The following is a 72089-nucleotide window of genomic DNA, read 5'->3' as shown; positions in this document are numbered from 1 at the left end:
CATGGTGCAGGTTTAAGAAGCTGGTTAGGTCTATCCCACATCACGGGTTTGGGCAGTGGTTTTTGTGCAGCCAGTTCTACAATGGGTTGTATGATGACCACCGTGCTATTTTAGATGATGGAGCCAATGGAAGATTTCAGAAGAACATTGATGATGATAAGGGCTGGCATATTATAGAGGGGATGGCTACCCATTGTGCTGAATATGGGAATCCAAGGAGTGGCATTAGAATAGTTTCTACAGATAATAATGCACTTGTGACTCAACTGGAAGCCATGAATGAAAGATTTGATAAGTTAGAATTGCAGGTTGTGGGAAATCAACAGACGGTTCATTTGTTGTCTAGGCAAGAGATCGTCTCATATGAGAGATGTGGTACTGATGGGCATAGTGCAGTGGAGTGTTTAGCTGAGAAGGAGCAAGTCTTTGCTTTTCAATAATTCAGGCAAATAGGTTCCTATTTTAGCAACCAAGCTGGAGTTCATCCCAATTTGAGGTGGTCCAGCCAGAATGTGTTGAACCCTACACCTCCACCGCAGCAACACCAAATTATGTTCCGCCCCATCGGAATCAACAACAAGGCTTTCAAAAACCTCCATCTTTCCCACTGCTGCATCAACAAGGAGCATCTTCTAGTGGAAACGGTGACATAGCTGAGCTAAAGTCACTAGTGCAAACACTTGCACTTCAGATGCAGAAAAATGAACAATCGAGAGATGCATCTTTTAAATCGCTTGAGTCCCAGTTAGCTCAATTGGCTACCAAGCAAGCTTCAAGACAACCGGGCCAATTACCGACTCAACCTGACAAGAAACCACACGAGGCGGTAAATTTGATCAATTTAAGGAATGGTCTTTCTTATGAGGGACCCAAAATGCCGACTGAAGATGATGGATTTACAGACTCGGGGAGTTGAAGTTGTTGTTCATGAAAAGGCGTCTTTTGACGAAAATATGGTTAATTCACGAGATGTCCTCGATCGACCAGTTTCTGATGGTCGATCGAGTGAAATTGCTGAAGATATGCTCGATCGAGGAGAAAGAAGTGCTCGATCGAGCAGTGCAGAAAACAAGGCCCTCGATCGAGTAACCCAAAGTGCTTGATCGAGTAAAATGAATGAGAAAAGCTCTCGATCGAGTGGTTCTGGTACTTGATCGAGCAGTATTGATGCTGAGAATGATAAATTATCGTCTAAATCTATTTAGGACGATAATTCTGCAATTAAGGACAATTCCTATAGACCCCAGGTTCCATTTTCAGGGCGGCTACGGAGGACTAAAGCGGAACAACAATTCGGCAGATTTGTCGATCTTTTGAAGAGTCTTAAAGTCAACATTCCGTTTGCCGAGCTACTAACCCAGGTACCCTCTTACTCGAAATTCATGAAAGAAATACTTTTACGTAAGAGGAATGTAGATGACACTGAGATGGTGGCTTTGACTGAGGAGTGCTCCGCACTTCTTCAGAATAAGACTCCACCAAAATTGGCTGACCCGGGCAGTTTCTCAATCCCCTGTCATATTGGAACTCATTTAATTGATAATGCGTTATGTGACCTAGGAGCTAGTGTTAGTGTCTTACCTCTGTCTCTCGCAAAGAGACTTGGTTTGACGAAATTCCAATGTACCAACATGACTGTTCAGATGGCCGATCGTTCATTATCACGGCCACTAGGAGTTTTAAAGGACGTTCCTGTTAGGATCGGGAAATTCTTTATTCCCGTTGACTTGTTAGTCTTAGACATACCCGAAGATTCATACACTCCCATCATATTGGGAAGACCATTTTTGCATACTGCTCATGCAATAATCGATGTCGAGGCTAAGACTTTAACCTTTCAGGTGGGTGGGGAAGATTTGACTTTCACCCAGTCCAATATTCGCAGAGCGCCCATGCAAGTCATGCCCTGCAATGATATTCCCTCTATTAACTCCGACAAGGATCTTTCGAGTACTGTTATTGAGTCATACCCTGCTGTTATGACACCTCCGCCCCAGTCTGGGAGCGAAATGGAGGACCATTCTGTTGTTTTTGCTTCTGCAGGACCTCACGGAATGGACATTGGAGATCCTATTGTTGGACTTGGTGCGTTGCAGTTGGAACCTAGCATTGATGACGCTGATCATAAGGGGCATGGAAAGAAAAAGCCTAACAAAGAAAAGAGGAAGGATGCGGATTACGAGAAATGCAATTCTCCTTCCCATAGCTCAACTGTATGGAGACCGATCATAAGTGCTCGATCGAGTAGTTTGGAGGTGTTATTACACGAGGGAGTACTTCTTTCCCTCTTTCTATTTTATTTGTTTGAATTGTGTTCTTCCCCAAATTTTTCGACATCTTTAATCCCTCAACCAAACCTTCAATTTCTTCCCCTAAATTATCAAACAAATTACCCAAATACTTTTCATTTCATCAATTAAATCAATTGCCCTTATTTGCTTCACGAATTTTCGACATATTTGGGGCTTTTTGAGGAATTAGGGTTTTGCGAAAAAAATCGAATTTATTCGATTAATTTGAAGTTCTTGTTGATTTTAATTGATTTTCTTGTTGGGTAATCATTTAAGTAAGTTCTCCTCCCCTTTCTTATTATTTAATTGCAAATTTCCCCATGTTTTATATAAATTAGGGTTTTAGGAAATTGGTTTGGGGAAAATTCGTTTTTTGTCGATTGAATTTGAATAGAACTTGTTTTTTTTTTGTAGTCATGGACAGCAGTAAAGAAACCAGTGTCGAAAAACCAATATCGATGGTTTCAGCTTCGTCTTTGACAGTGGCCCCTGCTGCCGCCACTGTCCCCGCTGTTTCTACAACCCCTGCTGCGGTGGTTACTGCTGCTCCTACCACTACTACGGTGTCGACCCTTGATGTGTCGACACCAGTCACGACTGCTGCCCCTGTTACTGCCACGGTTGTTACAACTGTCGCTGCTACCGGTTCACGTTCGGGGACGGGTACGGGGTTTCGTGCCGCTGCTAGGCACGCTGCTGACACTTCCACGGAAACTTTACCTGAGTTTCCGCAGGTACGTTTTATATCCCCGTCCCACCGCACTCAATTTTTAAATTTAATGGAATGTGACGTGACTTCGACCCGTTTCTTGTGTCGACCTTCCTTAGAGAAATTGGGAATTTTAGAACCCGTTGTTGAACTACTCAACGGGACGGGAATGTCAGGATTGGCCACATTGAAAGAGCTCACCTATCGACAATTGACCTTAGAATTTTTCAGCTCTTTTGCTTTTCACCCCGCGGCCTATGCGACTGACCACGGGAGCAAGTGCATCACCTTCCGTCTGTTTAACACTACCTTTACTTGGACCTTAGCTGAGTTTGGGGAACGGTTAGGCTTAGTTAGCGACGGTTTAATCGAGCCTCCTAGGAAGCTCCTGCTGCAGATATGGACTTCACTTGCACACACTCCCTTCAGTCAGAGAAGTGGTGCCCACGTCCACTTACCCCCAGCCCGTTACTTTCTCCGTCTGCTAGGAGAGACCATTTTTGGTCGTCAAGAGCCTAAAAATGTTAATAATACTAAGCTATCTATTTTAGCCGGGCACCTGAACATTGATAGCGGTGCCCCGTTCATTTTTAACATCGCTTACTTGACAGCTCAACATTTTAACACTGTCGGGTCAAAAGTATCGGACACGATAGCTTGTGGTGGGTTAGTGAGTCGCATAGCCCACCGCCTTTTCCCCGACTTTCCCCGTGGTCTTCATTATTTAGATAAGGATAATGTCATCGACATTCCAATTATGTCTTCTATGAACTGGCTAGCAGCTGACCATCAGACGTGGAAGATAGGCACTTCCCCGTCCCGTGACTTTACCTTCACCCTCTCTACCCCGTCTTTCACCTTTGACTACTGTGACGGGTAGACTACCACCACCTCCACCTTCTTACCTCCTTGACTTCACCCCTACCGCTTCTAGGAAGCGGAAGAGGACTTCCTCTGCTGTTAGGGAAGTCGGAGAGGGGTCTCGACCTGCACAGGCTGGGCACACGTCCGCGTCCACGCCCACGCCTACACCTACACCCTATGTCTCTCAGCCGGCTTTACCGGCTAATTTTATTGCCTCCTGTTTTTTAGGCGCCTGAGGTCATGGACCAAGGGCGTCGTGATGCGCTTCTTTTGGATATGTGCAGGAGAGTGGCTCGTATGGAGCGGTATCAGGCTCTTGCCTTATTCCCTCTTTACGAGTACCACATAATGCGAGGTCGTCCTGTTCCAGCTAGCTGGCCACATCCTTCCTTCTACCGGTACCCGGCGGAGGGGTACCCTCAGCCTCAGAGCGAGGAGGACACGGCCGAGAGGGAGGAGCGGTTTAGGGATGAGCTTGCTACTGAGGGTCATCAGAGGAGCAAATGAGAGGAGAGGAGGAGGAGGACCCCACCTACCAGGTGGTTGACGAGGAGGGTGGTGACGAGTAGCAGCTGGCTACTCACTTCCCCAGTTTGTTGACTGGTTTGGGGAAGTTCGATATTGTGAGTATTTTTGTTCTTTATTTCTTTTCATCTCCTTTCATTTTATTTTATTTGTTTTGCATTTGGTTGTATTTTTCCCTTTCCCCTATTATTCTGCTGGTGTATGCTGGAGGACAATGAGGGCATTGTCCATTTTGGTTTAGGGAGGGTAATGTATCCTTTGAGTCTGCATTTGCATTTGTTTTGCATTCACGTTTATTGCATTTTCTGTTTGCATTGTCTCTTATTTTCAAAAAAAAAAAAAAAAATTCAAAAAAATTCGAAAATTCGAAAAATTAAAAATTAAAAATTTCACGTTTACTTTTGCATATAGGTTGAGTCGGAACGGTATATTTCGATGATGAAATTGCACTACTTTTAGTCTTTTTTCTTAAACATTGCATAAACTGATATCTTTTTAGCATTGTCTTATTGCATAATCTACGAGTTACTGTTGAAATTTAGCTGAACGAATAGACTTGACCTAAAATTTTGGCAACCTACTCATATTTTCTAAGTTTTAGAGCCTTAAAACTGGTGTCATTCATGACCAGTTCATGTAGGATTGTGAGTAGTTACTCCTTGCATAGCATGTATCATTAATTTGCATAAGTATGAAATTTAATTGCTTATTGCCTGCATACATTCGGGTTAGTGGTTGGTGTCACACGCATGGAGGTGCTTACATTCCCTTTTCTTCCATTTTTACCCATTAACTCCACATTTAGCCAAGTTTGCCTTTTGACCCTTAACTGCACCGAAATTTAGCCTGCCTTGTCAAGCTAGTTTAGTGATTGTTTTTGCAGTATTTTGTTTATTGAGCCGAATTTGGTTTGTATTGATAATCAGAGTTGGTAATATGGAGAAGGAGGATGATTATGAAATGATGAAAAAAAAATTGAAAAAGAGAAAAAAAAGAGAAAAATCAGAAAAAAAAACCGAGAAAAAGAAATGAAAAAGGAAAAATGAAAAAATTTGGTGAAACGGTTTTGGCTTCTATGTTCTTATTATATCTTTTGAGGAGTTGATTTTATTCGGTTTGGTGAGTTTCTATTCCGAATTAAGGGCATTGTGCTTATTTTTGATGGATTAAGAAGCGGATGTGTTTTATTTGGTTTTGTTAGGATGCTAGATTGGCTATTAACCTCACATTCCTGTAAATGTTTTGCCTTTCTTACCCATTACCTCACTTTTCCATACTTTTGTAAGCCCTCGGCTGTGACGGGACCTTGTTTGGTTGGAATGTATGTGTACGGTAGCTAGAATTGTCTATCATACTATATTGCATGCATGTTTATGTGGGTCGTAGTTTAGGTGAGCGACTATATTTCTTCCTCTCTTACAATTAATTGCTTACCCTTTGCTTCATGAGAGAAGAGTGACCCGTGAGAGTCCATTATCAAAGGTCTTGCAAGGTCGATGGTTCAGCTTCATTATAAACATCTTACAACTCGTTTGCATTTGACAGTTTTTGCTACAAGTATTAGTTTGCTCGCATTAAATTGGTTTAAGTAGACGATTTGTAGATAGCTCGGAGTTTTATTCCGTTCCATTAGTTAATTGCATATAATTTGCTTGGGGACAAACACAGGTTTGGTTTGGGGAGATTTGATACGTGCATTTTATATAGTCTTTTTGAGCCTCTTATGCACGTATTTCTATGCAATTCCCCTAATTTTAGGCTACGAAATGCCCCGAATATTCTACTTTGATTCGTTTGGCTTTAATTGCAGGAATAGATCTGAAAGAAGCGGAATCAAGCCTTTTACTGTCCCGTTAGCTTGCATTTAGAACATGGAAGATTTGGAGCAAAAATATCACTGTCTTGGGACGCGTGAAGACGCCTAGGAAGATAAATTATACGTCCCTTGGCCTATTTCAGTGGCAGTTGGCTCGATCGAGTAGTTTGGTTGGCTACTGTGCTCGATCGAGAGCATTTGGATGGTGAGAAGACTTCGATCGAGACCCTGATGTGCTCGATCGAAGAGTGACTATTTGGAGGTCCTCGATCGAGTAGTCTTTGTACTTGATCGAGAGGTTTTTGTTGGGAAGTGTTCGATTGAGAAGAATCAAGTTGCTCGATCGAGCACTTTGTTATCTGAACGCGAGATTTTATCGCGTGAACTTATTTATTTTATTATCTTAAATTACGTGTTTAATAATAAATATCTTTCCTATATAAAGGAAAGACGTCAATAGGTTTAGGTCATCTCACCTTTTACCAAAAACATTCAGTTTACATTAGCTTAATCTTGTTCGACGATGGTTTGCTTTCATTTTGCCAGATCTCAACTTTTGTAATCTCTCTTTACTCTCTTTATCCAAGTTAATTCTTTTGCAACATTTAATTCTTGTTCTTTAATTTCTGTTTTTATTAGTATTGTTATTTGGTTTATGCGATTTCTCCTTATTCATCTTAATATCATGTTTAGCATAGTTTATTTAATCTTTCTTGTTTTATTTACCGTCATGAGTAACTAATTCCCTTAGTGCTAGGATTAGGGGAGCCATGATAGTAAAGCAATGATGCGATAATTAATTTAAGAGGTTTTTAATGTGAGAATTGTTTGATAGCAATATAATAGTAATTATTAGGTTGAGTGCACGCGACCGAAGTAATTAAATTGGTTAAATTCAGACCTAGATTGGAATGAACAGACCTGCTATGAACAATAGACTACCCTAATCAGAGCGGAAGCTATTTAGGAAGAATCTAGGGCGGATAGCGGACCGGAAGGTCCTTTCCACTACCCTTCTCACATCAGACCGACTGACCTACCTTTAGCTGATTTCTGTAATATCATGGTGAACCGACATCCTGGCATTTTTCTCTCTATTTGATCACATCTTTATTTCATTTTGCTATTTTAATTGTTGTTTCATTTATTTCTTTTAATTTCAGTTCGTTAGTTTAGTAACAACTCAATCACACCCCCCATTTTGTGACCTTAGACAGACTAGATAACAAGTAGATAGTGACCGCCTCCCTGTGGAGTACAATACCCGACTTACCTTTGCTATATTAGTTAGAGCCAGTTGGTTTATTTTTGATAGGGTTGCGACAGCCGTGTCAATCCACCTGATGGGCCTTCGTCCCATTCTGCCACCCTTGACTCACTATCCACGACCCACTACCCTTCTCCCCTATATTCAGCTGGGCTCAATGGACTCGCACCGTCATATGGCCCATTATATCATGTTGGTCTTATGTGCAAATTTCAGCCCAAACAAGCTCCTTAAGTTTGGTTTGATACCCCGTCAGAATTCGTCCGTCTCTAACCAACTCATTGGCCCGCTTTGAGAATTTTTGGTTGGAAACACTTGTCAAGTTGCAAGGTTGTTGTCCTTATTTTTAAGATAAAGTTATCCGTTTTAAATTACCCATCCTTTCAATTCTATATAACTATCCGTTTTATACATCAGATCAAATTTAAAAGAATAAATTACCCACCGTTTTTTTAAGGTGCTGATTTTCGCAGTACACATTTTACTCATTGTAGTACAGTATTGACGATTATACCCCTCCCATTTCTCCTCTCTCATTCTTCTCTAACTTCTCTCTTAATCCATATCTCCCCTAATTTCTCATTCATCACCGCTATCAACCACCTTCATCAACCACCTTACACCACCACAAATATTTTTTTTTTACAAAAAAAAAAAATTCTTCATTTATAAAACAAATGTACTACATTTACAATTTACAAATAAATAAATAGAAAAAAAATTCACGTTAACACTTTCACCCATACCACTACCACCTTTGACAACCCCTACCGCCCCTCTTTCCTGCTCATCTCCAGCCACCGGACGGACACCCAGGATCACCGACGGCCAGCACTCATGTCTGTCCCCTCGTCGATCGCCGCTGTCCATTTACCACCATTTCCTCTACCTTCTTCTCCTTCCCTCTCTACCGCCTCTGGGCCCTGTCCCCACACCCTCGCCGGCCACCGAAACCCGTATACCGACCCTCTAGTCTGCGACGCCAACCACTATTATCGGGGACGCGCAGGCAGCCATCACCAAAATCATTGACTATCCATTATCAGTTAAAACAAACCCTAAATAATTTTTAACACAAAGTCTAAATTAATTATAAAAAAAACTCATTAAAATTGCACGCAAACAATTAATTTGATTCATTGTTGCGAAATTAAAGAATTAAAACTCCTTACATACAAATTATCATCCTTCTTCGAAGAATTCTGCTTAAATTAAGAGGTTATAGAGTTACTAAGGGAGAGAATTGTTGAAGGAGAGAATTAGGTTGTGTAGATACCCGTATCCGTCGATATTGGAATTTATAGAGAACCCGACAAACACCCGATGATGATAGGACACATGTATTCTTTAGTTGTCATTGTCATTATTTGGGTTCGTTTTACGATGTAGAGTGAGCGTTGTCGACGGAGTATTTTAATTTAAATGATATTTAAATTAAAGCTTTTTTTAAGGTGAATTCATTTTACTTTATTTTGAGTTTATTTTCTCAAGTTATTTTATTGAAAATAAAATAAATATTTGGTTTAAAAAATCATTTTATGAGTGTATTTGATTTGAAAAATCATTTATTTTAATGTGTTAATCGATTTGAAAAATCGATTTAAAAATCGAAAAAAACCCGTTTTAAACACGCGTTTTGGAGCTCGACTATAGCTCGGTTTTTGAGCCCGTTTTCTTTACGAGTTGGCACGAATCTCGAGTACACTAACCAACCTAGGCCTCTACCCATCCAACCCCAGTTCGAACCCCCTTATCTACGGCCCAAATCCTGTGCCAAATACTCCCCAACAGCCCGCATAACAAGCAGCCCCCCCTGTTTTGCGTGCTCAATCCCGAGCCCAAAACCCGCTCAAAACACCACCAAAACCCGTGCCCATTAACCCTATACCATACCCTAGTATCCTACCCATATTACCTTAGCTTAACCACCAAGCAAACCCCCCATACAAACCCTAAAAACCCCACGAATAGCTGATGGGCAGCAGCTATGCAAACCGAGCCCGACTGCTTATGGCTCCCTTTTACCCTACTTTAACTCCTTATAAATACCCCCCCTTCACCATACATTTATTCCTCTAAGTTCTCCATACATACTACCGTCACTTACAAGCTTTAAACTCCAGAAAAAAACCCTAATTGCCTCTCAAAAACCCTCGACAAGAGAATCAGTTGTGTGTCCTCTTTGAAACCGTTCGTTCAACCATCAAACCTCCATTAAAATTCGAGTTTCTTGTTCCAAATTAACCATACAACATCCATCTACACATTAGACAAAGATTTACAAGCGAAATTGCCCTTGAGAGTACACGAATCCCCTCGAAAAACAGAGTGTTATACACTCTGTTTTCGCGGCTTTTCCTGTCTGTCCAGTTCTGTTTGTGCTCGTTTTTCGTGCCGAATAACTCAAAACGAGCAGGGATTGTTTTAAGATCTCTGTTCTCCTCTCTTTCTCGTTTTCAAAACATCTTTTAAATCGAATTTTCACCGTGAAACGAGAGAGAAATCGCAGTTTGAAAGTTGCTGTCCAGATTTACAAAAAACGTGTTGTTTGCTTTGTTCCTTCGTCGACGACGGCCTCTCGAGATAAAATCTACGATCGATTACGACCCAAGACGGTGTCAACGATACATGTAGGTTGAGGGTGCATCAAATCCTCCTCTTCTCTCTTTTATTTCGTTCTTTTTATGTTTGTTTTTTATCGTTTCGTTTTGTTTGTTTATCGTTTTTGTTTATCGTTTTGTTATCATTAACTATGAAACTAGTTTAATCCGAGTATGAGTTAAAGTACCACCATGAACACCCGCGTTGACTTGAGATGGGAAATAAATCCGCTACATCAGTCGGTCGTATCCCCCGTCTCATTTACATATCCTCGTGTTCAAGGTAGGGCATTAATAAAACGAATTCTAACTTCGCTCTTCGCTTTTGACCCCTCTCTTGTTTCGTGTGATTCGACCCACCCTAGGACACGTCGCATGTTAGTATTACCTCTGATTGTTAACATATAACTCGTTTAGATGACATTAGATCAATTTAATAACCTAATTAGACACGTTATGGTACATCGACATAGCTTTAAAAATCAACTAACAATTCTATAACCTAATTGAACGCATCTCTCTTTTCACTCGATTTCTCGCTAGCATAGGAGTGCGTGATTAGCACCTTCCTATTAAAACTCGATGAGTAGCGTTAATATCGTAACTTCTTGACCTAATTTGACCCCTTTAGGCCGTGTAGAATACACATTTGCAAGACATCTTTTCAATCGATCAACGTCGTTTCTAACTTGTTTTCTAGCCCGCTTTCGAACTTGTTTCGCAATCAATTGATCTAACTAATGAACCTAACCTAGGACCTAGGGTAGCCGTGTCTAGAGTGGCCGTGGCTTGGCCGTGTCCTTTGGTCTTTCTTGCTTCGTTTTTTATGAATCGCTTGTTCTTTATTATTTTGTCGCTTGTAATTTATCGTTTGTTTATCGAGATGTAATTTTCAAGTTAGCTTTCTCTTATCGAGTCAAAACCTCTTCCAAAAACCTTAGTCTTGTTTGGTTAGATGGTTGTGCCCTAATGCATGTAAGAGCGTAGTAAATCGCATGTTGTTTAAAGCAACATGGCCCGATTTATGCTAGTGCATGCTTTGGTGTGTGACCCAATGTCTAATTCGATAAGATTAAGTGAAAGCACACATTACGAGGAGTGACCCAAGGCCGTGAGTCATGTAAGCCGTGGGCCACCCCTTTGTGCATGTTTTCCTAGGCCGAATTGGCCGTGTAGTGTGTCGTGTATGGTTTTGTGTATAGCGTTGTATTTTAGATCGAGTTGTATCTTTAATTTCTTGTTGTGTCGGTATGAAATGCCTGGGTTGTAATAGGATAGATCCCAACGGCTCCCCCATTCCCATCAAGCCTTGTTTGTTTCGTTTATATGTTGTTAGATCAATCAACCCACATGCTAAGTTACAACTTTGACAAAGTTAGTTTAGTTGCATCTAAATCGACATAGAAACTTCACATGTTAGGGTTTTAAAACGATGTTTGCATATCATATATCGTAGTAGCTATGACCTTGTTTGAAATCCGATACTTGACTTAGTAGAGGCCGTTATTGACGGGCGGGGTTAGGTGTCCTTATGGGCTTCCCAACACGTACCCTCACCCCTTACTCAAGATCTATGGTTTGTGGATCCGTCTAAATACCATTGGATTACGAGAGTCATTCAAATCGAGTGATATAGCGTACAAGTCTTTATCTTTAATCACTCGTAGTCGATTGGCTTTATGCTTTTCGATGAAAGGTGTAAAGTTGACTTGAACGGTTCCAAGTTCCCATAAAACTTGGTGGCGACTTTAATTTGTCTTAATTCGATTCGAAAGAACCTCGAGTCGATTATGCCTAGTGTGGATCCCGCGGGACGCAGCCTTCCCGAGGGCCTTGTCCACGATTTGGCGACTCTACTGGGAAAAGAGGACTAGTTACACTTTGTTTCTAGGGTCTTTTCCTCCGAGGTGAAACTTGAAAAGAAAGTATTGGAAAGTAAAACATTACTCATAGTGCTACGATTCATGCATAAACCCTTAAGGACTTTCCCGGGCCGTCCCAGCGTTTCTTTGTGATGCGTGGGGGGCGACGTCCCACTATGCCAGGAACTTGCACATTGCTTGCTTCCGCTCCTCCTCGTCGTGGTTCTTGATGGTGGGGATGCTCTTCTAGGTACTCTACCTAAAGGCCCTTGCTCTATAAGACCCAAAAAGGATGGAGGGCATAGACCTTCTTGTAGAAGACTTGCCGAGACTTAAAGATGTCTAGGAGCATACATCCTTATAACATGAGAATGACAAAGTGCAAGATGTATTTTCCCGAGTCTTTTCAAAATTTCCATGTCAATTTCAAAACCGAACTATTGAACAACTTACTTTCAAAATAGCATGATTTTCAAAACGCGGAATGCTGCCCAAATAGGACTAGAATTTTCGGCCAAAATAAGCTTTTATAGCCGGCATGCTGCCCATTTCAAATCTCATTTTCAAATCAATTATTCGTTTTTTTTCAAATTCAATCCAAAATGTTTCTCGAACCTCAACCAAGCATGAAATGCATCGAGTCGTGTCCGGGTCCTGGCCGTGTTAGGCCATGCGTGTTTCGTCCCAAGAGTCTAGAACACGACCTTGTTGGGTCACCCAAGCTCACCTCTTGGGCTTTGAGTCATGTTGGTCGACCAATTGGTCTAGGATAGTCCACAGAAACGCCCAAGCTAGGCCATTTAGAGCGTTTCACTCGAACCTATGGGCTATGTTAGTCCAATCACGGGTTTGGTCACACCGAGTCCGGTTTAGAACCGAATTATGGAGATTCGGGTCGTGTCGTTTTGTCGAGTCCAAATGAATCGAGGTCTAAATCCAACCGTGAGTCGAACCTTTTGGTTAATCAGTCTTAAGTCGAGTCTTTGCTTGAGTCAAGTTGGTGTCTTGTCCTTAAGTGTGCAGGGGCTCTTACTTTTAAATATTGACTCGGTTCGGGGTTTTCTTGTAGAAAGGCCGCCAAAAACCCGACTTCAAGCAATGGAAGATGCTGTTAACAAACTCACTGAGGCCGTGAACCTCATGATGACCCGAATGGATGCAATCGAATCTAAGCTGGGTGAAGATTCCCCTCTATCTACCCCACCTCTGACTGATCTGGAGAAACGGTTCAAGTTCATCGAAGACCGTCTGAAACTCTCCCAGGGGAAGAACATCCACTATGAGAATGCTAGGGCCTATGCTCCAGTTCAGGATAAGTTGCCCACGAACATGGTACTCACTGACATCCCAAAGTTCAAGGGCACCGAAGATCCAGTCCACCATGTTAAGGCCTATAAAGGGTACTTAGCACTGAAGGGAGTACCTGCTGACATGCTCTCTGAAATTTTTGCCCAATCTCTGGATGAACACCCGAAGGCATGGTTCTATAATCTTGACCTTAAGAACTTCCCCACTTTCTAATATATTACGGTGGAGTTCTGTAAGCACTATGCATACAATGTTGAGATTCAAACAAACATAAGGACTTTGGAAGTAATGACACAGAAGGAAAAAGAGGGCTTTACTGAATTCCTCGCAAGATGGCGCGCTGAAAGCGTGAAACTAGCCAAAAAGCCTGATGAAGTTGAAATGGTAGATAAGTTCGTAAAGAATTTACGACCTGTTTACCGTTGCTTTGAAATACCAGAATTTTGGTTCTTTCAAAGAATTGATAAGAATCGGGATAAAGATAGAGGATGATGTCCGAATGGCAGAAGCTGAGAAGCCAAAAGGATATCAAGAGGCCTCGTCATCTAAAGCAAAAGCACCAGCAGCGGCCCACTTTTTTGAAACTGTCAATCTCTTAGATGGACAATCAAAAAGGCCTCCGCGCCAAGCTCCGAGGGTATTCACCGATATCGGGTGCACTTACGCCTACGCTCTCCAAATGCTCATGGCCCAAGGAAAGCTGAAGCCCATTGGTCCAACTCCGGATCCACCTGCTGAACAACAAGGCAAATGGTACAAACCGAATGCCTACCGTGCCTTTCATCAAGGGAAGGGACACGATACTGAAAGGTGCTTCAGACTAAAGCGCGAAATTCAAGATATGATTGAGAACGGAACGCTCCCAATCCCGGCCATAAAGCCCAACAACGTCACCAACCCCTTTGGGGACCACACTAACTTTGTCTCTACCGAAGATAGTGTTGATTACTCTCACTTGATTCGCCCATGTCGTCTAAAAGGGGTTTTCATCGGGAGAATATTCGTGGATTGCTCCGAATTCCTACCAAGCTCGAGAAACGAGATTACATTCGGGGATTTTTTTGTTGATTGTACTCCTTACATACTCCGAAGCGAAAATGAAATCAATGGCGTTTGGGCTGATGACGAAGATGATGTTTACCTCGTCAAAGGTGCGACAATCCCTCACACCCAAGAAGAAATCTTAAAAGTGAGGCAACATGCCCTAGAGTCAAACCATCTGACTAGGTCAGGGCGCCTGTACCGTGTGGAGAAAGCTAAGGATATCCCGAACAAGACACCTCCCAAAGAGCCGGTAGTGGTCGAAGTTCTTGGTGAAGGGTCGACCTCCGAGGCTTCCCTCATCAAGCAACTCCAAAAGACTAAGGCCGACGTGTCTATCTGGCAACTTATCCTAAGCTCTTTCGAACATCGTCAGGCTTTGTTGCAAGCTTTGATGAACATGACCGTGTCGTCAAATACTACTCCTGCTGACATGGTCACTCACATCGCCCAGAATCGGCCACAGATTACCAACGCCGTGACGTTTTCCGACGAAGATCTACCACCGTTCGGGCCCCGACATAACCTGGCCCTCTATGTTGCTACCGTGTGTCTCAACAAGCATATCCCTATGACTTTGGTTGACGACGGATCGGCTGTCAACGTACTCCCTTTGAAAACAGCGCATATTCTGGGCCTGGAGAAGAATGACTTCATTCCCACTACACGATACATTCGGGCATTCGATGGCATTGTGCGTCGAGTGAGTGGACTTGTCGATCTAGTAGTACAGACGGGGCAAGTGGAAAAGAAAATAAGTTGCCAAGTAATCGACATTTGCTCATCCTTCAAACTGTTGTTGGGAAGGCCTTGGATCCACGCTACAAGGGCCGTAACATCAACGCTGCATCGAAAGATCAAGGTCCCACTCAACGGTAAAACCATCACTATTGACGCCACGCCACCATTCGTGGCAGGAGGGGACATTACTTCTGAAGTAAGGGTCGAAGCCGCCAATGACGCATGTGGTTTCGAGATTGTCAACATGATCGAGCCGAACTCCGGCGAGAATATGGATCTATACACGGGAAGTCATTCCTGCGAAGTGATTCTCAAGACTGGGAAGTACTTCGGTTTCTCTTTATATCCTAGAAAGGAGGGTACATTCGAGTTGAAACCGCCAGTAGCCAAAGGAGTAACTTTCGGGCTTGGATATGAGCCCACTGGGAAAGATCTGCTGGAAAAGAAGGGAAGAACGATCGAAGATCGAGATATTAAAATGGGACCGTATCACCTAACTCTAAACGGCCACTTCGTGAGGGCTGGGGAAGAACTTCCCTGCATGGACTTCCCCGAACCTATCTTTGACCCAAAGAAGAACCTTATGGTCCTGGGAATCGAAGTATTCCAAGACTGCTACTACATCCCTGAAGATATTCTGACTGTGATGCCAGTAGGGACTAAACCAGATCTAATAAGTGACGAGGGAGCCATGGGTCTTCTTTTCGGTGAAGAGAAGAAATCACCAATACCAAACGAAGATTTGGTAAGCATGATCCTGAGAAGCGAGCGGTTCGACCCATCTACCCTCATCACCGATGTAGATCCTCTTAGGACCAACACGGGATGGCGGAAAACAATCAAGTGGACTGATAACAAGGGACTTCTTTTCAAGTTGACAACGGGAGAAGGAGAGATGTTCAAGCCAGATGATGTTTCCGATTCTGAGTCTGAGTCTGAGTCCGAGTTAGGTCCTAAGATTGAGTCTAAGGAGTCAGGTGTTGAAAATACCCCTCCCCTAGCTTTCCCTTCCTATGCACCCTTTCCTAATGGTGGTATTCTGGGGCCTGTCCCGAATACCCCTATCTCGCCATTGAGTTCCGACCAGTTGGCTCAAATGTTAGCGCATTTCGCGCAATTTCAAATCAATAATAATATGAACCAGTTTGCTTACGACTTGTCTCACTTACATTGCAATTCAAACTTTGAAAATGATTGTTTTAATAATGACATTGAGACTGAGGTCGAGGACGAACAGTTGGTCGAAGAAGAAGAAGAAGAAATGGAACCACCTCTACAGTTGATAAAAGGGTTGGAAGAGTACGAACAGAAAACTTCGATCATCGAAGATACCGAAACCATCAATGTAGGTACAACCGTAGAACCACAGGAGCTTAAAATAGGAACTACTTTAAGTCCCGCCGAGAGACAAGGGTTCATTGGGTTGTTACATGAGTTCAAAGATGTTTTTGCGTGGTCCTACAAAGACATGCCAGGCATTGATAGAGAAATTGCGGAGCACAGGATCCCAATCAAGCCGGATATAAACCATCAAGCGAAGCTCCGCAAAATGCACACAGATTGGTCTTTGAAAGTCAAGGAAGAAATCGACAAGCAACTCAAAGCTGGGTTCATCAAGGTGTCAGAATACTCAGACTGGGTGGCTAACGTCGTACCAGTACCAAAGAAAGATGGTAAAGTTCGGGTTTGTGTCGACTTCCGGGATCTAAACAAGGCAAGTCCGAAGGACGATTTCCCATTACCTCACATAGACATCCTGGTTGACAACACGGCAAATCACGCGTTATTATCCTTTATGGACGGATACGCCGGTTATAATCAGATCAAGATGGCGAAAGAAGACATGCATAAGACTGCGTTCGAACGCAATGGGAACCTACTTTGCTACACAAGTAATGCCTTTTGGGTTGATAAACGCAGGGGCCACATACCAGAGGACCGCGACAACGTTGTTACATGATATGATGCATAAGGAAGTCGAGGTTTATGTCGACGACATGATCGTCAAGTCAAACGAGCGTGATGGCCACCTTGGCACACTACGCAAATTCTTTGAACGATTGCGCAAGTATAACATGAGATTGAATCCCCAAAAGTGCGCATTCGGAGTCACATCCGGCAAACTGTTGGGTCACATCGTTAGCCACCGTGGCATCGAGGTGGACCTATCAAAAATAAAGGCCATAATGGAAATGCCTCACCCGAAAACCGAGAAGGAAATTCGAGGTTTCCTAGGAAGAATCCAATATATAAGCCGGTTCGTGGCAAGGCTAACTATGATATGCGAGCCAATTTTCAAGAAGTTGAAAGTCGGGGAACACGTCGTATGGGATGATCACTGTCAAGCTGCGTTCGATAAGATCAAAGAAATACTATCTTCCCCTCCCGTGCTCAGCCCACCAACGACTGGTTTACCACTTTTGTTGTATCTTACAGTTACAGACACTGCAATGGGGGTAATGTTGGCACATATAGTCGATAAAGAGGAAAGAGCAATTTACTACATTAGTAAAAAGTTCTTGGAGTATGAAATCAAGTATACTCAGCTCGAGAAGACATGTTTGGCTTTAGTATGGGCGACAAAGAAGTTACGACACTACATGCTCAGTCATAGTGTCTGCATCCACTCGAAGATGGACCCAATCAAATACTTGTTTGAAAAACCAGTTCTAAACGGCAGGGTGTCGAGATGGACTTTAATGCTCTCCGAATTTGATCTAAAATACGTACCGCTGAAAGTGATAAAGGGAAGGGCGGTTGCAGACTTCCTGGCGGATAACCCGATAGAAGAAACTGAGATTGTAGATACGTGGTCGTTTCCCGACTAAGATATCGTTCATATAGACAACGATACGTGGGACCTCTATTTTGATGGAGCATCGAACTGCAGGGGTTACGGGATAGGAGTGCTACTCATTTCACCAGAAGGTGAACATGTTCCCATTTCGATCAAGTTGGACTTTAATGTTACTAATAACGCGGGCAAATATGAAGCGTGCCTACTCGGTTTGCACAGTGCTCTCGAGTTAGGCATCAAAAAGCTTGTAGTACATGGGGACTCGTCACTAGTGATCAATCAAGTGGCCGGGATGTGGAAAACCCGAAGTGATAGCCTGGCTCCGTACCAAGCGAAAATCGAGGAACTAGAAAAGTTGTTCGCCGATGTCAAATACGTGCACCTCCCCAGAGATGAAAACCAGTTTGCTGATGCACTATCAAAGCTAGCTGCTCTGATCAACATACCTAATCATATGGATACTATGCCAATATGTGTCGAACGAAGATCATCACCTGCTTACGTTAATGTAATCGGAGACACAGAAGAAACCGAGGCTGAACCTTGGTATCATGCTATTCTGAAATTTAAAGAATCAGGAGAGTATCCACCCGACATGGATAGCCGCGGAAAGCGCGCTATTCGAATGCTAGCCGCTCAGTTCGTTAGAACCAATGATGGACAATTGTACAAGAAGACCGCGCAAAATATCCTTCTGCGGTGCATAGACTCACCAACTGCAAAAAGAGTCATGGAAGAAGTCCATGACGGGGAGTATGGCCCACACATGAATGCCCATATGCTAGTGCGTAAAATCATGAGATTAGGGTATTATTGGACCACGATGGAGACAGATTATCGCGAATACGTCAGACATTGCCATAACTGCCAAATCTTTGCGAACATACAACACGTGCCACCATCACTGTTGTATACTTTGACATCACCGTGGCCTTTCTCAACATGGGGAATCGACATTATTGGAAAGGTCAACCCATCTGGAACAGATGGGCATTGTTTCATGCTAGTCGCCATCGATTACTTCACGAAGTGGGTAGAAGTGAAATCATACAAAGTGCTACAAGCGAAGTAGGTAGCAAAGTTCATTCAGAATGAAATCATTTGCAGATATGGGGTGCCGCATGAGTTCATTAGTGACCATGGCACTCACTTCCAGGCTGAAACTGCTGTGATACTTGAAAAGTATAAAATCAAACACCACAAGTCGTCACCTTATCGACCTCAAACAAACGGTGCAGTGGAAGCCGCTAATAAGACAATCACTGTGATTCTCAGAAAAATGACCGACAATTATCGCGAATGGCCAGAGAAGATACCGTTCGCACTATGGGGATACAGGACGTCTATTCGCACAGCCACTGGAGCAACTCCGTTCTATTTGACATATGGGATGGAAGCGATTCGACCTATCGAATTAGAGGTACCTTCTTTGAGAATTCTCATTAGAAAGTCGTCCTCTGGTTGATCGGCCGCAGCCGTATGATTCCTTGTTCATGCTCGATGAGCGACGGTTAAATGCGCTACACCATGTTCAACTCTATCAGAAAAGGATACAAAGGGCATTTAACAAGAAGGTGAAGCCTCGAGGAATAAAGGATGGGGATTTGGTCCTAAAGTCTGTCCGCGCTTTACTACCAATCGACCCGAGGGGAAAATTCAAGCCGAACTGGGCCGGCCCTTACCTGGTAAAGAAAATATTATCGGGAGGCGCAGTCAGACTAACAGATCTAGATGGAAACGACTTTGCAAATCCGACGAATTTGGATCAATTGAAGAAATACTATCCTTAGAACTCATTCTCAATGTCATGAAATAAAATTTTGAATTGCAGTGCTCGTGAGCGAGTCTAGGCCGCGGCACTTTTTTGCTTCGCTGCTTTTTGTGCGTTATAAACTGATGTTTGCAGCGCATTTGTTTTGTGGAACTACAAGCTCGGTTTGATTCTGTTGATAACAGATACGTAGGCAGCTCTTTATAAGAGTACAACCGACCCTTCCTTTAATAAAATGAAATTTTATGCAGAAACTGAGAATTTTAATAAATAGTAAGTCTTTTTAAATCGGGCGATGCCCATTACAACCTTCAAAGAAAAAAAAAACAGCCAGCAACAAATAATAAGTAGTAGTATTAAATAATAAATTGGAGTCGAAGGCTCCTACATCTTCCCTTTCCCTTTGCCTTTTGAGTCACGTGACCGAGGCTCCTGCGGAGGAGGGGTAGTAGCGTTCTGCCTAGCACGCTTCTTAGGAGGGATCATCATTTCCTCCCGAGGGCCCAGCCTATCTTTTACACTCAAGCGAGGACCAAGTCTTCCTTCTAAGGCTGAGCCCGAGTGTGCCTTTGGACCCAACCGTTTCCACACACCTGTCGCCTGTGAGTCAGTCTTAGGAGTCTTCTCAGTCTTAGTTTCAGGTCCAGATGCAGACGAAAGATCGTTAGCGAAGAAGTCGCGACTGCTTCTGCCTTTGTCATAATATCTAATGTCGACAAGCTCATCCTTCCGACACAAGTCTTTACCTGATTCAGTCTTCTCTTTAAGCCACTTAGTGTAGGACGGCGATACCCAGGTAGTCTAAGGGCGTGCAGATACGTACCAAAGACGCCTTTGGTGCCATCTTTCGAGTCAGTCATCACAAATAGAGGGATGTAGCTCTCTTGCTCGTCCCAGAACAGCCTCGCACTTGGGAATTACTTGTCTACGACCCATCTAACGCAAGACGCGGTCGGGGTAAATGTGAATAGACCTTTCCAAACCCAATAATTGCAAACGTCTGGTCTTATCATCTTCCGGAAGGATAGTAAAAGATTTGAGGCGAAGCCAAGGCATAAACCAAAGAAAAGGGCGACCTCCTCCTTCTGTCATCTTGTTTCGCCAATAAGCAAGGTCATTTTGATGCTCGTCTTCATACCGCTTAGCACGCATAGTCAGCATACGGGCGAGGTACGAGTTTGGCTCACGCGGCGGGGCAAAGAGCCAAAATCTCTCACAAAGCCACACCTGCAAAAAAGGGGGAAAAGAAAACGTGAAAAAAAAACGAAAGAAAAAAAGAAAAAGAAAGAAAGAAAAAAAAACGTGAAAAAAAAAAAGAGAAAAGAGAAGAGAAGAAAAAAAAAACGTGAAAAAGAAAAAAAAGAAAGAGAAAGAAAAAAAAAGGAAAAAAAAAGGAAAAAAGAAAAAAAACAACAGAAGCACAATCGTGGCAGAATGCAGCAAAATAATGGCAGAATGCAACAAAATCGTGGCAGAATCGTGGTAGAATGCAACAAAATCGTGGCAAAATATAGATAAGTCGTGGCAATAACACAAGAATTTGTGGTAAAGCGAAGAGAAGCGAAATCAAGAGGATAGATTTTGTTACCTGCAACAGACGGGAGCATCCCGACCATTCAACATCAGGGTTCGTTTTCTTAGCATCTAAACCCCTAATGGTTTCAGCAAGAATAATCCAGGAAGGATTATGTCCCGTCTCCATCTGAGACACAATAGACATGAGCTTCGCTTGTCCTACGCAAGTTGTCCTATTCATTCTATCTTCGAAGACATAAAGATGTAACATGATCAATTCAAATGCTCTGCGGCAGTACGTTGGCAGTGAAGTACTGTTTCGCAAATTGCAAAATCTCCGATGAATAGCAAGAAGGTTGACTTCGTCACCAGTAACTATATCCTCAGACTCCGTCCTGGAGAGGCCAAGACAGTCTATATATATTCCACGCCACCCCGAATTAAATTTTGGTATAGCCGGTATGGCCTCGGATCCCATCCTCCCGGGCGTAAAACTCTTCCTAGTAAAGGGCGGATCTCCCCCTCGGAAAAAGCAAAGACATGGTTACGAGGATCCCAATAGCTAAGGCGATATTCTAACAAAGCGAGTTGAAGGCGGATCGGCATAAGGGAAGTAATTGCGCCCGATTGAGCGGTCTTTAATTCTTGTCTCTCTGAGACAGTGAAGTCTGTCTCCCATGCTCGCATAGCACTCACTAGATTATTCATAATGATTTATGTTATTTGCACCAGTTTGGGAAAGCAGAATAAATTTTGCAGTGCAACTCTTCCTTATATAGAAAGTATAAGGGAAGGAAACACCTAGGGTGACACCCCTAGGGTGGCGTTTTTTTGGCCGTGTGGGCCTCGGGTCGCGCGCCTCTTAGGCCCGCCCCAGTTCACACCAGTCTTTAGCACGATGCGTCGGGTTTTCGCTCATTCATCGCATCTTTTGGCACCAGAATGGCCAATTTACATTTCTACCCCCAGCAAGTCAATAATTGAATTTAAACTCGTGCACACTTACTGTTTTATTTTCTTTTTTTGTTTTACGGTAGCGGGCTACGCCCACGTTGTCTGCAAGTCATACGGAGTGTCTGAGTCGTATTTCATGCTCACCCATCAAGGTTCGATTTCAAAAAAAATTTCAAAATTTCAAAATTCCAAAAACTTTTTGCGAATTATGGATAGATGATCCAAGTAGTGGAATCTTCTTGGGTCGATGACCCAATCTTTCGAAATTCAAAATTCAAAATTCAATTTTTGAAGGGCCGATGGCCCAACATTCCAAGTGATGTCAAATTCAAACTTCGAGTCGATGGCCCAATTATTCAAAATTTTCAAATTCATTTTTTTGGTCGATAACCCAATCTTTTAAATGATCCAATGTGCTTATGTGATGATTATTGCTAGTACGTTTTTGTGCTTCGAATATAGCAGGATATGCTTCAACTGGGGGCTCTAAAGTCTTCGACTTTAGAGCCATCACAAACCGGGGGCTCTGAAGCCGTTGGCTTCAGAGACCATTATCAAGATGTAAAGGATGATATCCACCAAGAATTCAATTCAATACAAGAGTACGAAATGGAAGAATTCCGTAGCTGAAAGCAAATGATGAAAGCGGCGGCAACCTCCTCGGAAAGTCCCGTCCCATTCGGACAAGCGCCAGCAGATGATAAATTTTGGGCAAATGTCAACAGATGATGAATTTTGGACAAATGCCAGCAGATGATAAACTTTGGGCATGTGTCAGCAGTTGCCGAACTACGACGCGGGTTTGATTCCGTCACAAACGGATACGTAGGCGCCTAAGGATAAGGCTCAATCCACCATATATGCAATTTATGGGTCGACGACCAATGACGATAATTTGACACAACAGAAGCAAGAGTCAATCCTCGGCGAAGTTTCGGTATGATCTCTTCTTATGGTCAAGTAGCTTATATACGCAAGTCTAATGGACTATAAACGACCCGAGAATCCTCGGTCGAAAGGGACCTTGGGTATACTTTGACTTTCGCCTTGTCCAAGCCTCGGTCAAAGTGGGGGCTCAGAGATACCCGTATCCGTCGATATTGGAATTTATAGAGAACCCGACAAACACCCGATGATGATAGGACACATGTATTCTTTAGTTGTCATTGTCATTATTTGGGTTCGTTTTACGATGTAGAGTGAGCGTTGTCGACGGAGTATTTTAATTTAAATGATATTTAAATTAAAGCTTTTTTTAAGGTGAATTCATTTTACTTTATTTTGAGTTTATTTTCTCAAGTTATTTTATTGAAAATAAAATAAATATTTGGTTTGAAAAATCATTTTATGAGTGTATTTGATTTGAAAAATCATTTATTTTAATGTGTTAATCGATTTGAAGAATCGATTTAAAAATCGAAAAAAACTCGTTTTAAACACGCGTTTTGGAGCTCGACTATAGCTCGGTTTTTGAGCCCGTTTTCTTTACGAGTTGGCACGAATCTCGAGCACACTAACCAACCTAGGCCTCTACCCATCCAACCCCAGTTCGAACCCCCTTATCCACGGCCCAAATCCTGTCCCAAATACTCCCCAACAGCCCGCATAACAAGCAACCCCCCCCCCCCCCGTTTTGCGTGCTCAATCCCGAGCCCAAAACCCGCTCCAAACACCACCAAAACCCGTGCCCATTAACCCTACACCATACCCTAGTATCCTACCCATATTACCTTAGCTTAACCACCAAGCAAACCCCCCATACAAACCCTAAAAACCCCACGAATAGCTGATGGGCAGCAGCTATGCAAACCGAGCCCGACTGCTTATGGCTCCCTTTTACCCTACTTTAACTCCTTATAAATACCCCCCCTTCACCATACATTCATTCCTCTAAGTTATCCATACATACTACCGTCACTTACAAGCTTTAAACTCCAGAAACAAACCCTAATTGCCTCTCAAAAACCCTCGACAAAACCGACTTACAAACTGAGAATCAGTTTGTGTGTCCTCTTTGAAACCGTTCGTTCAACCATCAAACCTCCATTAAAATTCGAGTTTCTTGTTCCAAATTAACCATACAACATCCATCTACACATTAGACAAAGATTTACGAGCCAAATTGCCCTTGAGAGTACACGAATCCCCTCGAAAAACAGAGTGTTATACACTCTGTTTTGTGGCTTTTCCCTCTGTCCAGTTCTGTTTGTGCTCGTTTTTCGTGCCCAATAACTCAAAACGAGCAGGGATTGTTTTAAGATCTCTATTCTCCTCTCTTTCTAGTTTTCAAAACATCTTTTAAATCGAATTTTCACCGTGAAACGAGAGAGAAATCGCAGTTTGAAAGTTGCTGTCCAGATTTACAAAAAACGTGTTGTTTGCTTTGTTCCTTCGTCGACGACGGCCTCTCGAGATAAAATCTACGATCGATTACGACCCAAGACGGTGTCAACGATACATGTAGGTTGAGGGTGCATCAAATCCTCCTCTTCTCTCTTTTATTTCGTTCTTTTTATGTTTGTTTTTTATCGTTTCGTTTTGTTTGTTTATCGTTTTTGTTTATCGTTTTGTTATCATTAACTATGAAACTAGTTTAGTCCGAGTATGAGTTAAAGTACTACCATGAACACCCGCGTTGACTTGAGATGGGAAAGAAATCCGCTACATCAGTCGGTCGTATCCCCCGTCTCATTTACATATCCTCGTGTTCAAGGTAGGGCATTAATAAAACGAATTCTAACTTCGCTCTTCGCTTTTGACCCCTCTCTTGTTTCGTGTGATTCGACCCACCCTATGACATGTCGCATGTTAGTATGACCTCTGATTGTTAACATATAACTCGTTTAGATGACATTAGATCAATTTAATAACCTAATTAGACACGTTATGGTACATCGACATAGCTTTAAAAATCAACTAACAATTCTATAACCTAATTGAACGCATCTCTCTTTTCACTCGATTTCTCGCTAGCATAGGAGTGCGTGATTAGCACCTTCCTATTAACACTCGATGAGTAGCGTTAATATCGTAACTTCTTGACCTAATTTGACCCCTTTAGGCCGTGTAGAATACACATTTGCAAGACATCTTTTCAATCGATCAACGTCGTTTCTAACTTGTTTTCTAGCCCGCTTTCGAACTTGTTTCGCAATCAATTGATCTAACTAATGAACCTGACCTAGGACCTAGGGTAGCCGTGTCTAGAGTGGCCGTGGCTTGGCCGTGTCCTTTGGTCTTTCTTGCTTCGTTTTTTATGAATCGCTTGTTCTTTATTATTTTGTCGCTTGTAATTTATCGTTTGTTTATCGAGTTGTAATTTTCAAGTTAGCTTTCTCTTATCGAGTCAAAACCTCTTCCAAAAACCTTAGTCTTGTTTGGTTAGATGGTTGTGCCCTAATGCATGTAAGAGCGTAGTAAATCGCATGTTGTTTAAAGCAACATGGCCCGATTTATGCTAGTGCATGCTTTGGTGTGTGACCCAATGTCTAATTCGATAAGATTAAGTGAAAGCACGCATTACGAGGAGTGACCCAAGGCCGTGAGTCATGTAAGCCGTGGGCCACCCCTTTGTGCACGTTTTCCTAGGCCGAATTGGCCGTGTAGTGTGTCGTGTATGGTTTTGTGTATAGCGTTGTATTTTAGATCGAGTTGTATCTTTAATTTCTTGTTGTGTCGGCATGAAATGTCTGGGTTGTAATAGGATAGATCCCAACGGCTCCCCCATTCCCATCAAGCCTTGTTTGTTTCGTTTATATGTTGTTAGATCAATCAACCCACATGCTAAATTACAACTTTGACAAAGTTAGTTTAGTTGCATCTAAATCGACATAGAAACTTCACATGTTAGGGTTTTAAAACGATGTTTGCATATCATATATCGTAGTAGCTATGACCTTGTTTGAAATCCGATACTTGGCTTAGTAGAGGTCGTTATTGACGGGCGGGGTTAGGTGTCCTTATGGGCTTCCTAACACGTACCCTCACCCCTTACTCAAGATCTATGGTTTGTGGATCCGTCTAAATACCATTGGATTACGAGAGTCATTCAAATCGAGTGATATAGGGTACAAGTCTTTATCTTTAATCACTCGTAGTCGATTGGCTTTATGCTTTTCGATGAAAGGTGTAAAGTTGACTTGAACGGTTCCAAGTTCCCATAAAACTTGGTGGCGACTCTAATTTGTCTTAATTCGATTCGAAAGAACCTCGAGTCGATTATGCCTAGTGTGGATCCCGCGGACGCAGATCCCGAGGGCCTTGTCCACAGGTTGGTTTTTAGGGAAGGGTATAAAATGGAAAAAAGTGGGTAAATTGTACTGAAATGAATAAAAATTGTACTGCGAAAATAAATTACGTTTTTTTATTGTAAAATAAATGTGTCCGTTCAAACGAGTATAGGGATGACCGAGAACGTTTTTACACAATAATTATTGAACAAAGTATGTGGCCGATATGCAGTGGTGTACGAAGTACGGACTACTGTCTACGTAGTAGAGTAAAAGAAGTGAGGAAGGCAATTAGGCATAAGGCAATGCAGTAAAATAAGAATAAGAATAAGAAGAAAGAAATGGATGTAATGGTAGTGGTGCCAAAACGAAGCCAAAGCTCCTCATCCTTCTCCTTCTTCAACTTGTTGTCTTCTAAACAATCACACAATTCCTTTTTCAGGAAGCCATTTTCTACCTTTTGCTCCACCAACAAAGGAGATGATGATGCTAAAGACAACAATAACAACACTGGTATGCTTTCTAATTCACTTTTATCTTTTCCATATATTTATTCTACCAATTATGTTTCATTTTTTTTAAATCAAAATTCTCAAGTGGGTTTTTTCTCTGTCTTTCTTAATTATGGGTTTAGTTATGATCTGCATAATTTGATTGGAGCAATTATGCATTTTTATGACCCCTATAATGGGGTTTCAACAGAACTTGGTTTACTAAAGGGTTGTGATTGATGGCCAGAAAGTGATTCTCTGTATCGGCGTATCAAAACTTAACCAACCTTGTAAATGGAGGAGCATTGTTACGGCCCATTGCATTGTATGGGACATGAGTCCCACATCGGCCGTGTGGGAGGCTTCATGTGCGATTTATGTAGAAATTGGGCTTGACCGCCCTTTGAGCTACCTTTTGGGATGGGTTCTCCCAATATCTATATCAAGCATTTCAAGTTGGAAAAACTTGTTTGTTTTCAGCCTAAATTATGAGTCACTAATCAAAGGAGAACCTGATATTTTTTCAAAAAAAGAAAAATGTTAAAGGGGCTTTGAGATATACTCGTAATCATTTTGGTCATCGAGCAACAACCTCTAACATAAGGGTAAAGCTTTGTGCATTCTGCGCCCTTCACCTGCCATAGATGGGAACCTTTCAAGGCAGGTGGGTAATGCCGACTGTTTATAGATGAACTCTAGTTAAACATGATCAATCCATCTTCTGGGATGGAGGGGGTATGTCTACATTCCAATGGTTAAGTAGATATCTTACCACATAAACTTGCTTTGTCTTCACCTTGGGATACATCACACATGTTTTTTCACCTTGTTGGCAGTTCTCTAATTCATTGTCTAAAGTCTTGCACATTGTCATTGACACATTCAGACTTTTACCTTCGGAAAGATATCACTCTATTGCCCAAATCTGTGTTCTGTAAATGGGGCTGCATGATTAATGTATGTGCATTGTCAAATAAATGAAGCATAGTGTCACGAGACGATTCTTTTCCCCTAAGAATGACTCGTGTGCCACCGGACTCGCAGTCCCGTCGCAAGTCAAGTCAGGCAAATCCTAAGTGAATAACAAGTGAAGTAGTAAGTAAAGATGAGAAGACTAAGACAATGTGTGGAAAGATTACTTTTATTAAAGTAAAGACTCCATTTGCCATCCGACACTCACACAAACTCACTTTGTAAGCATACTTGTAATATTCAAGCTTTCTTAATAAAAACAATTTTTTCCCAACACCAAGTGGTGTTAGCCTTCTTATTCCAAAGTTCCTACTTCACTTGTTAAGTGTCTAAGCCATAGCCTAACACATATTGAGGGTCTTGCTTGACTTGGCTTGCAACGGGATTGTAAGTCGGGTAGCACACGAGTTTGATCTAAGGGGCAAAGTAATCATCTCGTGACAATAGGCTGCTGCATAAACGCACTTGTTGCCTTTTGAGTTTTGTTCATTATCCTACGACAGAAGTAGATATGTTTTCTAAGATCTTCTGTGCGTTTTATTTCTGTGTTATTGGCCCCTTTCTTTTTTAGCCAAATGTGAAACAATAGTCTCCAACTCTCCACCCACCACACCCTTTGTCCTTTTTTGTTTTATTTTATTACATAGCTTGCAAGTTATGACTGAAGGCCACCATGAGTGCGTGTTAGAACTTAAAATGCTTTCAAATCAATGATGGGCACTCTAAGGACCTAATGGTATCTTATTCTGATATTTTCAAATCCAAATGGGAGAACAAGTTGACAAATAAGATGTGTCCTAGACTTCTAGTTATTGAAGGGGATCATTATTATTGGAAAGTGTCTTAATTTATTTAGATGATGTCGATAAACTTGCAATCTTTAGCATAGTTATTGTGCTTCGATTGAAGTTTGTTTCATAGGGAGTATCCTCCCAACGCTTTCTCCGTGCACTTCAAATTCAAATGATGGTTGCTGCATAAGAATCTAGGCTGTTTCATTAAGATACTAATGTATCTAATTGCTCACGATCTTGCTAGTGTGCCTTGTAAAGTAAGGTATCTTATGTACTGTAGGAACGACTATTTCATCCTAAATAGGAGGTGTAATTTCTAAATCTTAGTTTTATAAACGAAGTTCTTAAGCTTTAGTATTAAAAGGCTCACTATGGAGCTTAGCTTTCTGAAGTAGTAAAGTCCTTTCTTTTGTAAGTTGCAACTCTTCAAGCCAATTGTTAATCTTAAGGCGAAATATGAATTAATGATATTATTTGGTATTAGGTATATTATGAGGATTCACACTTTCAGTCCATTTAGCAGACCTCTTTAGGCGGTGTTTTGTTTCATCCCTTGGAATGCAATAGAATGGATGTGATTAAGGCCAATGTTTGGTTTGGGTATTTTAAAATGGGTTTAGAGATCTGATGGATTCTAACTCCCAACTTAACCCACTAGAATTTCATACCCTCCTTTCCCCGTAGATTTCGAACTCCATATTCCTTCATATAAACTTAAAGAGTGAAATAAACGGCTATAAGGAGGTATGGGGTCCTCCAGAATATCACATTTTAATCCATTTCATTTCAACCACTTGAACCAAACAACCCTGGGTGTATTGGCTTTGACTTGCAGCGTTCTCATGTCCATTTCTTATGGTTCCTACTTCCTAATGACTCTTAGAGTCTTAGTAACATTCTAAAGGCTTGTTTCAACTGATGTTGAACATATCAGGGAAAACGTGATGTAGTTATTTGTACTCATTGTATGTAGCCATGTAGGCTTTAATATGTGAAGAGATTTTTGGACGTAGTTTAGACTTTAGAAGAAGCATTTTCCTGTTTTCCCTTAAAAGTCACGCTGTCAGAGCTCAGCTCCGCGTCAATTATGCTGTTCTGCTTGAGGACGACATTTAAAGATAATCACAGCCACTCAAATGAACAAATCAAACTTCGTTATAAACAAAAAAGTCTGTGTATTTTTTTTCTTTGGCCGTTCGGGTAATAAATGTCCAGACTTCAGGGGTTGAAGACTTGCTGTTAAGTGCAAATTCTTGATAAAATGTTTGAGGTTTGGTTTGTCTAATATGTTAACGGTAAAAAATTTGCCACTTGCCTCTGGTCTGCGTTCTGGACCAACAAGGCTGTGGAAGCTCGTTTCTTTTTTAACTTGATGGTCTGTGGTGAAGGTGAGGAGAAATACACTGAATTACTAAGGAAAATGCCTTTGACTTTCTAGTTTTTGTATAAGAAGTTTGAATTTGGAACAAGCGACTCTGAAAGCATTTGTGGTGCACGAGAGTTGGTCTTGGTTCCTGCATGGTGCTTGTCGGAGTGATCTGGTCGCCACTCGCAGGGGGTGAATGGGGTTCATTGGCGGTGATGGCTGCATGGTGGGTTTGGTGATGGTAAAGTGATAAGTGGTTAATAGTGTTGAGGGAATGAGGGGTGGAGAGAGATATAATCGGGTGGAGTAATTATGAGTGAACGATAATTTATCGCATTTTGTGTATATATTGGGGTTTTTACAAGGAGATTGGACTAAGTTTTGCTAAAAGGGGAATGTCTTTGGATTATACCAAAAATGAAGGTGTTACCATTGGGTTGGATAGGAGAGAATTCGACAATATATGATAGGATGGAGGTACATCTTGTCCTTTTTAACAGAGGTAAGCGTGCCTGATTCCCTTACCTTGCCTTAGCGGAGCCTTTGCGGCAGTAGGGTAATGTTGTTGAGGAAGAATATATATTTTTTTCCAAGACACATGATAACTTTTCTTTTTTTTTTTTTTTTTTTTTTGATAGAGCAAGGAAACACATGATAACTTTGTTGGTTACTAAGCTTCTCTATCTCGACATAAAGTTATGAAATACCTTGCTACCATTTTCCCTTGTATTCTGTTTTGTCTCTGTCCTCCCTAATGAAGTGTGAATCACACCGCCGATGAGGAGTGTTCATTCCCCAATTCCCTATGGCTTGTGTGCAATTGACTCTTAAACTAAGTTGACAGATTGGAAGTTAATAATCTTCAATCTTAATGATAACCTTATTGAAAATCCTTTACTCTATAGTTGAGTATAAGGGCCTACTTACATGAACCTGTAGAAAGGATAAACCGGCAAACCCCCTTTCTAGTTCCTTTCCATCGACATGCCATTCCTTATTTTATTCAAGCATCCTCCCTGAACTATTGTCCATATTCGTCTGCCCAAAATTAATTGTCCACTTCTTAAGTGTAGTAAACTATATGCGATGTATTGCATTATTACCTTTGATCAAACCTAAAGAGGTCAAGTGTGAGCACAACATATATGTTTAAGTTACATGGACATGATAGAAAACATTTTGCTGAAACTCATGCAACACAACTCAGTGCAGTATGATTGTACCTTCTTGATTATCTCCAAGGACAAGCTTTTTCTTTGGGTGCCTTTTTCAAGTTCTGTTGCAGCCAAAGCACTAGTTGGTTTCATGTACTTTTCGAATGTGATCTGAGCTTCTGTAGTTACTGGTTTCTACCATAGTACTCCGTATGACTTGGTATCTCAAACAAACTTATGCTTTGCTTTGTAATGATGCATTGTGCTTAATGCAACCAAATAAATGTCAAGACATTTCTTCATAATATACACCTATGTGTTATGTTCACCTGCAACTTGTCGGATCTTTTGTAGGTGACAAATTTTCAACAGATTGGGACAAAGCGTGGACACGCTTCAAGAAGCAAAGTAAAAAGAGTCTGTTCTCGCAGTTTTCTCCTAACAAGTATGTGAGTTGGAATCCAAGGCGGTCAAATTATCCGCTCTCCGAGGAAGTTGATCCCATTAAGAGAACTGAGAAATCAAACCTCATGTTATGGACCAGCCCTAAGTTCACTCTTTTTGGGGCTATAATCATCGTCTCCTTTCTATTAATATACACCATTCTTGCTCCAATCAAGTGATATGATTTAGATTATTTTGTTGCTTTCACCCTTTTTCTGTGCAATGTATATATTATACACGGTATTCTTGATTCAAACTATGGCAATGATCCTTGCCTTTGGTGCTAGGTCGGGGAATTGTTGTTCATCAATCACACTTGCCAAAAGTTACACTATCCGAATAGTACCTCCATTTATTTATATTGTTCTGGTTCAATTTATTTATATTATTTTTGCAAAACATATGCATTAATATGAAATTTGGCGGGTAAGGAAATGTATTGTTGTTATATCAAGTTTACCGCTTTAAAAATTTTCAAAGCTAACTATTTTCATGAAGTTATTTCAATAAATTTGTAGACATTTTGTTTCGTGCGTCAGTCTAAAACATTTTCCGCAATACACTCCTATCACATGCCTTTTGTGGTGCCGATTAGGCAGGAGCCTAACACAATTGTATGTTTTTACCATTGGTTAGGTTATATAACCTACAACTTTTTTGCAATACACTTCTATTACATGGTTTTCGTGACACCATTTGACAGGAGATTAACATTCGTATGTTCCCACCGCTGCTTGTTTGGCTAGGTTATCAATAATGACAAGCCAAAGTCGTATGCCTCAAATTAACAATTTATATCACTTAAATCCAAATACTAAATAGTAGTAAAGCGGAAATAAGGGTCGAACCCAAGAGAATTAGATTAACAATTTATGCACACCCACCATCAGCACAATTTGAAACGCATAATAAAACTCTCTTCTTTCCCTCCCCAGAAAATCCCAAATAAATTAAAAAAAAAAAACAAAACCCTATTCTATTATACTCCGCCGCCGGCCACTCCTTCTACCACCCCATGCTAGTTCTTTCTTACGCCGGCGATGTGGCCTCCCCGAGGTCGATCTAAAATGAGCAGCTATTGCAAATTAATAAATAAAGCTAATGATTTGAAGGTGTATCAAGTGATTTAAAAGGTCTCGGAGCCAAGCATATACCAACACTCATTAACAATTGATCATTGTAAGACGCTTTTAATTACTAATCTTGATTATTTTATCCTGAATGACAAATTCCAATTCTCCTTATGAATAGTCAATTAAAATGAATCATGTTCTTAATCAACCCTAACTATAAACAACCCTAACAATCCAGTTCAGAGTTTAATTCAACGTCAACATTAAAATTGAGAGAATTTTATAGAGAATAAATAGCGCATACAATCTAGTTGCACTTTAGATATTTATGTGAATCGCTTCTAAGACCAATATCAACGTATCCCGTTCAAAACTAATTCTTAGATGTTACAGATGTAAAAAGTTAATCAATAAATCCTATTCAATTAACAATACTAACAGTAGAATGCAGAAATCGTTTCACAAGTTGTACACCTAGCAATAATCAATCAACATTCATATAATTAAGAACTAAGAAATTCACAATAATCAAGAAGAGGAATTAAAACCTTCAAACTCACAATCGGATATAGAGTGCTTCAATTGCTTGAATCAAAGAGGAAAGATTAGTTACACATCGTCTAGAAAATAACAATAGGGTTTTTTCTCTAAAAACTGAGTCGCTCTCAAGTCTCAAGTCTTAAGGCCCTGTTTGGCAAACGGCAGAAGCAGATTCATAATAGCAGATATTAGCATATTTTAGTAGCAGGTTTGACTATCAAATTAAATTAGCAGATTAAGAAAGGGTGTTTGGTAATTAGCAGATTATAGGATAATTAGAATGATTTCATGTATAAATTGAATATAATACAATATGCTGCTATTATCAGCATATTCAAAAACAGTAGATTCCACCAATATGCTATCAGAATATGCCGTTTACCAAACACGTGAAAATAGTAGATTGATTGGTCAACCTACTAATTAACTCGGAATCTACTAATTTCTCTTGTTGTTTACCAAACGGCACCTAAGTCTTAAGTCTCAACTCTCCTCCCTATTTCCGGTAACCCCATAAGGCCATAACCAAACAACTAAATCGCCCAGTCAGTGACTGTCACTAAGCAATGAAACGATCACAACTGAGCCAAAAATGGCGGACACCCTTTTATCTACTCACCATATTCACCCTCCTACTAATATCCACATTGATACTCCACCGTCGAAAACCACCAACTAACAATTCCACCCAACACTCCCTTCCTCAACTCCCTAGATTCGCATACCTTATCTCCGGATCCCGCGGCGAAGCCGATCAAGTTAAGCGACTTCTCCAATCGGTTTACCATCCTCGGAACTACTACCTACTTCACCTTGATCTCCACGCGTCTGATCAAGAGCGTCTTCAGCTAGCCAAGTATGCTAAGTCGGAGGCCGCTTTTCGCCACTTTCGGAATGTAATGGTGGTTGGTAAGGCGGATTTGATAACCTCTAAGGGCCCCACTGTCGTCGCCGCCACCATCCATGCTCTTGCTATTTTGTTGAAGCAGGCTAAGGATTGGGATTGGTTTATTAATCTCCGTGTCGGGGATTATCCTCTTCTTTCGCAAGATGGTTATTTCTCTTATTCTCTTCATTCTATTTTTATATTTTGTTGAAACAGGTATCGTTAATTGCATCTCTCCTTGTATATTTCAGTTCAGTTCCGTTTGCAATATGGTTAATTTCAATTCAGTTCTGTTGGCCTTAATTTCAGCTCTGTTTAGTACACTTCATTTCTGTTCTATATTCCATGCAGTTGGCTGATTTAGTTACATTGATGATTTAGTGGAATGGAATTGGATTGTTAATGGAAAGAGGAATACAAAAGGGTATATTATAGAAATGTTGGAGGTGAATTATGTCCACTTACGTAATTAATGAAAAAAAAATAAAAGACAAGTAGCAACGTTGGCCAGAATTTGAATCAAGTGATTTTCTTAAAAAGTGAGGGAAAATAGATTTTATCTACAATGGCACATGATTCCATCAGTCAATGATGAAGTTTTTTTTTTTAATTACCCAAATCTGCTATTGGTGGTGTTTAACAGTCTTTTGTAAATAGTAGGTAGTGTATCACAAAAGATAAAACGATATTGTTATTCACAAACCGGGATAAATGTTAGGTAGTGTCCGAAGAAAAAAACCACCTGATTTTATGGTAAATGTCTTCTAAAGAGGCTACCGGGTGTAAAGAATATTATCATATCTTCCTATATTATTGTAATTTCCTTATTATTAGCAAATCATATCTCTTTGTATATGGTAGTTTATCTCATAGGAAATTCTTGCCTAATTGTTGATACTTGTATTACGGCTAGTTGTGTCATTTAGGGTTGATTAGTCTCTAGTATAAATGTATACCTTGTATCCTATTTTCATTTATGCAATTCTTAATGATAAAAACCGTTTCATAATTCTATCGTGGTATCAGAGCCTCGTGCTCTTGATAAAGGTTAACGCCTTAAGAGTTCATCCTCTTCCGCTGCCACCACACCCAGAATTGCATCTAACCATTCAAAGTTGTTTTCCCTTGGCCATCACTATTATTCGGCCAAAATCTCTTACAAATCAAGTGTCATTCCAACCAATTGCTTCATATGGCCTACCTTACATTATTTTTCTTTTCTTTTTTTTCTTTTTTACGTATAAATTTACACCATCAAAACCATTTATCAATGTCGCACTCACAACGAAACCGAACCACCATATCACCACTACGACATTGTGCACCACCCAAATCAAATTCGACCCCTTATTGCTTCCCATCTACTAATAACCAACAACTCCAATTAACTTTACGACCATAAATCCAACCAAAACCGGACATCTATGCTTCCGAACAAACACTGAAATTTCGACCACCACTGAACAAACACCCTCTCGGTACAAAACTTGATCACAACCAAAAATACCAGTTTTAAACGTCTTATCCAAACCCATACTGTTTTTTTTTTTTCTGCATATGTTCACTTAATAGAACACCCTTACACCTTTTCTTTTATCTTGCAAATCCGAGACGGGATTCATCCCTATCCCACTGTTCATTCTCGGCAACCGTTCAAAAGCAACCACCCTCCACTTGCACAGCGTTGTCGACATTGAGATTGAACCACGACACTGTCCTTACAACCCAACCGCCTCGATGCCCTTCATCGTCACCGCTCTACATAACCGAATTGGTGTATTTGTTCATCAATTACCACCCTTGTTTCAACCTCACAACAACTCAACTCCGGCGACCCACCTGTCTATATCGCCGCACCAGTTTGATGAATCACTCATCACTAAAGCACATGACAACCCGCACATTACCCAATTCCGGCGACCCACCCGTCTACATTGCCGCACCGTGTGGCACACCTGAGGTTCGCCCATCACTCCATCAGTGCATCCATCATAGCCACCTTGAAGCACAAGAAAACTCATGGCCCAGGTTGTGACCGTATTATATATTTGATCACTTTCAACCTTCAAATTCCTGACCTTGGGATACTATCTTTGCTGTAACCCTAATTTTACACACACACAAAAAAAAAAAATGATACTCCACGCAGCAAACAATCTCATGCATCCATACGACCAAGCTCACTTTGCCTTTTGTCCCCTCACCTTTCATATGTCCCCTCACCCTTCATACATCCATAATTGCCCACCATGGCTAATGCCTCTATTTTTCTCGGAGCAACACCGCCCATAGCTAGGGCTGAGCATCGGACCAGAACGGACCGGACCGGACCAAACCGGACCGAACCGAAGACCGAAAATAAAATTTTTGTGGACCGAAGACCGGTCCTAAAACTTTCGGTCTTGGACCGGACCAAACCCGAAATATTCGGTCCGGTCCGGTCCGGTCTTAGACCGAAATGGACCTAGAACTAATTCTTTCATTGTTTCGTGTATGATAATTACATTTAAGTTTCACTAAATTAAATGTCGATGAATAATTAGACGATTGTTTTTGAGAAAAAAATATTCAATATTAATTTATAATGTCTTGTGAAGATAAAATGGTAATTTAGTTTATAATATTCTAATGATAGTCTTTAGAAACATAAAATTCGGTCCATTTGGTCCGGACCTCAAATATCCGGGTCTGGTCCGGACCGGACCGAAGACCGAAAACTCAAAAAATGAGGACTGAGGACCGGACCTAAAAAAATTCGGTCCGGGTTTGGTCCAGACCAAATGGTCCGGTCCGGTCCATTTTTTCGGTCCGGACCTATACTTGCTCACCCCTACCCATAGCTACAGCCCACGTCTCATCTGCTCTTCGCCACACTCACAAGTACCACGACCGATACCCCTCGTCTACGCTTCAAAGATATCGTCTCCAAGATTGGTCTAACCTACGGATCGTCCATCTTGCGGGGGAATGTAAAGAATATTATCATATCTTCCTATATTATTGTAATTTCCTTATTATTAGCTAATCATATCTCTTTGTATATGGTAGTTTATCTCATAGGAAATTCTTGCCTAATTGTTGATACTTGTATTACGGCTAGTTGTGTCATTTAGGGTTGATTAGTCTCTAGTATAAATGTATACCTTGTATCCTATTTTCATTTATGCAATTCTTAATGATAAAAACCGTTTCATAATTCTCTCTAATTCTATCACTGGGTTCTCATCTACTCCGTATATAGAGTTGGTATATGGGGTAGATAGGTTGATTTTTCAAGTTTTCAGCTTTAACAATTTAATAGACCATTGATTATTGCTCAATTCTTTTATAGATTAGACTTTAATAGAAACAGTGATAAGTCCTCTATGTATAAAATAAGTTTGGTTTCATGTTAAACGTTTTAATAAAACTGTTTTTATTGCTGAATAGTTTTATCTAGTTTACCTAAATAGACTTATGTGATAAGTCCTTTATGTATCCTACTACTTATATCAGCAGTAATCAGCTATAAATACTGCAGTTTTGGAGACCAGATTTGGCCAATGTTTGTGATAGACGTGGTAGTACGTTGGTGATCTGCCTAGACAGGTAGTGATGTGTCTTTTATGTTGAGCAGAATACCTGTAGCTACGCACACCTAGGTCGATTAGAAGTAGACCTTTGTTACATTGTTAGAACCAGGGTGACACGCCTCCATTGCGCTTAGGATCAGGCCTGCTTTGCACCCGTGTTGAATACTTCTAGCTCAACGGTACAAGTGTATGACGCATAAGACATGTATCAAGCTGCCTATAAGAAGCGTAGGACAATATTATATGACTTCTTTGACATGATCACAGTTTTCCTGCGTGTATTGAGCACGATCAACTTTTCTTCTCACTCAATCGCAATCCTTGGCTGATTATGAGGATGGCAATATTGTTGTGCATTGACTATATGAATGTGCATATCCAAAGGTCCAATGCATGGGAGGATAGTTTTGATAGCGTGTACAAACTTGCAACTTTCAGAAATCTGTCAAAATTTTATTTATGCGGAGGATATGTTCACTTAATCACTTGCATTATTTTTTATTCTGTTACGGGTTTATTTTGCAGATCTTCTCCACATCTTCTCTTACTTGCCTAGAGACTTGAACTTTCTTGAGCACACTAGTGACATTGGTTGGAAAGAGTGAGTGTACTCTTCCGTCATTCAGCTTCCTGCAGCGTAAACTCCGAAACTTTAACCCAAGTCATTTGTCCCTTTCAGGCAACAAAGAGCAAGGCCTATCATCATTGACCCGGGCTTGTATCTTGAGAAAAAATCAGATGTTTTTTGGGCTAAAGAAAAAAGGTCTCTGCCATCTTCTTTTAAGTTGTACACAGGTAAGAGAGTCATTTTAGTTTTTTTTCTTTGCAGTTCTGTTGCTGATTTCATTATCATGTGGTTATGTGACTAAAACATGAATGTTTTACCTTCTGTGTTACTTGTAAAAGCTACCAATTTGAGATATCTGTTTGGAATGTACTCGAGAGGCTCAAATAATTCCACATCATAATTTGACATTAATTCCACATTGGACACGCCACGCCACTGCATCGTATGTAATAAAGTATGTAACCGTGATTTGCAACTATAAGCGTGATTCCATACAGAGCATCTCTGTAATGTTGTCGTTGTGGGTTAATGGTATATGAGATTGGTTGTCAGTTGAATGGATTAACGTGAGACTTTTTCTTCACGTTTTGTGCTTAGTTAACTTTGGTGCATAATGTTTCACTAATTCGATTTTAGTGCTATGAGTTATTTCTCAATTTGGTAACCTATTTGAATTTTTTTATCGTTTTGATGACTCAAGGTCAAAGATAGTTGCATGGCATTTAAATTAATGTCATTTTTCTAGCTAATAAAGTGTAAAAAATTACTAGTAAATATTGAAGTGAAGCTCTACGTAAGTTAGCGAAAAGGTAATTCATTTTGCTTCAAAATTTTCTTACTTGGGCAAAATCTTGTTGGTATTCCTCTGAGATGATCAAAGTCAGAACTAACTCGAATTTCAGTTCACCATAGTTTAATTAGTGAAATTTCAAGTCATGAAAGTGAAGTAGGCTAAATCTCCAGGCTCAAAAGTAGAAATTTTCCATGATTTTAGGACCTTTACTCGACCTTTGCTTGTTGGAGATGTTTCTAATTATTTATTCATACTGATTAAGTTCTTTTTTTTTTTTTTTTTTTTTTTTTTTTTTTTTTTTTTTCAATTGGCAGGTTCTGAAAGTGTAATACTAACTCGATCATTTATTGATTTCTGCATATGGGGATGGGATAACCTACCTCGCACAATACTCATGTACTACGCAAATTTCCTATCTTCTTCGGAAGGTTACTTCCACAGCGTTATTTGTAACCATAAAAACTACCAGAATACCACTGTGAACAACGATCTCCACTATACGAAATGGGATGATACAAGTCAGCAAGCTCTCAACTTGACCGGAGACAACTTTGGTGACATGGTTCAAAGTGGTGCCCCTTTTGCTCATAGATTCTCCGATAATGACCCGGTTCTTCAAAAAATTGACCAGGACATTCTGAGTAGAATGAATGGTCACCTTATACCCGGGGGATGGTGCCTAGGGAATCCAGTTCTTGGAAAGGATCCATGTGGACGTTTTGGAAGTTTTGATGTTATTAAACCGAGTGTAAACTCAAGACGATTTGCAAAACTCCTACTGCAGCTGATTGATCCTGAAAACTTCAGGTCTAAACAATGTAATTAGCATTTGTTGCTTCCATGGAATCGTGTATAATGTGCAGTATCATTGTAGTGACATTGCTTGCTTCCATGGAATCGTTTATCAACTTACTCATAAGGTAGTGATAAATTCAAGTAAGTTATCGAGTGAGAAGCGACTTCTCCCTCCACACTCGCGATCGTTATACACTTGGAGATTATTGTTATAATTATCACGAGGGGTACAATATACCTGTAACACCCGCGATTTCCGCCTTGGTCTTTAAAATGTTTTTAATTGTTTTATTATGTTATTTATATTTTAAAAATCTAGTTTTATAAAAATAGCGATTTTTATGTAGAATAATAGTTTTAATGACCATCGTGGCCACTTAGGGCGTATAGTTAGTTCTAAGTCGAGTTTTAATCATTTTCGACTCAAGTTGAGCTGTTTGGGCCTATACTTGTTATTGAGCCTCTTTACTCTCCTTTCTCTACATCAAACCCTTCTCTAACATCTCTTACTTCATCCCATTTTTCCTCTTGTTGAGAAACCTAGATCTACAATAACTTCTCCATTTCTCAACCAAGTACCACAATCTTCGCGCCATTCTTCTCCTTATCTCGCCCTCCTTTCTCTGTAAGAAAGATGCATTCTTTCTTTGTCTTTCAAAAACTCCGTCTTTCTAGGGTTAGAGTAATTTGCTCCTTTCTTTGAAGAAGTTGTTGGGAAGCAAGCTTTGAAGACTCGGACTTGACGAATTGAGAATTTGAAGAGCTAAAAGGTAACGGTGATAGGTTAGTCGGTATTGTATCAATTATGTGTTTTACTTGTTAAAGATTAGTCTTTTAAATGATAAAGTTGGTAACTTTACATGTTATTACATGCTTCTTACTTAAGTAATTGTTGTTGGATGATGTCTTAAGCATTTGTATGGAATATTAAGCATGTTATAATTGTTATCAATTGAGTGAAATTGGATGCTTAAATGTGTTAATTAGCCAAATCCGTCTCAAATATGCTATAGTTAACATGTTTATTTATGTTATAAGATAACTGGTTTGAAGTGTTATAATTGGAACAATTGGGTTATGTTGGATGAGAAATCATTTGCTTATTAATTTCCGTCTCAAGTTATATGTATTTCATGTTTTTTTATTACATACAGTATTATGTTTATAAATGTTTATAAACATATTATGTTTATAAACATATTATGTTTATAAATGTTTATAAATGTTTATTATGTTTTTTTATTACATATTATGTTTATATTAATTGGATGGAATTATATTATAAATGTTTATATTTTAATTGGATAGAAAAGCATGTATAAACCGTCTCACTTGTGCATAAATTTGGTGGAACGAGCTTAGAACAAATCCCAGCTCAATTAGGCTCGTCCCAAGCCATCTCCCTAGCGACCTACTGCCGCCCCACCGGGATGAATCCATCCCACACCGGGATAGAGGTGAGCACTTGACCTCCCTTTGCTCTTTCATCCGTCCCTGGCCGGGATGAGATTGGCCCACCGGGACCAAGGGTGGTCGTACCGGCCGGGATGAGGTGCTCCCCACCGGGACAACACTTAGTCCAGCCGTGCCTCTGCCCTACCCAAGCAGTAGCGGCCGCCAGCCCCCACCTCCCATCGTCATGACTCAAGTGTTCCCATTTGACTTGTGCTATGTTCATGGTTGATTCAGGATTGGTTGTTTACGTCTTGCCTCGTGTTTTGCATTACTTAATTCATTTTTTATTGTTTGTTTATACTATGTTTAAGTAACATGTAAATATGAGGTATAATGTTTATTCATGTTAGGAAAGTATGAAATGGTGCTATATACTTCATATTTGAGTTCTCATTTGTTTGTTTACGTTTTGCCTCTTGTATCATATTACTTAATTCATTTGTTATCGTTTGTTTATACTTGTTTCAAGTGACATGTAAATGTGAAATATAATGTTTATTTATGTTATATAAGAATGAAATGACGTTTTATAATTCATATTCGAGTTGTTACTTATTCATTATCGATTGTTTATCAATTGTAAAAGGTGAAATGCTTATCTCGAATGATTACTTATGTTGGATCGTTTTCTCATGAAAATGTTATTATGCTATTCATTTGTAACATAGTTTCTTATGCCTTAAATTTCATTCACCCGTATGTCAAATGGCGTATTATGCTTCACACTCGAGTTATTACTTGTTCATTGTCGACTCCTTATCAAGTTTCAAGTGTGAAATACCTATCTTGAGTGCCTACTTGTTTTGAGTCGTCTTCTTATGGATATGTCATTATGCCTTATACTCTTGCTTGACATGATTTACGCCTCTCTCGTGCCGTTCTGCCGAGATTTGGTTAACGTTCTGTCGTTCGAGTCTTGAATGTGAAACATTTATCGCATGTCGAATCGGGAAACATTCATCCCAAGAGCCTGGCCAGGTTTAGACAAGGACCGTATTATGATCGTCGTCCTACCGGGAGGAAATGACTCTTAGAGAAGTAATAGTCTTATGCTTGGTTTTGGTTATTTGCATATGTCATTTGCTATTGGAAACGTTTATGCCTTGGATTGTATACTTCTTGTCTTTCGGTCCTATCGAACACTAGGGGTGAGATGCAAGCCACCTAGTATTGACGAGATTGAAGTTTCGTACTTATGGTGAGATGAAAGGCATTGGTATGCATGTGACATTAGTAGCCACATCCCGTACAGTGTGTTAAAATGCTTTCAAAGGAAATGGCTACGACGTTCACTCATATGTACTATATTGTTAGCCTCTTGTTCATCTATGTCACATAAGTTTACTTATTGTTTAGTCTTGCCTTCTCATAACAAGCCATCCATGTGATCATGCGTGTTCATCATTCATCCTTGTTTTCCTATATCATGCTATTCATGTTGACATGTATGTTCATTGTTCATTCTTACTTTCTTATATCAAGTACTCATGTTGACATGTATGTTTATCGTCCATTCTAGCTATCTCATGTCAAGTTACCCATGCTAACATGTTTGCTTATAACTCATTCTTACTTTGTCTATCAAGTTATCCATGTTAACACGTATGATCTATGTTTATCCTTGTTTCTCTTGTCATGTTAATTATATCTTGTATTCATTATGCTTTGTCTGAATTATGTTCTTATTTATGTTTGTTTTGATATAATATGGCCGAGAGAACCTTGAGTTACTCCCCACTGACTATGGCGTTCATGTTTACATGAATGACAGGTGATAGTGTTGCTTCTTGGGGGTGAAGACGTGTGAGCTAGCGAGCGTTGTCCTCACAATGAATGACCTCCCTCATTGTACTTTAGGATCGTATCTAGTTTTATATTTGTGTCTTACTTAGGGATTAAGATCCCGCACTTTTAGCCAAGTAGTACTTTATATAAAAGCTTTATTAAACTCAATTTTTTGGTTTATATAGTGACTCCGCGGTTTTTAATATCAAAGTTTTTAAAATATCGCTTTTTCCGCTGCAAAGTTTACATTTACTTTATCGTAAGATTTCGGGGGTTCACAATACCAGTGAAGATATGTCTCGCCTACCTATATAGTTTTCGAGAAGTGTTGAGAGTTGCTAACATATTGTTGGACTCAAAACGTCTTTGAACTTGTTTGCAAACACTACTTTTAACATATATCTCTTCTTATCATATGGTATATTTCCAAAGCCGAATTCTAGTGAGAGAAAAATTCTTTGAAGTTCTGAATGCTTGACCCGAACAATGGTCTCCCGTCGGAGACTAATACTCCCGTTCTCGTCCATAATGAACAAGTCCACATTGCCGGCGACTCTGTTTCACCATTCTCACCACTCCCAAAGAATGCAAAGATAAAGACGATTCATATTGACACTTTTCAACACAACACTCATCCCAGATCCGGTCGAGTCGTCTACTATTGCAGCCAAAAGTGAAAGAGTTAGTGTGCCCATATGTCCGGAATATTGTATAACTGATTAATTCTATGTGGCTACGATGTTCTGGTAAGAGCCGCTCGTAGTTTGAGTCCTAAATGAGTTATGATTCTGGTAGTATTAATCGGTCCTACAGGGTCACACACTAGATGAGTTTTTGTAATACCACGGTTTTATGAGTCTCTGGGTACTCTATCGAGTGGGCCTTACTCTGTCGAGTAAGTGTGTTTTGCGTTTTAAAATAGTTTCTGACCTGTTGGGTACTCGATCGAGTAGCCTGGGTACTCGATCGAGTATCGAGTAAGCGGCACTCGATCGAGTACGTTAGTTACTCGATCGAGTAAGTGTGTTTTACGGGGTTGTTTTGACGGGTTTTGCTAATAACGCGAGTTTGATATAAAAGGTTTCCGTCAGTTTATTTCATCATTTTTAACCTCTCTAAACCTTTCAAAAGAAAAAGGAGTTACGTAGTTCTCTCTCGTCGCGTTGTTGGCAAATCCCCAAGGCTAGGAGTGTCGGATCATCTTGTTCTTTGCATCATAATGTTCCTTGCGTCAAGGGTAAGATCTACATACCAATTTTATAGTATTTAGTTAACTTTGTTTAAACCCTAATTTTGGGAATTGAGGATTTGTGTTAGTTTTGTGATTGTTAGTAATTATGTGATTATATGTTAGGAGGAGGATTCGTAGAAGAGGAATTTTGATACAAATTGTTGAGACCGTCGATTGTGTTCTTTGTTCCGGGTAGGGTTTCCCTACTCAGTATTACTTACATAATGTGTGGTGACTGTGCTGTAGTTAGTGTTGTTGATTGATTCAGACGGTTGTGATATTGTATTGTGATTGTGATTGTTTGTCTCTGGTTCTCGAGATGCGTTCTCGGCTGAGTGGAGTCACTTGCGGGAGTGGCTTCACGCCCTAGTTTCGCCCTTCGTGGAACCCGCCACGGAAGAGGATGTGCACATTAATGGGACAGGGTTATCGCTCGGTATGATGAGCGGGGATTTGGTGGGTACGGCCATGGTCTCCCATCGGCGGTGGTCCAGGTGGACGATCGGTGACGGAGATTGATTGGAGTGGGTGATTGTGTGTGATTTGTTTGAGCCGTGTTGTTTATCGTCTTGTTGGTTATATAAATTGTGTGATTAGTACTCGACCCGTTTAATGTTTTAAAAATCGTGGTGATCCATTCGGGGTGGTGAGCGATTCGAAAGCGGTATGATATGACGCGTATGGGATAGCCGGATGAGTCATCACGTGGCGCTTAGAAGTCTTCCGCTGTGTCAGACGACGTTTTATAGCTTTGATAGTTTTAGCAGTAGACCGTCTGAGAATCTGTATTTCTTTTATCAGTTTTGGAGTTGGTTTGTAATCACTTTAAACATTATATACTCTTAAGTATGTTTCGTTATTGTCTTATGATTATCATTGCCTCGGGGAACCGAGATGGTAGCACTTCCATGCCTTAAGTGGTCCTGGTAAGGCACTTGGAGTATGGGGGTGTTACAAAATGGTATCAGAGAGACGATCCTGAAACCTGTAACCAATGAATCCAATGAACATAGAGAGTCAATTAAAATGAACCTGCGGTAGAAGTTGTAGGAGCTAATGCAAAGACTTGGGAGACGTCCTAAAGTCGCGAACTCGCCCTACAACTTTGAACCGGTCACTGTGGGATATGAGTCGGGATCGCTATGTGTTTACCTTGTGCATTGTGTAGCTATGTAGTGATGTGTGGCATGAATCAGTGGATGTATGTATGTGGAGAATGGGGAATGTGTAGAAAAGATGGTGATGATGTGATTTCGTAAGTTATTGATTGAAAGCATGATAGTTGTTTTACGATATGGCATTATAGAAATACGGAAAGAAAATTTGTTTGATTTGAGTTATACATAGAGTTATGTATACATATATGTTGTTGGTAGTGTTGTACGAGTTTATATAGCTGAAAGTTTGAGTAAGAGCATGAATAATTGGTGGAAAAAGATGATAATTGTTGCATGATAATATGATATTTTTTTTAAAGCATGTTGTGTGATGGAAGAGATTTTATAAGGTTGTTATGCTAGTAATATGTGAATATGATACTTGATGTCATATAATTGTGATGTTGTTTACGTAAAGTTATATAATATAAAAAAACATGTGGGTAATATGTGATTGGTAAGTTGAATGATATATGTGCATCGAGTTATTTGTTGCTTGGCTTTTGAAGTTAGTAACATGTGGTTAGGGATACTAGTTTTATGAGCATCGAGTTGTTTTGTTTACCATGTTGTCGTTTAAGTTGTTGGGAAGTAAAATCAAGTAGTTGTGTTTTCAATTATAAAGAGGTTATCTTTAAAATGTTATAACTTGAGATGCATAAATGATTTTAATGTGATTCCAATTGGAGGTGATAGCTTGTTCTTTTACGATTCTAAACATGCCCAAAACGACCAAGAAATGAGTGAGTTATGACTGTTTTACGAAAACTGGACAGTGCTGAGAAATGCGTAGGTACTCGATCGAGTAGCCTTGGTACTCGATCGAGTAGGGGGGCACTCGATCGAGTATGTCAGTTACTCGATCGAGTAGCCCTGGTGATTTGTTTTACGTGCTTCTGACCTTCACCTACTCGATCGAGTAAGTCCCTTACTCGATCGAGTGGCCAGTACTCGATCTAGTGACCCATGATTCGGGTCATATGCTTATCTTTTAACTTCGTTGCATATCATGTTTAATTCAAAGGTGTTATCTTGCTTCTTTATGCATTGATTTATATGTATGTTGATCCTGATGCGTAAGTTACCCAATCTTATGATGTAAGGAGTGACACCTGAGGTGAGTATGAGTTCGGTGGGAGGACATGAGTTATATGTGGTTGTGATAGATAGTGGAAAAAGAAAAAGGAAGATCGTTATGGCTTAATTGAGACATAGAGCATGTTTTCTGAGATGAGATGAGTGATATGATTGTGCGTTGAGTAACGTAAAAGCAAGTGAATATGGGCAAGGGATGATGTGAGTCTAAGGAACGTGAGAATAAAAAGATTCAAAGTAAGGATGTGGATAGTGGCAGCTTGAGATGTGTAAAGAATTATAGAGGGAGATGATTAGGAGTCATGTGGGTTAAGGATATATGTAGTGAAAGTTCGTTTTAAAGGGGTTGAGAAGAGTGGTATCCAGTGAACGTTGATTTTATGGATAGATTAGTGGCAAGTGTGAGTAATAGCATAATAAGAGAAGACCCATGGTAAGAAAGAGTGAGGTGATATCGATATAAAATAATGAGATTTGAGTTTTGGAGCGATGAGAAGGTAATTGGAGCACTAAAGGGTTAGGTAGAAGTAATAAGGAGTTGAGATATTAAATGGGATTGTTGAGTATAAAGAGAAAAGAAGGATACAAGTAAGCTGAGAAAAATGTTCACCGGAGTTATGTGATATAAAAGTAAGGAATCATTGGGATGTATGATACTACCAAGAGTAAGTGAGTTAATGGTTATACAGAAGTTTCAGGACAACATGATTAATCATGAATTTCGAGGAATTAAGGGAGTAAGAGGTTGATTTAGTATCTGCACTCTATGAGATTTTGGTGGAGAGTTAGATGACGATACAGTTCGGGATAGTATTGGGAAGAATGTTGAGGTAATTTTGTTGATGGATTTGATGTTCGTTATTTGGGATGTTAACCAAAGATAGGAAAGAAAACGTGATATTTAGAGACGAGTGTAAGGGGTTTGATGTCCGGACAGTGGTAGTGTTATGGTTTGTGACTAGTGGTTAAGGGTGATGGTATATTAGAAAGGTAGCAATTCTAAAGAGGTTGATTTTGTAGGGACCAGATTGATAAGTATGGTTATGAAAGAGTATAAGATGTGGTTATATGAGACTGTTGTTAGTAGTTGAGTATTAATGGTGTGGCTACATTTGGCAGAGGGTGATGGATATGCGAATGGGAGAATATGTTATGAGGTGTATACGAGTTAAGCTCGGGTGAGAGGTAACTTTTATCAGGTGGTAACTTACGTTATCAGGACTGACCAGTTGGATGTAATTACGGGTCTATGATGTGTATAAATGGTTGTGTGAGGTTCTGACCTCACGGGATGTGGTATGGTGTGATAGTTATAAAGCTGTTATCTGAATGCTCTGTAATATATGTTGGACACGGTAATTTAATTGAATGATATTCAAAGAGGTAATAATTTGATTGATCTGGCATGACTGGTTATACTTGTATGCATTCATGATATATGTGTTATTCCGTGATGTGGTAAGGGGATAATATTCATGAGGTTATTATCTGTTTAATTCATACAGTATGTTGCTTTGTGATTTAGTAAAGTAGATTTGAGTAAGTTTTTCTTGTCCGAGAAGTTATGTTGAGTCAGTGCTTATAGGATTGTGTAAGTTGTGATGACTATCGATGTGGTTGTGGTGCCTCGGGTGGTGATCCGGGCACGGTATTTAGGGTTGTGATGCGGGTATTTTTGCACTGCAGTGTGGCTGTTGGTGGCGGTGCTGCGATGCCGTCACTGGTTGTGGTGGAGTAGGCGGGATGATTATGATTCGAGTTTCGAAAGTACATACCAGTTACACATAAATTGTTGTTTTGTTTGATGTTGCTTCCTGTGAGTTTCAGCTTGTACAGATAGACAGTTGTTTTGTTATTGATGTTTCTTATCAGTTAAGTTTTGGAATGAGGGTAGAGTATGATATGAAAGAGAGTTGTATATGTTTTCGTTGTTGTCATGGTATAGTGACATTCTGTTAATGGGACACAGTTGTCAGAAGTTGTTACAGTAATTTTGATCTTGTTTTAAGATAAGGCATCAGTAGTCATAGTCATTGCAAGTGATTCGTGGAACATGTGTTGTAATGATCGGAAAGCGGCAGGTGGTTCATAATCTTGTGTTGAGATAGTGAGTGCAGGGTGTTGGGAATTAGTGTTGATGCGTGTCTTTTATATGATGTTTTACATCCCATTTTACACGCATTTCAGAGCTCATTCATGTAGTTTATGCTGCATTTCTCCCTATTTCCGTCTACTTTCGTATTTTTTGTACATTATTGCAGAAATTTGAAGAATCCAGCGGAAATCAAGCTAAATCCGTCCCCGAGTATCCTGCATTGCATGTGACGAGAAGTATTTGCTTAAGGAACGAGCTTGGTGCGCAATTCAAGGCAAAAAAGACAAGTCCACGAATTCATAGAAGTCAAGTAGCAGTTCAAGAAGTCGATCGACCACCACCTTCGATCGATCGACCAACCCTCGGGTTGCGAAGCTCTTGTTCATCGCCAGCGATCGATCGACCCCTCACATCGGTCGATCGACCACACTTTGCTATTCCGCGAGAATTAAAAGACCGAGGAACTTGAAGCCCGTTAAGTTTAGGTTTTGGAATAATTGTTACGTGAACTTTCTATATAACGTAACCTAGAAACATTCAGTTATCATCTAGTTTTTAATCAAGTTTTATTCAGTAATTTTTACATTAAGTTTTCGCATACGGTTCTTGATAGTTAGTTAGGGTTTGGGATTGTTGAGCATTGGATTTTCGGTTCTTAATAACTAATCTTTCCTCTGCAACTCGGTATTCTTCTGCCCTATTTTTAGTTCATCTTTATTTCATCAATAGTATAGAATTGCTAAGTAGATTCCATAACCGTTATCATTGTTTATGTTAATTATTTGTTCTCTTTTTTTTAAGCATGAATTCCTCTGTTTACTTTATTAGTCTTATTATTGTTTTCACCCTTAGCATGAGTAGCTAAATAGTTTGTGCTAGGATGTAGGCGAGTTTTAGCATAGGCGGCAAAGTATTGAACACGGCCTGATTCGCATGTCAGTCGATCGACTGACATTCTCGGTCGATCGACTGACCTCGTGAGGTTACCCTTAGTTTTAATTGATTTTAATCTTGTATTTAACGAATCGAATGCATGCGACCAGTTAGATGCTTATTTTATGACTAACCCATTAGATCGAAAGATAGGGAAAGTTATTTGACCACCAATTAAATCGACTAAACTGTGCTAAGATCGAAAGATAGGTATAGTTTAGACCGTTAGTCACTTTTCGAACGAGAGTCGAGTATTAGTGATATTAGGGACCTATAGCGAGATCGAAAGATGCTATTTGTTAAGAGTGGACCGAGAGGACCTCTTGTTTCCCGCCTTACTTGTGTTCGATTTAGACTGTTTAGTATCTTTGCCGCTTGAAAGCTTTAATAAACCGATCATCCTAGTACCCCTTCTTTATCTGTTTAAACCGTCTTTTTAGTTTATTATCTTTATTTGTTCTTAGCTATAGACCATCTCAACTCAACCCCCACAATTGTTACCTTAGACCGAATATAAATCAACTAGAATTTACGTCCGCCTCCTTGTGGTTCGACCACATTACCACTAGCCTAGGTTAGTCTTAATAGGAAATTATAAATCTTATTTTTGGTACTCACAACGACGGGTATCAAATTTTGGCGCCGTTCTTGGGAGGCAATAATCCTAATTTTAGTTGTTTTAATTTTAGTCTTTCTTAGTTTAAGGGACTTATGTTCCTTAAACTTTTCTTATATTCTTTTTGTAGTTTCCTCTTATGCGCAGGTCACGGGGTGGTGAACTAGTGCCATTTGACCCTGAGATAGAGAAATCTTTGCGCGAGTTGAGACGAACACAAAGGGTATTACCGACAGAGGAAGAGCCGAGTACTCTGTCAAGCTATTACGAGAACGATCTGTTCAAGAAGACCCACGATCTTCACCCGTTTCCACTTCTTCACCGAGACAGTTACTTCTCCGAAATTCCGTCATGGCCGAGGAAGCGAGTATAGCTAGTCATTCTGAGCCGACAGCTGAAAACTTATATAAGGGGTTCGAATTACCAGGAGATGCCGGAAGTTCGAACCAAAGCCTTCATACATTAGCATGGTTGAGAAGAACCGATTCGGGAGTCAAATGAAGATGCGACTAAGCATATGGAGACCTTTATTGACTCATCTGCTTTCCATACCCCCACCAGCCGGCGTGACCCAAGACCAGATCAAAGGAGACCATGTTCATCTTCTCCCTTCGTGATGCTTTGCGGGAGTGGTATAGAGATTTGGACCGAACCGTTCAGGGGATCACCGATTGGAATTCATTAGCATTTGCATTCAACAAGAAGTACTTTTCTGCTTCAAGGACGATTGCTATTAGAGCTCAAATCACGGGCTTTAAACAAGGGCCGGATGAGAACTTCCACGAAGCATGGGTCCGTTTTAAGAAGTTGGTGCGAACCATACCGCACCATGGTTTCGAAAAATGGAGCTTGTGCAATCATTTCTATAATGGGTTGTACGACGATCGAGGGCCATTTTGGATCTTTGCGACCAATGGCCGATTCGTTGAAAATTTGGGAGCAACCAAGGGGTGGAAGATCATTGACGATCTAGCTACCCACAAGGCCGAGTATGGGAATTCCGGAGGGAACCGGAGTAGAGTGCTGAATCTTCCTCTGTTCTTTGCGCTTGAGGCTCTTAATGCGAGATTTGACAAGTATGAACTAGGAGGAGCTTCTAAAGGTGGGATGTACCAAGTAAATGCAGTGTCGACGGTCCTTTCGTGCCTCGAAAGGTGTGGAGCCGAGGGACATGTCTCGAAGAACTGCCCTAGTCCCTTTGAGTCTTGTGCTGCCTTTCAACACTATAGGCAGACCAACACCTACTATGAGCCGAATACCCATCCAAACTTGAGTTGGAGGAGCCAAAATGTCCTGACCCAACCCAACTCAAGCTCCGCCGTAGCAAAAACCCTATGTGCCCCCTCATCAAAAGCAACAACAATATCGAAACCTCCCTATGTGCCGCAAAGAAGAACAATCGCAGAATTCTGAATTTTCCGAGCTTAAGAACTTGTTGCTAAAGGAATCCCAAGCAAGAGAGGCCGGGATGAAGCTATTAGAGAGCCAAATTGCTCAATTGGCTAGCAAAAGTAACACTCGAGCTCCCGGACACTTGCCGACCCAAACTGACCAAAAGGAGACCTTAAATGCCATCACTTTGAGGAGCGGGTCCACCCTTGATGGTCCTGCCATGGTCGAGGACGCTTTTGAAAAAGATGAGCGAGAAACAAGTCAGAAGAAAGCTTCAACGAATAAACCAAAGAAACAGGCGTCTACCGGTATATCGATCGATCGATCGATGTACCGATCGATCGACCGATACACGGGTTACTGAGGAGCTTCGAATCAGATACGCGTCGATCGATCGGACGGTGGTCGATCGACCGAGATTATCTGGCGATAGCGAGGAATTTCGTCCTTCAATGCCCGACAATTTGAGAGACCATTTGTTCCGAGGTTCGACAATCCAGAAGACGTTAGGACCAGACCCGAGTGCTGATGGGTCCATCCCGGTTTCGAAGTTCGACCCAATGACGGTCAATGGCTCACATTTGAGACGGTCTGAGGAGGGTTCAAGTTTCAACAAGGAGAAAGCAGTGGACTTCCAGCCTAAGTCCACGGATGCCGGCATGCGCAACCTAGAGGAGAGGGCTAAGGTACTTCTTACAACCCCATATCCGGAGATACTAGTGCCGACAAAGGAACAGGTATCTTTCAGTAAGTTTGCGAAAGTTATTCGTAGCTTGAATGTTCAGGTACCCTTCCTTGAGTTAGTTAACCAAGTACCAGCATACACTAAGTTCATGAAACAGCTATTGTCTAAGAAAAAGTCGCTTGAACATGTTCACACTGTTGCATTAACTAAAGAGTCTTGCTCCTACTTGTCTCACACTGCGCCCCATAAGTTAGAGGACCCGGGTAGCTTTTCTGTTCCTTGCAAAATAGGTACCTTCTCTATTGAGAAGGCATTATGTGACTTAGGAGCTAGTATAAGCGTTATCCCTTTAAGTCTAGCTAGGAAGCTCAAGTTGACTAGGTTTGCAGTGACAGATATGACAGTTCAGATGGCTGACCGATCTGCGGTCCAACCCATAGGAGTCCTAGAGGACATCCCTGTCCAAATAGGGAAGTTTTTCTTTCCTGTAGACTTTGTTGTCCTTGACATGCCCGAGGATGCTCATATTCCCATTATTTTGGGTAGGCCATTTCTGCACACTGCTGGTGCAGTCATAGATGTCGGTCTAGGAACCTTGAATTTCAAAGTAGGCAAGCATTCTATTGTCTTTGCCCAACCTGCTAAGAAAAAGGACCCCATGTGGCCGGTGACTTGTAACACGGTTTCTGAAAAGAAATCGTACTTTGTGCTTCCTGAATTGCCTGTCTCTATTACTACTTCTGTGTTAACCCCTCCGCCCCGGATTGGGAGCAAGAAGGAGGAAGAATCTGTTGTTTTAGATAATGCAGGAGCTGGTTTGGGGAAGGAAGTGCTGCAAGTTGTGTCAGCTGTGAAGAAGCCGATCATTCAAAGAGGAGGTCTTGGTTGCCTGAGCTATGGAATTGATGAGGAGGTCGATGACGAGCCGGTCAAGGCAAAGGAGTCCGACTTAGATTCCGATGAGCCTAAAGAGATCCTTGACTGGGGAGATGATGAGAATGTTGATCCGTTGAGCCATACGGACGTGGAAGCTAAGAAGGGTGCAGCTGCTCAGATAAGCACCATTGAGGCTACCTCTAGTAGCCGTGCCGACGAAGTGGGCCATACCGTGGTCTTTCTTGATCAACTATTAGTTGATCGAGTTCGTTATAAACTTCATTTTATTTGTTTTTGTTAAAGACACTTTTTATTGCTTTTGTGTGCGCGAAAAATTCGCATTTTATTTCGCTTGCTTAGGATTTTTAAGTACTTTAGACTTTATTCTGGGTTTTGCGCAATTTTGGGCGCGTATTATTGTGCGTTTGCAGGTTTTTAGACCTCATTTGCTCAAGTTATTGAGCAAATACGAAGAAATAAAGAGTACAGCAGTACTTTCAGTCGATCGACTGGCCATCTTGGTCGATCGACTGAATTGCGCTTTCCAGGAGCTTCATTCTGTTCATCCGTCGATCGATTGCCTCTTTTGGTCGATCGACCGAAGACACTGCTGTACCTGTTCACGACCTCTCCCCTGCTGTGTTTGGTCGATTTACGGACTTAAGGGAGTTTTCTACTCCACTTTATTTTCCGTCCCTTTCCTTATTTCTTCTATTTTCTCAATTGTGCACATATTTACCGCTTCAAAAATTGTTTTTCTCAGTCTTATGCGTGGTATTTTCTGTCTTTCAGGTACTTATTAGTAGCACTGCTGGCTACTGAAACCTCCTAGCTCACGCTGGTTTGGGGAGGTTTCCCTTGCTGCGCTTAAAGTCTTGTGAGTCTCCTTGTCTTCACTTTATGTCTTATTTACTTCTTTTCTCGCAAATTCCCGTTTCTCTTTTATTTCATTACATGATTTTGCACAATGGGGACATTGTGTGATTTGGTTTGGGGAATGGTTTTGCGTCGCATATCATTTGCTTGCATTCACGTTTAATTTTGTTTTGCATTGTTTAATTTTGTATTGCATTGTTTATTTCATTTCATCCATATTTACAAAAATTCAAAAAAAAAAATTGAAAAATTTCAAAAATTTCAATAAAATGCACGTTTATTTTTAGCATATAGGTCGAGTCGGAACGATAGTATTTCAAGGATGATATTGCATTTTGCACCTGTTCTGCCCGAGCCTTGCTTATCATCATGTTATTAGTAGAATCACATATGCATATCTACGAGTTTTCGTTAAATTATTTGCTGAACTTGAGACTTGACTTTGAAAATTGGCAAACTATATCATATTCCGAGATCTAGAGCCTATAACTGGTGACATTCATGACCAGTTTATTTAGGATGTGAGTAGTACTCCTTATGAGACATGTTTCATCAATGTGCATAAATATGAACTTGATCTGCTTAATACCTGTACGCATTCGGTATGTGGTTAGTTGACACATGTGGTAGAGGTTTCCCTTTTCTCGTTTTACCCATAAACTCCACACTGCCAAAAATATCCCTTTTTGTCCCATTTACTACATCCTACATTTAGCCTGTCCTTTGTCAAGCTAGTAGTCTGTGTTCTTGGGGTTGTTACTCTTTTTTGGTGGCATATGCTCTGTTGAGACGTTATTGGGAAGATGAAATAAAGGAAAGAAAGAAATAGAAAAAGGAAAAGAAAAGATGAAAAAGAAATTATTCGAAAAAAGAAAAAGAGAGTTCTGTACTGTAGAAGCAGTCGATCGACTGCCATTTATAGTCGATCGACTGGAGTTCGAAAGAAAGAAAAAGGAAAAATCAACTCGCATGATTCAGTCTTTATTATTTGGCGATTTTTGCTCCCATGATTCATTCATATCCTTTGGGGAGTTTATTGATTTAGTATTTTGGAGATTGTGAGTTTTGTGCTTGCTATAGCACCGTTTCTGTTGATTATGAGCAAGAAGTTGGATGTTGCCATTTGGTTCCGTTTTGGTACTAGCTTGATCACCTGTACCTCCACTTTACCATAAAATGCTTTGCCTCTTCTTACCCATACCTCACATATCCCATATATACCTCGGCATGTGTTATTGGTCATCTGCTTGGTTGGAATGCATATGTACGGTCATTGAGATCATTTTCATATTATATTGCAGACATGTCTTCATAGGTCGTAGTTAGGTGAGAGTCACTACAAAATTAATTCTTTCTATCTTACATATATTCACCTGTACTTATTGAGTGATTTGAGCGACCCGTGAGAGTCCAATTTGATAAGTCTCTACAGTTGACGGTTCGTTGATTTGTTGACGGCTTCATAACTCGTTTGCATGATTCATTTGCTAGTTGATTGTTGGTTGTGCATTAAATTGGTTTAGGCTTAACAGTTTGCATTTCGCTCTGAGATTGAACTCGTTCCATTAGGTCATTAGATCGAGTCTAGTTCTTGCTTGAGGACAAGCAAGGGTTCGGTTTGGGGAAGTTTGATGCGTGTCTTTTATATGATGTTTTACATCCCATTTTACACGCATTTCAGAGCTCATTCATGTAGTTTATGCTGCATTTCTCCCTATTTCCGTCTACTTTCGTATGTTTTGTACATTATTGCAGAAATGTGAAGAATCCAAAAAAATCAAGCTAAATCCGTCCCCGAGTATCCTGCATTGCATGTGACGAGAAGTATTTGCTTAAGGAACGAGCTTGGTGCGCAATTCAAGGCCAAAAAGACAAGTCCACGAATTCATAGAAGTCAAGTAGCAGTTCAAGAAGTCGATCGACCACCACTTTCAGTCGATCGACCAACCCTCGGGTTGCAGAAGCTACTGTTCACTGCCAAGCAGTCGATCGACCCCTCACATCAGTCGATCGACCACACTGCTATTCCAGACGAGAATTAAAAGACCGAGGAACTTGAAGCCCGTTAAGTTTAGGTTTTGGAATAATTGTTACGTGAACTTTCTATATAACGTAACCTAGAAACATTCAGTTATCATCTAGTTTTTAATCAAGTTTTATTCAGTAATTTTTACATTAAGTTTTCGCATACGGTTCTTGATAGTTAGTTAGGGTTTGGGATTGTTGAGCATTGGATTTTCGGTTCTTAATAACTAATCTTTCCTCTGCAACTCGGTATTCTTCTGCCCTATTTTTAGTTCATCTTTATTTCATCAATAGTATAGAATTGCTAAGTAGATTCCCGCAACCGTTATCATTGTTTATGTTAATTATTTGTTCTACTGTTTTAAGCATGAATTCCTCTGTTTACTTTATTAGTCTTATTATTGTTTTCACCCTTAGCATGAGTAGCTAAATAGTTTGTGCTAGGATGTAGGCGAGTTTTAGCATAGGCGGCAAAGTATTGAACACGGCCTGATTCGCATGTCAGTCGATCGACTGACATTCTCGGTCGATCGACTGACCTCGTGAGGTTACCCTTAGTTTTAATTGATTTTAATCTTGTATTTAACGAATCGAATGCATGCGACCAGTTAGATGCTTATTTTATGACTAACCCATTAGATCGAAAGATAGGGAAAGTTATTTGACCACCAATTAAATCGACTAAATTGTGCTAAGATCGAAAGATAGGTATAGTTTAGACCGTTAGTCACTTTTCGGACGAGAGTCGAGTATTAGTGATATTAGGGACCTATAGCGAGATCGAAAGATGCTATTTGTTAAGAGTGGACCGAGAGGACCTCTTGTTTCCCGCCTCACTTGTGTTCGATTTAGACTGTTTAGTATCTTTGCCGCTTGAAGCTTTAATAAACCGATCATCCTAGTACCCCTTCTTTATCTGTTTAAACCGTCTTTTTAGTTTATTATCTTTATTTGTTCTTAGCTATAGACCATCTCAACTCAACCGCCACAATTGTTACCTTAGACTCGAATATAAATCAACTAGAATTTACGTCCGCCTCCTTGTGGTTCGACACTGTTACCACTAGCCTAGGTTAGTCTTAATAGGAAATTATAAATCTTATTTTTGGTACTCACAACGACGGGTATCAAATTTTGGCGCCGTTGTTCTTGGGAGGCAATAGTCCTAATTTTAGTTGTTTTAATTTTAGTCTTTCTTAGTTTAAGGGACTTCTATTCCTTAAACTTTTCTTATATTCTTTTTGTAGTTTCCTCTTATGCGCGAGTCACGGGGTGGTGAACTAGTGCCATTTGACCCTGAGATAGAGAAATCTTTGCGCGAGTTGAGACGAACACAAAGGGTACTACCGACAGAGGAAGAGCCGAGTACTCTGTCAAGCTATTACGAGAATGATCTGTTCAAGAAGACCCACGATCTTCACCCGTTTCCACTTCTTCACCAGAGACAGTTACTTCTCCGAAATTCCAGTCATGGCCGAGGAAGCGAGTATAGCTAGTCATTACGAGCCGACAGTGAAAACTTATATAAGGGGTTCGAATTACCAGGAGATGCCGGAAGTTCGAACCAAAGCCTTCATACATTAGCATGGTTGAGAAGAACCGGTTCGGGAGTCAGTAAATGAAGATGCGGCTAAGCATATGGAGACCTTTATTGACTCTGCTTGTTCCATACCCCCACCAGCCGGCGTGACCCAAGACCAGATCAAGGAGACCATGTTCATCTTCTCCCTTCGTAATCTTTGCAAGGGAGTGGTATAGAGATTTGGACCGAACTGTTCGAGGATCACCGATTGGAATTCATTAGCATTGGCATTCTACAAGAAGTACTTTTCTGCTTCAAGGACGATTGCTATTAGAGCTCAAATCACGGGCTTTAAACAAGGGCCGGATGAGAACTTCCACGAAGCATGGGTCTGTTTTAAGAAGTTGGTGCGAACCATACCTCACCATGGTTTCGAAAAATGGAGCTTGTGCAATCATTTCTATAAAGGGTTGTACGACGATCAGAGGGCCTTTTTGGATGCTGCAGCCAATGGCCGATTCGCTGAAAATTTGGGAGCAACCAAGGGGTGGAAGATCATTGACGATCTAGCTACCCACAAGGCCGAGTATGGGAATTCCAGAGGGAACCAGAGGAGAGCTGCTGAATCTTCCTCTGTTGCTGCGCTTGAGGCTCTCACTGCGAGATTTGACAAGTATGAACTAGGAGGAGCTTCTAAAGGTGGGATGTACCAAGTAAATGCTTTGTGTCGACGGTCCTTTCGTGCTCGTGAAAGGTGTGGAGCCGAGGGACATGTCTCGAAAAACTGCCCTAGTCCCTTTGAGTCTTGTCTTTGCCTTTCAACACTATAGGCAGACCAACACCTACTATGAGCCGAATACCCATCCAAACTTGAGTTGGAGAAGCCAAAATGTCCCGAACCCAACTCAAGCTCCGCCGCAGAAGAACCCTATGTGCCCCCTCATCAAAAGCAACAACAATATCGAAACCTCCCTATGTGCCGCAAAGCGAACAATCGCACTTCTGAATTTTCCGAGCTTAAGAACTTGTTGCTAAAGGAATCCCAAGCAAGAGAGGCCGGGATGAAGCTATTAGAGAGCCAAATTGCTCAATTGGCTAGCAAAAGTAACACTCGAGCTCCCGGACACTTGCCGACCCAAACTGACCAAAAGGAGACCTTAAATGCCATCACTTTGAGGAGCGGGTCCACCCTTGATGGTCCTGCCATGGTCGAGGACGCTTTTGAAAAAGATGAGCGAGAAACAAGTCAGAAGAAAGCTTCAACGAATAAACCAAAGAAACAGGCGTCTACCAGGTATATCAGTCGATCGACTGATGTACCCGGTCGATCGACTGATACACGGTTCTGAGCTTACAGGCGAATCAGATACGCGGTCGATCGACTGAGGACAGTGGTCGATCGACCGAGATTACTGCTGATAGCGAGGAATTTCGTCCTTCAATGCCCGACAATTTGAGAGACCATTTGTTCCGAGGTTCGACAATCCCGAAGACGTTAGGACCCGGACCAGTCTTTGATGGGTCCGTCCCGATTCAGTTCGACCCAATGACGGTCAATGGCTCACATTTGAGACGGTCTGAGGAGGGTTCAAGTTTCAACAAGGAGAAAGCAGTGGACTTCCAGCCTAAGTCCACGGATGCCGGCATGCGCAACCTAGAGGAGAGGGCTAAGGTACTTCTTACAGCCCCATATCCGGAGATACTAGTGCCGACAAAGGAACAGGTATCTTTCAGTAAGTTTGCGAAAGTTATTCGTAGCTTGAATGTTCAGGTACCCTTCCTTGAGTTAGTTAACCAAGTACCAGCATACACTAAGTTCATGAAAGCTTATATTGTCTAAGAAAAAGTCGCTTGAACATGTTCACACTGTTGCATTAACTAAAGAGTCTTGCTCCTACTTGTCTCACACTGCGCCCCATAAGTTAGAGGACCCGGGTAGCTTTTCTGTTCCTTGCAAAATAGGTACCTTCTCTATTGAGAAGGCATTATGTGACTTAGGAGCTAGTATAAGCGTTATCCCTTTAAGTCTAGCTAGGAAGCTCAAGTTGACTAGGTTTGCAGTGACAGATATGACAGTTCAGATGGCTGACCAATCTGCGGTCCAACCCATAGGAGTCCTAGAGGACATCCCTGTCCAAATAGGGAAGTTTTTCTTTCCTGTAGACTTTGTTGTCCTTGACATGCCTGAGGATGCTCATATTCCCATTATTTTGGGTAGGCCATTTCTGCACACCGGTGCGATCATAGATGTCGGTCTAGGAACCTTGAATTTCAAAGTAGGCAAGCATTCTATTGTCTTTGCCCAACCTGCTAAGAAAAAGGACCCCATGTGGCCGGTGACTTGTAACACGGTTTCTGAAAAGAAATCGTACTTTGTGCTTCCTGAATTGCCTGTCTCTATTACTACTTCTGTGTTAACCCCTCCGCCCCGGATTGGGAGCAAGAAGGAGGAAGAATCTGTTGTTTTAGATAATGCAGGAGCTGGTTTGGGGAAGGAAGTGCTGCAAGTTGTGTCAGCTGTGAAGAAGCCGATCATTCAAAGAGGAGGTCTTGGTTGCCTGAGCTATGGAATTGATGAGGAGGTCGATGACGAGCCGGTCAAGGCAAAGGAGTCCGACTTGGATTCCGATGAGCCTAAAGAGATCCTTGACTGGGGAGATGATGAGAATGTTGATCCGTTGAGCCATACGGACGTGGAAGCTAAGAAGGGTGCAGCTGCTCAGATAAGCACCATTGAGGCTACCTCTAGTAGCCAGAAGCCGACGAAGTGGGCCATACCGTGGTCTTTCTTGATCAACTATTAGTTGATCGAGTTCGTTATAAACTTCATTTTATTTGTTTTTGTTAAAGACACTTTTTATTGCTTTTGTGTGCACGAAAAATTCGCATTTTATTTCGCTTGCTTAGGATTTTTAAGTACTTTAGACTTTATTCTGGGTTTTGCGCAATTTTGGGCGCGTATTATTGTGCGTTTGCAGGTTTTTAGACCTCATTTGCTCAAGTTATTGAGCAAATACGAAGAAATAAAGAGTACAGCAGTACTTTCAGTCGATCGACTGGCCATCTTGGTCGATCGACTGAATTGCGCTTTCCAGGAGCTTCTGTTCCTGTTCATCTGGTCGATCGACTGCCTCTTTTGGTCGATCGACCGAAGACACTGCTGTACCTGTTCACGACCTCTCCCCTGCTGTGTTTGGTCGATTTACGGACTTAAGAGAGTTTTCTACTCCACTTTATTTTCCGTCCCTTTCCTTATTTCTTCTATTTTCTCAATTGTGCACATATTTACCGCTTCAAAAATTGTTTTTCTCAGTCTTATGCGTGGTATTTTCTGTCTTTCAGGTACTTATTAGTAGCACTGCTGGCTACTGAAACCTCCTAGCTCACGCTGGTTTGAGGAGGTTTCCCTTGCTGCGCTTAAAGTCTTGTGAGTCTCCTTGTCTTCACTTTATGTCTTATTTACTTCTTTTCTCGCAAATTCCCGTTTCTCTTTTATTTCATTACATGATTTTGCACAATGGGGACATTGTGTGATTTGGTTTGGGAAATGGTTTTGCGTCGCATATCATTTGCTTGCATTCACGTTTAATTTTGTTTTGCATTGTTTAATTTTGTATTGCATTGTTTATTTCATTTCATCCATATTTACAAAAATTCAAAAAAAAAATTGAAAAATTTCAAAAATTTCAATAAAATGCACGTTTATTTTTAGCATATAGGTCGAGTCGGAACGATAGTATTTCAAGGATGATATTGCATTTTGCACTGTTCGCCCGAGCCTTGCTTATCATCATGTTATTAGTAGAATCACATATGCATATCTACGAGTTTTCGTTAAATTATTTGCTGAACTTGAGACTTGACTTTGAAAATTGGCAAACTATATCATATTCCGAGATCTAGAGCCTATAACTGGTGACATTCATGACCAGTTTATTTAGGATGTGAGTAGTACTCCTTATGAGACATGTTTCATCAATGTGCATAAATATGAACTTGATCTGCTTAATACCTGTACGCATTCGGTATGTGGTTAGTTGACACATGTGGTAGAGGTTTCCCTTTTCTCGTTTTACCCATAAACTCCACACTGCCAAAAATATCCCTTTTTGTCCCATTTACTACATCCTACATTTAGCCTGTCCTTTGTCAAGCTAGTAGTCTGTGTTCTTGGGGTTGTTACTCTTTTTTGGTGGCATATGCTCTGTTGAGACGTTATTGGGAAGATGAAATAAAGGAAAGAAAGAAATAGAAAAAGGAAAAGAAAAGATGAAAAAGAAATTATTCGAAAAAAGAAAAAGAGAGTTCTGTACTGTAGAAGCAGTCGATCGACTGCCATTTATAGTCGATCGACTGGAGTTCGAAAGAAAGAAAAAGGAAAAATCAATTCGCATGATTCAGTCTTTATTATTTGGCGATTTTTGCTCCCATGATTCATTCATATCCTTTGGGGAGTTTATTGATTTAGTATTTTGGAGATTGTGAGTTTTGTGCTTGCTATAGCACCGTTTCTGTTGATTATGAGCAAGAAGTTGGTTGTTGCCATTTGGTTCCGTTTTGGTACTAGCTTGATCACCTGTACCTCCACTTTACCATAAAATGCTTTGCCTCTTCTTACCCATACCTCACATATCCCATATATACCTCGGCATGTGTTATTGGTCATCTGTTTGGTTGGAATGCATATGTACGGTCATTGAGATCATTTTCATATTATATTGCAGACATGTCTTCATAGGTCGTAGTTAGGTGAGAGTCACTACAAAATTAATTCTTTCTATCTTACATATATTCACCTGTACTTATTGAGTGATTTGAGCGACCCGTGAGAGTCCAATTTGATAAGTCTCTACAGTTGACGGTTCAGCGGTTGTTGACGGCTTCATAACTCGTTTGCATGATTCATTTGCTAGTTGATTGTTGGTTGTGCATTAAATTGGTTTAGGCTTAACAGTTTGCATTTCGCTCTGAGATTGAACTCGTTCCATTAGGTCATTAGATCGAGTCTAGTTCTTGCTTGAGGACAAGTAAGGGTTCGGTTTGGGGAAGTTTGATGCGTGTCTTTTATATGATGTTTTACATCACATTTTACACACATTTCAGAGCTCATTCATGTAGTTTATGCTGCATTTCTCCCTATTTCCGTCTACTTTCGTATTTTTTGTACATTATTGCAGAAATGTGAAGAATCCAGCGGAAATCAAGCTAAATCCGTCCCCGAGTATCCTGCATTGCATGTGACGAGAAGTATTTGCTTAAGGAACGAGCTTGGTGCGCAATTCAAGGCCAAAAAGACAAGTCCACGAATTCATAGAAGTCAAGTAGCAGTTCAAGAAGTCGATCGACCACCACCTTCAGTCGATCGACCAACCCTCGGGTTGCAGAAGCTACTGTTCACTGCCAAGCAGTCGATCGACCCCTCACATCAGTCGATCGACCACACTGCTATTCCAGACGAGAATTAAAAGACCGAGGAACTTGAAGCCCGTTAAGTTTAGGTTATGGAATAATTGTTACGTGAAATTTCTATATAACGTAACCTAGAAACATTCAGTTATCATCTAGTTTTTAATCAAGTTTTATTCAGTAATTTTTACATTAAGTTTTCGCATACGGTTCTTGATAGTTAGTTAGGGTTTGGGATTGTTGAGCATTGGATTTTCGGTTCTTAATAACTAATCTTTCCTCTGCAACTCGGTATTCTTCTGCCCTATTTTTAGTTCATCTTTATTTCATCAATAGTATAGAATTGCTAAGTAGATTCCCGCAACCGTTATCATTGTTTATGTTAATTATTTGTTCTACTGTTTTAAGCAGAATTCCTCTGTTTACTTTATTAGTCTTATTATTGTTTTCACCCTTAGCATGAGTAGCTAAATAGTTTGTGCTAGGATGTAGGCGAGTTTTAGCATAGGCGGCAAAGTATTGAACACGGCTTTGATTCGCATGTCGATCGATCGATGACATTCTCGGTCGATCGACTGACCTCGTGAGGTTACCCTTCGTTTTAATTTATTTTAATCTTGTATTTAACGAATCGAATGCATGCGACCAGTTAGATGCTTATTTTATGACTAACCCATTAGATCGAAAGATAGGGAAAGTTATTTGACCACCAATTAAATCGACTAAACTGTGCTAAGATCGAAAGATAGGTATAGTTTAGACCGTTAGTCACTTTTCAGGACGAGAGTCAGTATTAGTGATATTAGGGACCTATAGCGAGATCGAAAGATGCTATTTGTTAAGAGTGGACCGAGAGGACCTCTTGTTTCCCGCCTCACTTGTGTTCGATTTAGACCTGTTTAGTATGCTGCCGCCGAAGCTTTAATAAACCGATCATCCTAGTACCCCTTCTTTATCTGTTTAAACCGTCTTTTTAGTTTATTATCTTTATTTGTTCTTAGCTATAGACCATCTCAACTCAACCCCCACAATTGTTACCTTAGACTGAATATAAATCAACTAGAATTTACGTCTGCCTCCTTGTGGTTCGACCCTGTTACCACTAGCCTAGGTTAGTCTTAATAGGAAATTATAAATCTTATTTTTGGTACTCACAACGACGGGTATCAAGTGTCATGTTAAGTTGTGTATGAGTTTTGCGGTAATGAAAGAAAAGAACTTGAGGATCTAGTGTGAGTGTACGTAACGAGTGTGGATCGTGAGTTATGCTTTTGGGAGATAGGTGCTTTACATAGAGAGGTATGTTGTTTTGCAGTAATAATGGAGAGTTAGTATGGTGATTTTGCTACGAGTTGTATGGTATAGGTTAGGTGGTGTGCCGAATGAGTTGAGGAATGAGAAATGTTTAAGTAAGGGAGCCTTGGATATAGGAATGGTGAGTGTTTGGTTTTTAGGTGGTTATCTTGGACATGTGGTGGTGATGAGGATAATGAGATGATATAACTAAGGATTTAGTATTAGTGAGTTACGAGGACGTAATATTTGTCTTAAGAGGAGTAGGATGCGATAAAAGAGAGTTTCATGGTTGTGCATGTTGTAATATAATTGGAAGTAGAGTGTTAGCGTAGCGTAAAGGAGGGATTTGTTTTGTGGATGATACTGTTAAAAGGCCATGGCCGTGCTTGTAGTAGTGTGATGCTTAGGAGTGTGAGAATACTTCGATAGTGGTAAGGTTGGATGGTGATGTTTAGGAGTTCGAGAGTTTCGATAGTGGCATGATGATGTTTATGAGTGTAAGTAAACTTCGAGGACGAAGTTCCTTTTAAGTGTGGTAGAATGTAACATCCCGTTTGATGTTATGAGTATCTTGATATTGGATTATCTAGTGGATGATATTTTACGGAGCTAGCAGTGTTTGTGTTGGTAGTGTATGGAGTTAGGATCGAGAGAGATATAATAGAGTTGGTACGATATCGTGAGCCATGTTGTGGAAGTAGGAATAGTTGGTGGAGTTGGGGTTACGAGTTCATGTTTGGTCGGTTGGGGTTTTGTTTTGAGTTCTTAGTTGGTTGTTGTATCTTGATCGAGTTAGTATGTTTGTTTTTGGGTATGGGTTGAACTTCGGGGACGAAGTTCTTTTTAAGGAGGGAAGACTGTAATACCACGGTTTTATGAGTCTCTGGGTACTCTATCGAGTGGGCCTTACTCTGTCGAGTAAGTGTGTTTTGCGTTTTAAAATAGTTTCGACTGTTGGGTACTCGATCGAGTAGCCTTGGTACTCGATCGAGTAAGCGGCACTCGATCGAGTACGTTAGTTACTCGATCGAGTAAGTGTGTTTTACGGGGTTGTTTTGACGGGTTTTGCTAATAACGCGAGTTTGATATAAAAGGTTTCCGTCAGTTTATTTCATCATTTTTAACCTCTCTAAACCTTTCAAAAGAAAAAGGAGTTACGTAGTTCTCTCTCGTCGCGTTGTTGGCAAATCCCCAAGGCTAGGAGTGTCGGATCATCTTGTTCTTTGCATCATAATGTTCCTTGCGTCAAGGGTAAGATCTACATACCAATTTTATAGTATTTAGTTAACTTTGTTTAAACCCTAATTTTGGGAATTGGGGATTTGTGTTAGTTTTGTGATTGTTAGTAATTATGTGATTATATGTTAGGAGGAAGATTCGTAGAAGAGGAATTTTGATACAGCTGTTGAGACCGTCTGATTGTGTTGCTGTTCCAGGTAGGATTTCCCTACTCAGTATTACTTACATAATGTGTGGTGACTGTGCTGTAGTTAGTGTTGTTGATTGATTCAGACGGTTGTGATATTGTATTGTGATTGTGATTGTTTGTCTCTGGTTCTCGAGATGCGTTCTCGGCTGAGTGGAGTCACTTGCGGGAGTGGCTTCACGCCCTAGTTTCGCCCTTCGTGGAACCCGCCACGGAAGGGGATGTGCACATTAATGGGACAGGGTTATCGCTCGGTATGATGAGCGGGGATTTGGTGGGTACGGCTGCGGTCCCCCACTCGCTGGTAGGTCCAAAGGACGGTCGGTGATGGAGATTGATTGGAGTGGGTGATTGTGTGTGACTGTTTGAGCTGTGTTGTTTATCTTGTTGGTTATATAAATTGTGTGATTAGTACTTGACCCGTTTAATGTTTTAAAAACGTGGTGATCCATTCGGGGTGGTGAGCGATTCGAAAGGGTATGATATGACGCGTATGGGATAGCTGGGATGAGTCATCACGTGGCAGTTAGAAGTCTTCCGCTGTGTCAGACGACGTTTTATAGCTTTGATAGTTTTAGCAGTAGACCGTCTGAGAATCTGTATTTCTTTTATCAGTTTTGGAGTTGGTTTGTAATCACTTTAAACATTATATACTTTTAAGTATGTTTCGTTATTGTCTTATGATTATCATTGCCTCGGGGAACCGAGATGGTAGCACTTCCATGCCTTAAGTGGTCCTGGTAAGGCAATTGGAGTATGGGGGTGTTACAGTTTTAGCCAATATTATAATTAATATAGATTAATTATAAAATTAATAAGAATAATTAAAGATTATTATATTAAACTTTCCTAATCCTAGGTAGTTTAGGATTCTCCTTTAACTCCCTTTATATAGAGATATAAAGGGAGATGTTTACTGAAGAATTTTTCTGAAAGACAGAAATTTGAAGGGAGTAAAAGGGAAAAGGGAAGAAAATTTTCTTTAAGTTTGTACTAGCATACACACTCATATTGTGTTGATACTGGTAGAGGCGCAATACTTAAGGCGCTATGTGAGACGGTCTCACTGATTACTACTACTACTACTACTACTACTACTACTACTACTACTACTACTACTACTACTACTACTACTACTACTACTACTACTACTACTACTACTACTACTACTACTACTACTACTACTACTATTATTATTATTATGCAACGAGCTCTTATTTGGGTTATTATACTTTTTTTTATTAGCATATTATTGGAATTGTTCTGCATCCAAGTAAGTTTGCTAATCACCCTTTTGTTTAATCTTAATACCTAACATGCATGGGATCTTGGGATTTTTGTAATTCAAATATGTGGAAAATCGTTTTAGAACCCTTCAGTGGTATCAGAGCGAACATGTATTCTTAAGTATTAGATTAGACGATTGCACCTTTAGATATAATTGTTGTATCTATTTGTTTGTTCTAGGTTTACATGATTGGGATTTTCAAATTGAATTAATTCAATTATATATGCAATTGTTGTATGTTGTTAAATATTAAATTGAGGGTTGTATCATGCTAGATGTTGTATTATTTTGTAATATTTAATATTATGAGGCATTCCTTTAATTTGATTAAAGGAACCCTAATTTAATTGATTTTAACAAGAGCCCCTAATTTGTTGCTAGTACCTAATTTTAAGAGTGTCTTAAAATCCCCAGTTTGATTTGATCTAATTAGATTGGATATGTAACAAACCATAATTTGATTAGGTGATTAAATTGTTTAATGACGTTTGTAATATTTTAATTTTGATCAAAAGGAAAAAAAAATTGTTCGCAAAACACTATTCACGTACGGGGACTGTTCGCGGAATGTTACTGTTCATAGTTCCGAGTGTCGGATTTTGACGTTGCAACAATGTTTTTCGAGTTTAAACGACATTCTAAACAAGACTGCATAGAATGGTCGGCGTTTTTAAGCCAAATTTTGACGTTTGGATAGACTTTCAGGTCGTTTTTGGTAAAAAATTATGATTTTTCATTTTCTATAATTGGTTTTAGGATTTAATCCAATTTGATTAATTGCTTGTTACAATGGTTGAATTGATTTTTGTTTTAATCTTTATTTGTTGTATACATACTTAGTTTTGATATGGTCATCTGCCCATGTTGTTATATTTTTACATAAGATGTTAAAAAGTACAATTATGAATTGTAGGCGATTATGAATCGTTTTTGGGTTCTAAATAATGAATTATTCTAATTTACAATTGCTTATGTATAATAATTTTACATGTGTTGTTTAAAATTAATTGAAGTCTTGTGTGTTAATTAGAACAGCTAGGTTCCCTTATACCCTTTCCCTATGGTTAACCATTGACTAATTAATTAGTCAAGAGTTACTAAGTCAAAGTAAATTTATACTTGGAAATAATATATCTAGCAATTTTAATCCTTGAATAACGAATTAGAAATAATGAATACTTTCTAATATATTACTTGAATAAGATATTCCAAATCTCAGATACGAACGCTACTCGGTTGAGATTAATACCCATGAAATTTTTATGGAGTAAAAGCGTTTTCCACAACTTGGACTAGGGCCTGCGGGAGTCTGTAAGTCCAGTTCATCCTACCGCCATGTTATCCTAGCTGCCGAATATGCCACTTAAATTGGACCTCTGAATCGGTATGCTATTTCCGGTTATCTTAGGTATGCCCCTTGAATGAGACCTCTGAGCCAAGTGCCGTTGTATTGTCGATATGTTGGGATTGTCCGCATATCGATGTATCATCGTCTCTATGAGACATCTGTGAATCTTGCGTGCTATATGTTGGGCGCTACCTTGGTAAGTTTTAGGGATCGACGTGTCGGAAGAATGCTTAGAGAGCTTATGCTATACAAGTACAGACAGCACATCCCGAAGCTGCGTGTGGAGGGATTGTCGTTAGGATAGTAGTCGACCAGCTGCCACTGAGGAGCTGCGTGTTCCAAGAAGTTGTGGAGTGGGTATATGCGCATATATTGACAGGAGCTTGATCAGCTTTACTACCTTTCAGATATCTTGGCAATTATTATTTCACGGTTGCGATCGTGTGCAGACCTTGACAGTTATGATTGTCTTGGTGCCTCGAAGTGTATGGGACATGTCACTTAAATGGGACCTCTGAGTCTATTCATTAGCCGTCTGTTCTTCCCCACGATTCTGGTTGCTAAACCAAGTCAATTTAGTCATCCGGTCCTATTGAGCACTAGGGGTGAGATGTAAACCTCCTAGTATCGATATGATCGACGTGATTGATGCTCCCACTCGTACTCAAGGTGAGATGCAAGATGTGAGTATGCGTGTGACATTAGTAGTCACGTCCCGTGCTTTTTGTGAAGAAAATAAATATTTTATAAAGAAATGACTATAAGTTTTTATCCGCATAACATCTACTTGGATTTACCATATGCTGATTTATATAACATGTTGTTGAACAATGTTGTTATATTCACATATTTATTATGTCATATGCCAATATGAACCAATGTGTTACTTCATGTACATATCACATGTGTGCACGTCGATGTTGTAATGTGACTGGAGTTGTATGTTTGACCGCCTAATTGCATTACTAATATTCTTCATGATAAGAGGCCGTTGATAGAGGACGGTTAGGTTACTCCCACTAAGTGGGGCAGTTTTATTTTAATGATGTTTCAGATAACATGGATCTTGAAGACTTGGACTTAGGAGGGGACTGTCGAGAGAATAAAACATCTTATGTTGATCTTTCTTGAGTTTATGTAGCAAACTTTTATTAAAGTCGGACCTTGCTTTAATTTGTAATTTGGATATCAAACCTTGTTTTATGTTCTAAACATCCAGTTTTATGAAGCAACTCGTTACGAGTTGACGGTTTTAATTTTTACTGATTTTTATGACTTATCTTTCTTTCCGCTTTCGTTAATTAAGTCATTAGAGAAACTGGGTTGTTACAGTTGGTATCAGAGTGACCTTAAGACCGTGAATAGTAATTGTGCGATACATTATTATTTCACCTATCGAGGGAGCATCCGAGACTCATGACTTTAGGGTCAAATAAAATGTAATAACTAGAACTTTTAGATCACTAAAATGAGAGAATCACTAGCTAACCTTTACAAAGAATAATAAGCGAGGGTATATGTTTGGGAGGGTAGAACTACCTGAAAGATCCTAACCGTCATAAGGATCAATGTTTGTGCTACCTTCTGCATGTTATATGCTAATTACTTGCTTGAATTGTCTGATTAACTATCTAACTTAGTATGTATACGCGCTATCCCTAGCTAGTATCTTAGAACGGACCCCAACCTAGGAATACCACCGTTTAGAACCTGACTTGAATTTCATCTAGATGGTGAGATCAAGTAAGAGACCCATGGAAATGACCAAGGAAGAAGTTGCAGAAGTAGAAAGGAAGAAGAGATTCAAGAAGTGGCTTAGGGATCACCCTAACAAGATAAGAAGGTTTAAATCGGCACACAAAAATCGGACTACTGATTGGGAAGATGAGGCCAATAATTTTCACTTCACCCGCCGGGAGAGGAACCCCAAGCTAGAAGTTGCTACAAAGAAAAAGGACAATGCCCGAGCAAACTTCTGTGGCAATGGCCCAATTTTCTTCTTCGAGAGGCCAGACTACCCAAACTTTATCAGAGTTTGTGAATGGAGATTTAAGGAATTTAATGTACGACCCGACTGGAAGGTGGAGTTCGCCACCACCAAGCTGATAGGGAAGGCAGAATTATGGTGGAACCGCATCTTAGCCAGAGGAGACCAAGTGGACCATTACTATGATTGGTGTGAGTTCAAGTTAGCACTCAATGCCTGTGCCAGAGCAATCGAGAAAGGAGCAAGATTTCTGTACTAGATAGAGAGTAGGAAACCTAAACCCTAGCTCCGTCTACCGTAGGGTTAACTGCGTTCTTTTATGCTAGTTATAGTTTTCTTTGTAACCACCACCTAATGAAGCTACTTAGTGTTAGCTTGTAATAAGGAAGATTAACAATGAATTCGTTCTTGTTCTTCTTGTTTTGTTCTACTTTTGTCTCACTTCTGGTTTGTGCATGTATTTTCTTTTACTTGTGCTGATGATACCACACCTCGAGCAGATGATAGTAACAAGAAGCAACGGGAATGAAAACGGAAATCCCCAAGAGCACTTACGGAGACAGGGATATGAGGAGGCTATGACTCAGATGGCTGCTCAACCAGCTGCATCACAAGTAACAATCACGCAGCTACTCAACAACCAGAACCAGAACCAGAATCACAGAATCAAAACCAGAACCAGAACCAGAACCAACACCATCCCTTCGCTTTTGATAAGTTCTCGAAGCATCGACCTCCGTCTTACCATGGATCCGACAATCCTAATGATCTTACAAATTGGCTAGCGGAAATGGAGAAACTGCTGAGGCTAAGCCACACTCCCGAAGAGGAAAAGATTGAGATAGTATCCTACTACCTCAAAGGAGCAGCGAACGATTGGTGGACAATCGCCCAAGAAGCTTTTAAAACAATCCCTGGATACGGATGAAATGAGTTCAGAGCCAGCCTCGAGAAGAAATACTATCCTCCAGCTATGAAGCATCAGAAGGAACAGGAGTTCCACAACCTAGAGATGGGAGCTATGACCCTTACTGAGTACACTCGCAAGTTTGATGAACTCTCCAAGTTCGCCAAGAGACGGTTACCAGATGAGGAGACGCGCATCAATCAGTATGTGCGTCAAATGGAGTCCAGTTTGAACCAGTTGATGGTGGGACATGACTTCCCAACTTTCCAAGCTGCCTACGAGAAAGCCATGGCCATTTTTGTTGCCATCCAGAATGCGGACAAGAAGAAGAAGAAAACCTTTACCCCTACAGTGTCCCATAACAGCTTCATTCAGAAACCCCTTTACTAAAAACCTCACTATCAGAAACCCCTTTACCAGAAACCTCGTCATCATAAACCTTTTCACCAAAAGTCAAAACCTTTTGCCAAGAAATTTCAGGCCAACTTATCAAACAAGATCTTCCTCAAGGGCGACAATACCGGTAATAACGACACCCAGGGCTCAACTTCAAAATGTTACCTATGCAAACAGGCTCCGCACCCTGGCAAACAGTGCAATGGGAAACCCATCATCTGCTTTTTCTATAAAGAGAACGGTCACAAGTCTTTCGTCTGTCCCAAAAAGACGGGAACCCCACTGATTCAGGGAAGGGCTTACATGATGATCGATGGTGGAGACGAGGAACAAGCTGATACAATCACTGGTAAATTTCTGGTTAATTCTTGTATGGCTTACATATTGTTCGACACAGGAGCATCTCTATCACACGTATCACCAACCTTCGTAGCTAAGGCTAAACTTCCAATTCCCGAAGCAATCCATGCATCCATTGCGATTCCTAATGGTCAGACCTTAAATTGCAAAGCGAGGTACTGAGGCATTCCTGTTATCATCCTTGGATCGACCTT

The 72089-nt window shown here is 40.5% G+C and overlaps 2 protein-coding genes across 2 annotated transcripts; both read left to right on the top strand.

Moving 5' to 3' along the window:
* The first annotated feature begins 26569 nt into the window (after nucleotides 1-26569).
* On the top strand, nucleotides 26570-31870 carry LOC141647703 (uncharacterized). The gene is made up of 2 exons (XM_074456000.1): nucleotides 26570-26803; nucleotides 31422-31870. The coding sequence occupies exons 1-2, from the start codon at nucleotides 26632-26634 to the stop codon at nucleotides 31688-31690; spliced, it is 441 nt and encodes a 146-aa protein (XP_074312101.1). The 5' UTR covers nucleotides 26570-26631; the 3' UTR covers nucleotides 31691-31870.
* Nucleotides 31871-33593: 1723 nt separating this feature from the next.
* On the top strand, nucleotides 33594-39833 carry LOC141647702 (beta-glucuronosyltransferase GlcAT14C). The gene is made up of 4 exons (XM_074455999.1): nucleotides 33594-34177; nucleotides 38108-38183; nucleotides 38262-38377; nucleotides 39258-39833. Exons 1-4 carry the CDS (start codon nucleotides 33691-33693, stop codon nucleotides 39767-39769), a joined length of 1191 nt encoding a protein of 396 aa, XP_074312100.1. The 5' UTR covers nucleotides 33594-33690; the 3' UTR covers nucleotides 39770-39833.
* The last annotated feature ends 32256 nt before the right edge of the window (nucleotides 39834-72089 follow it).

Source organism: Silene latifolia, chromosome 3 (assembly GCF_048544455.1).
Source record: "Silene latifolia isolate original U9 population chromosome 3, ASM4854445v1, whole genome shotgun sequence".
NCBI classification, from domain to species: Eukaryota; Viridiplantae; Streptophyta; class Magnoliopsida; order Caryophyllales; family Caryophyllaceae; genus Silene; species Silene latifolia.
Note: the sequence above shows the minus strand (reverse complement) of the source record. Positions and strands in the feature narration are given on the sequence as shown.

What these genes read in the sequence shown, in the direction of transcription:
- LOC141647702 (XM_074455999.1), top strand. Translation starts at nt 33,691, where the DNA reads ATGAAACGATCACAACTGAGCCAAAAATGGCGGACACCCTTTTATCTA. An exon ending in TCCTCTTCTTTCGCAAGATG is followed by an intron (nt 34,178 to 38,107) that starts GTTATTTCTCTT and finishes TTTATTTTGCAG; the next exon opens with ATCTTCTCCACATCTTCTCT. An exon ending in AGTGACATTGGTTGGAAAGA is followed by an intron (nt 38,184 to 38,261) that starts GTGAGTGTACTC and finishes TGTCCCTTTCAG; the next exon opens with GCAACAAAGAGCAAGGCCTA.
- LOC141647703 (XM_074456000.1), top strand. Translation starts at nt 26,632, where the DNA reads ATGGATGTAATGGTAGTGGTGCCAAAACGAAGCCAAAGCTCCTCATCC. An exon ending in AGACAACAATAACAACACTG is followed by an intron (nt 26,804 to 31,421) that starts GTATGCTTTCTA and finishes GATCTTTTGTAG; the next exon opens with GTGACAAATTTTCAACAGAT.